The sequence below is a fragment of the Ambystoma mexicanum genome, chromosome 13 (assembly GCF_040938575.1).
Source record: "Ambystoma mexicanum isolate Mex_15411 chromosome 13, UKY_AmexF1_1, whole genome shotgun sequence".
In the NCBI taxonomy this organism is placed as follows: Eukaryota; Metazoa; Chordata; class Amphibia; order Caudata; family Ambystomatidae; genus Ambystoma; species Ambystoma mexicanum.
Genome location: NC_090938.1, coordinates 303,480,764 through 303,552,852, shown reverse-complemented (window position 1 = coordinate 303,552,852; position 72,089 = coordinate 303,480,764).

The following is a 72,089-nucleotide window of genomic DNA, read 5'->3' as shown; positions in this document are numbered from 1 at the left end:
TACCTCTATGGGACCCACTTCACTGTGAAAACTGACCATAAGCCGTTAAAGTGGCTAATGAACATGAAGGGGGAGAATCCAAAGTTGCTTAGGTGGTCCATAAGTCTACAAGGCTTCGACTTCACTATTGAGCATAGGCCAGGTGTCCAACATAGCAATGCTGATGGGTTGTCCAGAATGTTTAACCGACCTGAACAAGAGACTCATCCAGGGGTGGATTAGTTCCCCCTGTCCATAGTCTGGGAGGGGCGAGTGTTAGGAAAGATTTCGTAATTGTAGGTAATTTTCCTTCCATGTGGCAACCCCTAAACTTTTTGCTGTTGTTTTCACCTTGTTCTTGACTTTGCCAGAGAAGTGCAGCCTTCTGCCGCACTCCTCTGGGCTTTCGCTCCTTTCTTATGGGGAAACTGACATGCCCTTAAGACAGCCAGTACCGGGGAACGCTGTTTCCCGTAGTTTCTTTCATCATGTTGCGGCTTTAGTGCAACATGACACAAGAGGGCACTGTAAGCTAAGTTACAGCTCTCTTGGGTCTCTAGCCTTCTACAGGCCCTAGATACTCTTTTAGGATGGTATTTGATCGGTGCAAGTCATTCAGGGACTGGAATGGTGGCAGCGATCGTTTTGTTTATTTTGAGCTCCTTTTGGCGTTCTGAGCACGTTTTTCGCACTGAACCCAAAATGGTGGTCTGGCTCCCAAAATGGCCAGACCACGAGGCTCCTTTGTCTTGTCCACGGACCGTCTTGCTCCCTTCACCTTCCCCAGGTCGAGCGACCCGGGGCCTTCCTTATTTGGGCATGTACTTTCCCGCGAAACGTGGTTGCTTTCGCGGGCTTCTACATGTCGTTTGTGTGCCTCCAGGGTGTGGGCTGGGATGTCTGGTCCCAATACACATCCTGGGTGCCAGAGAGTCTAGGGTGGTGTGAATGCCTGGGACCACCGTGGTCCGTGATTGGTCCACGTATGGTATGTGTGTTGATGAGCAGATCTCCCATTGGCTCCCCTCCGTTTTGGCGCGAAGGGAACCGTGGATAAGAGGGGGCTGGAAACACCACTACCATGTCGATCTGAGTTCTCACGAACGAAGGAATACAGGAGCCAAGTATCCTGCAACCACGAGGCTGGACCGAGGAATCGCTGGTGACCCGCTGAAGGAATCCTCCTTTGCACTGCTGTCGTCCTGTGAAACCCTTTCCTCCTTTGATCGAACCAGAAGGCCTGTACTGGTGCTTCGACCTTTGGAATAGCAGGAACAGCTATTCCCGGCGACTTCATCATCTCCTGCCAAGTAAGCCTTCGGAAGTGTCTCTGGGCCATCCAGTTGACTGACCAGCTTACAAGGGAGTCCTGCTCTGTAACCGCCGCCAGGTTGTGTTGTATTTCGAGTCCTTGTCACTCTCCCACGCTTCGTACACTTGGCGTTCCCAAGTCTGAAGGGAGGAGTGTACATTTGGCTCGAATACACACGGCCGCTCCGTTGTCCTGCTGCGGCAACAAACTGTGCCGGTTTCGTCGATTGGGACGTCTTTTTGCTCTACACGACCACGAGGCGTTCCCTGCTCTTCTGAACCTGCCAGCTGCTGAAACTAACGTGGAGAAGCCTGGGTCTGCTTGCTTCGGGGACCGGTGAGTAGTATAGCTAGGATCTGGTCGCCCTCCTGCAGTATCCCATTGCTTTTCCCTGCTGTGTAAAAACAGCACCCTTTTGCCGTACTCGCGCTCTGCTTCTGCTCGCTGTGGAGGCTGCGCTTGAGTTGCGGAACCTCTTCTCCTTCTGCTGTGCACTAACCCGAACTGCCTGACTTCCTCTGAAGAGCTTCTCCTTTTGCCCGTTGGCACCGGCGTGGCAGGTACTTTGAGCACAAGGCTCCACTCTTCGCAGGGCTCGGACTTCCATCTAGTTAGGTGCCTCTGAAGGCGAACTGAGTCTAAAGCGTTATCGCACTGCCTGTTTTCCTTCCCTGGCAGGTGGACTACACATTTCGTGCCTCTAATGCTTAAGACTGTCGTATTTGTATATATATTGTGTTGATATGGTATGTGTTGGTTTAATACTGTGATATTGTGATTTTTTCGCTACGGTCATTATTTTAAAGGCCTTAAAATAAATGTGTATATATTTTTGATATAACAACTGTTTGGAGTAGTTTGTAAGCGCTCTTGCTTTGTGTGCTCATTGCGGGCTTTCAGTCACCCTCACCCCTCTTGAGACCTAGTCTTGACCGCCGCGATCGCTACCTTGATTGGTCTGGCTCGTCCATAGGTTACCCTGTTCCAAGTAATTAGGTTGGCCTTCTGAACTTCTGCGCCACCAGGACAGAGTTCAGAAATCCGTCTTAACACCAACTCCTTCCCATTCCAATCCTGAGACCCTTCCGATAGCAGAGATGTGATATCTCAATGCTTATACCAAACCTGAGACCCTTCCTATGGCATGAGATGTGATATCCAACTCCTTGCCATTCAAATCCTGAGACCCTTCCTATAGCATGAGAAGGGATATCCAACTCCTTCCCAATCCAATCCTGAGAACCTTCCGATAGCAGAGACGTGATATCTCAATGCTTCTACCAAACCTGAGACCCTTCCTTTAGCATGAGATGTGATATCCAAATCCTTCACATTCCAATCCTGAGACCCTTCCTATAGCATGAGATGTGATATCTCAATGCTTCTAATACCAAACCTGAGATCCTTCCTATAACATGAGATGTGATATCCAATTCCTTCCCATTCCAAACCTGAGACCCTTCCTATTGGATGAGTTGTGATATCCAACTCCTTCCCATTCCAACCCTGAGACCCGTCCTATAGCATGAGATGTGATATCTCAATGCTTATACCAAACCTGAGACCCTTCCTATAGCATGAGATGTGATATCCAACTACTTCCCATTCCAATCCTGAGACCCTTCCTATAGCATGAGATGTGATATCTCAATGCTTCTAATACCAAACCTGAGATCCTTCCTATAACATGAGATGTGATATCCAACTCCTTCCATTCCAATCCTGAGACCCGTCCTATAGCATGAGATGTGATATCTCAATGCTTATACCAAACCTGAGACCCTTCCTATAGCATGAGATGTGATATCCAACTACTTCCCATTCCAATCCTGCGACCCTTCCTATAGCATGAGATGTGATATCTCAATGCTTCTAATACCAAACCTGAGATCCTTCCTCTAACATGAAATGTGATATCCAACTCCTTCCCTTTCCAAACCTAAGAGCCTATCTATAGCATGAGATGTGATATCCAGGTCCTTCCCATTCCAATCCTTAGACCCTTCCTACAGCATGCAATATGATATCTCAATGATTCTAATTACAAACCTGAGACCCGTCCTATAGCATGAGATATGATATCCAAGTCCTTCCCATTCCAATCCTGAGACCCTTCCTATAACATGAAATGTGATATCCAACTCCTTCCCATTCCAACCTGAGACCCTTCCTATAGCATGAGATGGGATATCCAACTTCTTCCAAATCCAATACTGATACCCTTCCGATAGCATGAGATGTGATATCCCAATGCTTCTACCAAACCTGAGACCCATACTATGGCATGAGATGTGATATCAAACTCCTTCCCATTCCAATCCTGAGACCCTTCCTATAGCTTGAGGTGTGATATCCAACTCCTTCCCATTCCAATTCTGAGACCCTTCTTATACCATGAGACTTGATATCTCAATGCTTCTAATACCAAACCTGAGACCCGTCCTATAACATGAGATGTGATATCCAAATCCTTCCCCTTCCAAACCTTAGACCCTTCCTTTATCATGAGATGTGATATCCAACTCCTTCCCATTCCAATCCTGAGACCCTTCCGATATCATGAGATTTGTTATCTCAATGCTTCTAATATCAAACTTGAGACCCTCCCTATAGCATGAGATGTGACATCCAAGTCCTTCCCATTCCAATCCTGAGACCCTTCCTATAGCATGAGATGATATATCTCTATGCTTCTAATACCAAACCTGAGACCCTTCCTATAACATGAGATGGGATATCCAACTCCTTCCCATTCCAATCCTGAGACCTTTCCGATAGCAGAGATGTGATATCTCAATGCTTATACCAAACCTGAGAACCTTCCTATGGCCTGAGATGTCATATACAACTCCTTCCCATTCCAATCCTGAGACCCTTCCTTTAGCATGAGATGTGATATCTCAATGCTTATACCAAATCTGAGACCCTTCCTATAGCATGAGATGTGATATCCAATTCCTTCTCATTCCAATCCTGAGACCCTTGCTATAGCATGAGATGTGTTAGGAAATATTTCGTAATTGTAGGGAATTTTCCTTCCATGTGGCAACCCCTAAACTTTTTGCTATTGTTTTTAACCTTGTTCTTGACTTTGCCAGAGAAGTACAGCCTTCTGCCGCACTTCTCTGGGCTTTCGCTCCTTTTCTTATGGGGAAACTGACATGCCCTTAAGACAGTCAGTACCGGGGAACGCTGTTTCCCGTAGTTTCTTTTATAATGTTGCGGCTTTAGTGCAACATGACACAAGAGGGCACTGTAAGCTAAGTTACAGCTCTCTTGGGTCTCTAGCCTTCTACAGACTCTAGATACTCTTTTAGGATGGTATTTGATCGGTGCAAGTCATTCAGGGACTCGAATGGTGGCAGCGATCGTTTTGTTTATTTTGAGCTCCTTTTGGCGTTCTGAGCACGTTTTTCGCACTGAACCCAAAATGGTGGCCTGGCTCCCAAAATGGCCAGACCACGAGGCTCCTTTGTCTTGTCCACTGACCGTCTTGCTCCCTTCACCTTCCCCAGGTCGGGCGACCCGGGGCCTTCCTTATTTGGGCATGTACTTTCCCGCGAAACGTGGTTGCTTTCGCGGGCTTCTACATGTCGTTTGTGTGCCTCCAGGGTGTGGGCTGGGATGTCTGGTCCCAATACACATCCTGGGTGCCAGAGAGTCTGGGGTGGTGTGAATGCCTGGGACTACCGTGGTCCGTGATTGGTCCACGTATGGTATGTGTATTGATGTGCGGATCTCCCATTGGCTCCCCTCCGTTTTGGCGCGAAGGGAACCGTGGATAAGAGGGAGCTGGAAACACCACTGCCATGTCGATCTCCTGAGTTCTCACGAACGAAGGAATACAGGAGCCAAGTATCCTGCAACCCAGAGGCTGGACCGAGGAATCGCTGGTGACCCGCTGAAGGAATCCTCCTTTGCACTGCTGTCGTCCTGTGAAACCCTTTCCTCCTTGGATCGAACCAGAAGGCCTGTACTGGTGCTTCGACCTTTGGAATAGCAGGAACAGCTATTCCCGGCGACTTCATCCTCTCCTGCCAAGTAAGCCTTCGGAAGTGTCTCTGGGCCATCCAGTTGACTGACCAGCTTACAAGGGAGTCCTGCTCTATAACCGCCGCCAGGTTGTGTTGTATTTCGAGTCCTTGTCACTCTCCCACGCTTCGTACACTTGGCGTTCCCAAGTCTGAAGGGAGGAGTGTACACTTGGCTTGAATACACACGGCCGCTCCGTTGTCCTGCTGCGGCAACAAAACTGTGCTGGTTTCGTCGATTGGGACTTCTTTTTGCTCTACACGACTACGAGGCGTTCCCTGCTCTTCTGAACCTGCCAGCTGCTGAATCTATGTGGAGAAGCCTGGGTCTGCTTGCTTCGGGGACCGGTGAGTAGTTTAGCTAGGATCTGGTCGCCCTCCTGCAGTATCCCATTGCTTTTCCCTGCTGTGTAAAAACAGCACCCTTTTGGCCGTACTCGCGCTCTGCTTCTGCTCGCTGTGGAGGCTGCGCTTGAGTTGCGGAACCTGTTCTTCTGCTGTGCACTAACCCGAACTGCCTGACTTCCTCCGAAGAGCTTCCCCTTTTGCCCGTTGGCACCGGCGTGGCAGGTACTTTGAGCACAAGGCTCCACTCTTCGCAGGGCTCGGACTTCCATCTAGTTAGGTGCCTCTGAAGGCGAACTGAGTCTAAAGCGTTATCGCACTGCCTGTTTTCCTTTCCTTTCAGGTGGACTACATATTTCGTGCTTTAAACGCTTGCGACTGTGTATTTGTATATATATTGTGTTGATATGGTATGTGTTGGTTTAATATTGTGATATTGTGATTTTCTCGCTACGGTCATTATTTTAAAGGCCTTAAAATAAATGTGTATCTATTTTTGATATAATAACTGTTTGGAGTAGTTTGTAAGCGCTCTTGCTTTGTGTTCTCATTGCGGGCTTTCAGTCACCCTCACCCCTCTTGAGACCTAGTCTTGACCGCCGCGATCGCTACCTTGATTGGTCTGGCTTGTCCAGAGGTTACCCTGTTCCAAGTAATTAGGTTGGCCTTCTGAACTTCTGCGCCACCAGGACAGAGTTCAGAAATCTGTCTTAACAAGATGTGATATCTCAATGCTTATACCAAACCTGAGAGCCTACCTATAGCATGAGATGTGATATCCAAGTCCCTCCCATTCCAATCCTTAGACCCTTCCTACAGCATGCGATGTGATATCTCAATGATTCTAATACCAAACCAGAGACTCTTCCTATAACATGAGATGGGATATCCAACTCCTTCCCATTCCAATCCTGAGCCGCTTCCGATAGCAGAGATGTGATATCTCAATGCTTATACCAAACCTGAGACCCTTCCTATAACATGAGATGTGATATCCAACTCCTTCCCGTTCCAAACCTGAGACACTAACTATAGCATATGTGATATCCAACTCCTTCCCATTCCAAACATGAGACCCTTCCTATAGCAAGAAAGTAATATCCAACTCCTACCCATTCCAATCCTGAGACCCTTCCTATAGCAAGAGATGTGATATCCAAATCCTTCCCATTCCAATCCTGAGACCCTTCATATAACATGAGATGTGATATCCAACTCCTTCCCATTCCAACCTGAGACACTTCCTATAGCATGAGAAGGGATATCCAACTCCTTCCCAATCCAATCCTGAGACCCTTCCGATAGCAGAGATGTGATATCTCAATGCTTATACCAAACCTGAGACCCTTCCTATGGCATGAGATGTGATATCCAACTCCTTGCCATTCAAATCCTGAGACCCTTCCTATAGCATGAGAAGGGATATCCAACTCCTTCCCAATCCAATCCTGAGACCCTTCCGATAGCAGAGACGTGATATCTCAATGCTTCTACCAAACCTGAGACCCTTCCTTTAGCATGAGATGTGATATCCAAATCCTTCACATTCCAATCCTGAGACCCTTCCTATAGCATGAGATGTGATATCTCAATGCTTCTAATACCAAACCTGAGATCCTTCCTATAACATGAGATGTGATATCCAATTCCTTCCCATTCCAAACCTGAGACCCTTCCTATTGGATGAGATGTGATATCCAACTCCTTCCCATTCCAACCCTGAGACCCTTCCTATAGCATGAGATGTGATGTCTCAATGCTTCTAATACCAAACCTGAGATCCTTCCTATAACATGAGATGTGATATCCAACTCCTTCCATTCCAATCCTGAGACCCGTCCTATAGCATGAGATGTGATATCTCAATGCTTATACCAAACCTGAGACCCTTCCTATAGCATGAGATGTGATATCCAACTGCTTCCCATTCCAATCCTGAGACCCTTCCTATAGCATGAGATGTGATATCTCAATGCTTCTAATACCAAACCTGAGATCCTTCCTCTAACATGAAATGTGATATCCAACTCCTTCCCTTTCCAAACCTAAGAGCCTATCTATAGCATGAGATGTGATATCCAAGTCCTTCACATTCCAACCCTTAGACCCTTCCAACAGCATGCAAAATGATATCTCAATGATTCTAATAACAAACCTGAGACCCGTCCTATAACATGAGATGGGATATCCAACTCCTTCCCATTCCAATCCTGAGACACTTCCGATAGCAGAGATGTGATATCTCAATGCTTATACCAAACCTGAGACCCTTCCTATAACATGAGATGTGATATCCAAATCCTTCCCGTTCCAAACCTGAGACCCTTCCTTTAGCATGAGATGTGATATCCAGCTCCTTCCCATTCCAATCCTGAGACACTTCCGATAGCATGAGATGTGATATCTCAATGCTTCTAATATCAAAACTGAGACCCTCCCTATAGCATGATATGTGATATCTAAGTCCTTCCCATTCCAATCCTGAGACCCTCCCTATAGCATGAGATGTGATATCCAACTCCTTCCCATTCCAATCCTGAGACCCTTCCTATAGCATGAGATATGATATCTCAATACTTCTAATACCAAATGTGAGATCCTTCCGATAACATGAGATGTGATATCCAAATCCTTCCCCTTCCAAACCTGAGACCCTCCCTTTAGCATGAGATGTGATATCCAACTCCTTCCTATTCCAATCCTGAGAGTCTTCTGATAGCATGAGATGTGATATCTCAATGCTTCTAATACCAAACCTGAGATCCTTCCGATAGCATGAGATGTGATATCTCAATGCTTCTAATACCAAACCTGAGATCCTTCCTATAACATGAGATGTGATATCCAAATCCTTCCCCTTCCAAACCTGAGACCCGCCCTTTAGCATGAGATGTGATATCCAACTCCTTCCCATTCCATTCCTGAGACCCTTCTGATAGCATGAGATGTGATATCTCAATGCCTCTAATACCAAACCTGAGATCCTACCTCTAACATGAAATGTGATATCCAACTCTTTCCCCTTCCAAACCTGAGAGCCTTCCTATAGCATGAGATGTGATATCCAAGTCCTTCCCATTCCAATCCTGAGACCCTTCCTATAGCTTGAGATGTGATATCCAACTCCTTCCCATTCCAATCCTGAGACCCTTCCGATATCATGAGATGCGATATCTCAAAACTTCTAATATCAAACTTGAGACCCTCCCTATAGCATGAGATGTGATATCCAAGTCCTTCCCATTCCAATCCTGAGACCCTTCCTATAGCATGAGATGTGATATCTCAATGCTTCTAATACCAAACCTGAGACCCTTCCTATAACATGAGATGGGAATATCCAACTCCTTCCCATTCCAATCCTGAGACCCTTTCGATAGCAGAGATGTGATATCCAGGTCCTTCCCCTTCCAAACCTTAGACCCTTCCTTTATCATGAGATGTGATATCCAAGTCCTTCCCATTCCAATCCTGAGACCCTTCCTATAGCTTGAGATGTGATATCCAACTCCTTCCCATTCCAATTCTGAGACCCTTCCTATACTATGAGACTTGATATCTCAATGCTTCTAATACCAAACCTGAGACCCGTAATATAACATGAGATGTGATATCCAAATCCTTCCCCTTCCAAACCTTAGACCCTTCCTTTATCCTGAGATGTGATATCCAACTCTTTCCCATTCCAATCCTGAGACCCTTCCGATATCATGAGATGTGATATCTCAAAGCTTCTAAAATAAATCTTGAGACCCTCCCTATAGCATGAGATGTGATATCCAAGTCCTTCCCATTCCAATCCTGAGACACTTCCTATAGCATGAGATGTGATATCTCACTGCTTATACCAAACCTGAGACCCTTCCCATAGCATGAGATGTGATATCCAACTCCTTCCCATTCCAATCCTCACACCCTTCCTATAGCATGAGATGTGATATCTCAATGCTTCTAATATCAAACTTCAGACCCTACCTATAGCATGAGATGTGATATCCAAGTCCTTCCCATTCCAATCCTGAGACACTTCCTATAGCATGAGATGTGATATCTCAATGCTTCTAATACCAAACCTGAGACTCTTCCTATAACATGAGATGGGATATCCAACTCCTTCCCATTCCAATCCTGAGACCCTTTTGATAGCAGAGATGTGATATCTCAATGTTTATACCAAACCTGAGACCCTTCCTACGGCATGAGATGTCATATTCAACTCCTTCCCATTCCAATCCTGAGACCCTTCCTATAGCATGAGATGTGATATCCAACTCCTTCCCATTCCAATCCTGAGACCCTTCCTATAGCATGAGATGTGATGTCTCAATGCTTCTAATACCAAACCTGAGATCCTTCCTATAACATGAGATGTGATATCCAACTCCTTCCATTCCAATCCTGAGACCCTTCTTATAGCATGAGATGTGATATCTCAATGCTTATACCAAACCTGAGACCCTTCCTATAGCATGAGATGTGATATCCAACTCCTTCCCATTCCAATCCTGAGACCCTTCCTATAGCCTGAGATGTGATATCTCAATGCCTCTAATACCAAACCTGAGATCCTTCCTCTAACATGAAATGTGATATCCAACTCCTTCACTTTCCAAACCTGAGACCCTTCCTATAGCATGAGATGTGATGTCTCAATGCTTCTAATACCAAACCTGAGATCCTTCCTATAACATGAGATGGGATATCCAACTCCTTCCCATTCCAATCCTGAGACACTTCCGATAGCATGAGATGTGATATCCAGCTCCTTCCCATTCCAATCCTGAGACACTTCCGATAGCATGAGATGTGATATCTCAATGCTTCTAATATCACAACTGAGACCCTCCATATAGCATGATATGTGATATCTAAGTCCTTCCCATTCCAATCCTGAGACCCTTCCTATAGCATGAGATGTGATATCTCAATGCTTCTACCAAACCTGAGACCCTTCCTTTAGCATGAGATGTGATATCCAACTCCTTCCCATTCCAATCCTGAGACCCTTCCTATAGCATGAGATGTGATATCTCAATACTTCTAATACCAAACCTGAGATCCTTCCGATAACATGAGATGTGATATCTCAATACTTCTAATACCAAACCTGAGATCCATCCTATAACATGAGATGTGATATCCAAATCCTTCCCCTTCCAAACCTGAGACCCTCCCTTTAGCATGAGATGTGATATCCAACTCCTTCCCATTCCAATCCTGAGACCCTTCTGATAGCATAAGATATGATATCTCAATGCTTCTATACCAAACCTGAGATCCTTCCGATAGCATGAGATGTGATATCTCAATACTTCTAATACCAAACCTGAGATCCTTCCTATAACATGAGATGTGATATCCAAATCCTTATCTTCCAAACCTGAGACCCTCCCTTTAGCATGAGATGTGATATCCAACTCCTTCCCATTCCAATCCTGAGACTCTTCTGATAGCATAAGATATGATATCTCAATGCTTCTATACCAAACCTGAGATCCTTCTGATAGCATGAGATGTGATATCTCAATACTTCTAATACCAAACCTGAGATCCTACCTCTAACATGAAATGTGATATCCATCTCTTTCCCCTTGCAAACCTGAGAGCCTTCCTATAGCATGAGATGTGATATCCAAGTCCTTCCCATTCCAATCCTGAGACCCTTCCTATAACATGAGATGTGATATCCAACTCCTTCCCATTCCAACCTGAGACCCTTCCTATAGCATGAGATGGGATATCAAACTGTTTCCAAATCCAATCCCGATACCCTTCCGATAGCATGAGATGTGATATCCCAATGCTTCTACCAAACCTGAGACCCATACTATGGCATGAGATGTGATATCAAACTCATTCCCATTCTAATCCTGAGACCCTTCCTATAGCTTGAGATGTGATATCCAACTCCTTCCCATTCCAATTCTGAGACCCTTCCTATACCATGAGACTTGATATCTCAATGCTTCTAATACCAAACCTGAGATCCTTCCTATAACATGAGATGTGATATCCAACTCCTTCCATTCCAATCCTGAGACCCGTCCTATAGCATGAGATGTGATATCTCAATGCTTATACCAAACCTGAGACCCTTCCTATAGCATGAGATGTGATATCCAACTACTTCCCATTCCAATCCTGCGACCCTTCATATAGCATGAGATGTGATATCTCAATGCTTCTAATACCAAACCTGAGATCCTTCCTCTAACATGAAATGTGATATCCAACTCCTTCCCTTTCCAAACCTAAGAGCCTATCTATAGCATGAGATGTGATATCCAGGTCCTTCCCATTCCAATCCTTAGACCCTTCCTACAGCATGCAATATGATATCTCAATGATTCTAATAACAAACCTGAGACCCGTCCTATAGCATGAGATATGATATCCAAGTCCTTCCCATTCCAATCCTGAGACCCTTCCTATAACATGAAATGTGATATCCAACTCCTTCCCATTCCAACCTGAGACCCTTCCTATAGCATGAGATGGGATATCCAACTTCTTCCAAATCCAATACTGATACCCTTCCGATAGCATGAGATGTGATATCCCAATGCTTCTACCAAACCTGAGACCCATACTATGGCATGAGATGTGATATCAAACTCCTTCCCATTCCAATCCTGAGACCCTTCCTATAGCTTGAGGTGTGATATCCAACTCCTTCCCATTCCAATTCTGAGACCCTTCTTATACCATGAGACTTGATATCTCAATGCTTCTAATACCAAACCTGAGACCCGTCCTATAACATGAGATGTGATATCCAAATCCTTCCCCTTCCAAACCTTAGACCCTTCCTTTATCATGAGATGTGATATCCAACTCCTTCCCATTCCAATCCTGAGACCCTTCCGATATCATGAGATTTGTTATCTCAATGCTTCTAATATCAAACTTGAGACCCTCCCTATAGCATGAGATGTGACATCCAAGTCCTTCCCATTCCAATCCTGGGACCCTTCCTATAGCATGAGATGATATATCTCTATGCTTCTAATACCAAACCTGAGACCCTTCCTATAACATGAGATGGGATATCCAACTCCTTCCCATTCCAATCCTGAGACCTTTCCGATAGCAGAGATGTGATATCTCAATGCTTATACCAAACCTGAGAACCTTCCTATGGCCTGAGATGTCATATACAACTCCTTCCCATTCCAATCCTGAGACCCTTACTTTAGCATGAGATGTGATATCTCAATGCTTATACCAAATCTGAGACCCTTCCTATAGCATGAGATGTGATATCCAATTCCTTCTCATTCCAATCCTGAGACCCTTCCTATAGCATGAGATGTGTTAGGAAAGATTTCGTAATTGTAGGGAATTTTCCTTCCATGTGGCAACCCCTAAACTTTTTGCTATTGTTTTTAACCTTGTTCTTGACTTTGCCAGAGAAGTACAGCCTTCTGCCGCACTTCTCTGGGCTTTCGCTCCTTTTCTTATGGGGAAACTGACATGCCCTTAAGACAGTCAGTACCGGGGAACGCTGTTTCCCGTAGTTTCTTTTATCATGTTGCGGCTTTAGTGCAACATGACACAAGAGGGCACTGTAAGCTAAGTTACAGCTCTCTTGGGTCTCTAGCCTTCTACAGACTCTAGATACTCTTTTAGGATGGTATTTGATCGGTGCAAGTCATCAGGGACTCGAATGGTGGCAGCGATCGTTTTGTTTATTTTGAGCTCCTTTTGGCGTTCTGAGCACGTTTTTCGCACTGAACCCAAAATGGTGGCCTGGCTCCCAAAATGGCCAGACCACGAGGCTCCTTTGTCTTGTCCACTGACCGTCTTGCTCCCTTCACCTTCCCCAGGTCGGGCGACCCGGGGCCTTCCTTATTTGGGCATGTACTTTCCCGCGAAACGTGGTTGCTTTCGCGGGCTTCTACATGTCGTTTGTGTGCCTCCAGGGTGTGGGCTGGGATGTCTGGTCCCAATACACATCCTGGGTGCCAGAGAGTCTGGGGTGGTGTGAATGCCTGGGACTACCGTGGTCCGTGATTGGTCCACGTATGGTATGTGTGTTGATGTGCGGATCTCCCATTGGCTCCCCTCCGTTTTGGCGCGAAGGGAACCGTGGATAAGAGGGAGCTGGAAACACCACTGCCATGTCGATCTCCTGAGTTCTCACGAACGAAGGAATACAGGAGCCAAGTATCCTGCAACCCAGAGGCTGGACCGAGGAATCGCTGGTGACCCGCTGAAGGAATCCTCCTTTGCACTGCTGTCGTCCTGTGAAACCCTTTCCTCCTTGGATCGAACCAGAAGGCCTGTACTGGTGCTTCGACCTTTGGAATAGCAGGAACAGCTATTCCCGGCGACTTCATCCTCTCCTGCCAAGTAAGCCTTCGGAAGTGTCTCTGGGCCATCCAGTTGACTGACCAGCTTACAAGGGAGTCCTGCTCTGTAACCGCCGCCAGGTTGTGTTGTATTTCGAGTCCTTGTCACTCTCCCACGCTTCGTACACTTGGCGTTCCCAAGTCTGAAGGGAGGAGTGTACATTTGGCTTGAATACACACGGCCGCTCCGTTGTCCTGCTGCGGCAACAAAACTGTGCTGGTTTCGTCGATTGGGACGTCTTTTTGCTCTACACGACTACGAGGCGTTCCCTGCTCTTCTGAACCTGCCAGCTGCTGAATCTACGTGGAGAAGCCTGGGTCTGCTTGCTTCGGGGACCGGTGAGTAGTTTAGCTAGGATCTGGTCGCCCTCCTGCAGTATCTCATTGCTTTTCCCTGCTGTGTAAAAACAGCACCCTTTTGGCCGTACTCGCGCTCTGCTTCTGCTCGCTGTGGAGGCTGCGCTTGAGTTGCGGAACCTGTTCTCCTTCTGCTGTGCACTAACCCGAACTGCCTGACTTCCTCCGAAGAGCTTCCCCTTTTGCCCGTTGGCACCGGCGTGGCAGGTACTTTGAGCACAAGGCTCCACTCTTCGCAGGGCTCGGACTTCCATCTAGTTAGGTGCCTCTGAAGGCGAACTGAGTCTAAAGCGTTATCGCACTGCCTGTTTTCCTTTCCTTTCAGGTGGACTACATATTTCGTGCTTTAAACGCTTGCGACTGTGTATTTGTATATATATTGTGTTGATATGGTATGTGTTGGTTTAATATTGTGATATTGTGATTTTCTCGCTACGGTCATTATTTTAAAGGCCTTAAAATAAATGTGTATCTATTTTTGATATAATAACTGTTTGGAGTAGTTTGTAAGCGCTCTTGCTTTGTGTTCTCATTGCGGGCTTTCAGTCACCCTCACCCCTCTTGAGACCTAGTCTTGACCGCCGCGATCGCTACCTTGATTGGTCTGGCTTGTCCAGAGGTTACCCTGTTCCAAGTAATTAGGTTCGCCTTCTGAACTTCTGCGCCACCAGGACAGAGTTCAGAAATCTGTCTTAACAAGATGTGATATCTCAATGCTTATACCAAACCTGAGAGCCTACCTATAGCATGAGATGTGATATCCAAGTCCATCCCATTCCAATCCTTAGACCCTTCCTACAGCATGCGATGTGATATCTCAATGATTCTAATACCAAACCAGAGACTCTTCCTATAACATGAGATGGGATATCCAACTCCTTCCCATTCCAATCCTGAGCCGCTTCCGATAGCAGAGATGTGATATCTCAATGCTTATACCAAACCTGAGACCCTTCCTATAACATGAGATGTGATATCCAACTCCTTCCCGTTCCAAACCTGAGACACTAACTATAGCATATGTGATATCCAACTCCTTCCTATTCCAAACATGAGACCCTTCCTATAGCAAGAAAGTAATATCCAACTCCTACCCATTCCAATCCTGAGACCCTTCCTATAGCAAGAGATGTGATATCCAAATCCTTCCCATTCCAATCCTGAGACCCTTCCTATAACATGAGATGTGATATCCAACTCCTTCCCATTCCAACCTGAGACACTTCCTATAGCATGAGAAGGGATATCCAACTCCTTCCCAATCCAATCCTGAGACCCTTCCGATAGCAGAGATGTGATATCTCAATGCTTATACCAAACCTGAGACCCTTCCTATGGCATGAGATGTGATATCCAACTCCTTGCCATTCAAATCCTGAGACCCTTCCTATAGCATGAGAAGGGATATCCAACTCCTTCCCAATCCAATCCTGAGACCCTTCCGATAGCAGAGACGTGATATCTCAATGCTTCTACCAAACCTGAGACCCTTCCTTTAGCATGAGATGTGATATCCAAATCCTTCACATTCCAATCCTGAGACCCTTCCTATAGCATGAGATGTGATATCTCAATGCTTCTAATACCAAACCTGAGATCCTTCCTATAACATGAGATGTGATATCCAATTCCTTCCCATTCCAAACCTGAGACCCTTCCTATTGGATGAGATGTGATATCCAACTCCTTCCCATTCCAACCCTGAGACCCTTCCTATAGCATGAGATGTGATGTCTCAATGCTTCTAATACCAAACCTGAGATCCTTCCTATAACATGAGATGTGATATCCAACTCCTTCCATTCCAATCCTGAGACCCGTCCTATAGCATGAGATGTGATATCTCAATGCTTATACCAAACCTGAGACCCTTCCTATAGTGAGATGTGATATCCAACTGCTTCCCATTCCAATCCTGAGACCCTTCCTATAGCATGAGATGTGATATCTCAATGCTTCTAATACCAAACCTGAGATCCTTCCTCTAACATGAAATGTGATATCCAACTCCTTCCCTTTCCAAACCTAAGAGCCTATCTATAGCATGAGATGTGATATCCAAGTCCTTCACATTCCAACCCTTAGACCCTTCCTACAGCATGCAATATGATATCTCAATGATTCTAATAACAAACCTGAGACCCGTCCTATAACATGAGATGGGATATCCAACACCTTCCCATTCCAATCCTGAGACACTTCCGATAGCAGAGATGTGATATCTCAATGCTTATACCAAACCTGAGACCCTTCCTATAACATGAGATGTGATATCCAACTCCTTCCCGTTCCAAACCTGAGACCCTTCCTATAGCATATGTGATATCCAACACATTCCCATTCCAAACATGAGAGCCTATCTATAGCATGAGATGTGATATCCAAGTCCTTCACATTCCAACCCTTAGACCCTTCCTACAGCATGCAATATGATATCTCAATGATTCTAATAACAAACCTGAGACCCGTCCTATAACATGAGATGGGATATCCAACACCTTCCCATTCCAATCCTGAGACACTTCCGATAGCAGAGATGTGATATCTCAATGCTTATACCAAACCTGAGATCCTTCCTATGACATGAGATGTGATATCCAATTCCTCCCCATTCCAAACCTGAGAACCTTCCTACAGGATGCGATGTGATATCTCAATGCTTCTAATACCAAACCTGAGACCAGTCCTATAACATGAGATTGGATATCCAACTCCTTCCCCTTCCAAACCTGAGACCCTTCCTATAGCATGAGATGTGATATCCAACTTCTTCCCATTCCAATCCTGAGACCCTTCCTATAACATGAGATGTGATGTCTCAATGCTTCTAATACCAAACCTGAGATCTTTCCTATAACATGAGATGTGATATCCAACTCCTTCCCATTCCAATCCTGAGACACTTCCTATAGCATGAGATGTGCTATCTCAATGCTTATACCAAACCTGAGACCCTTCCTAAAGCTTGAGATGTGATATCCAACTCCTTCCCATTCCAATCCTGAGACCCTTCATATAACATGAAATGTGATATCCAACTCCTTCCCATTCCAACCTGAGACCCTTGCTATAGCATGAGATGTGATATCTCAAGGCCTCTAATACCAAACCTGAGATCCTTCCTCTAACATGAAATGTGATATCCAACTCCTTCTCCTTCCAAACCTGAGAGCCTTCCTATAGCATGAGATATGATATCCAAGTCCTTCCCATTCCAATCCTGAGACCCTTCCTATAACATGAAATGTGATATCCCACTCCTTCCCATTCCAACCTGAGACCCTTCCAATAGCATGAGATGTGATATCCCAATGCTTCTATCAAACCTGAGAACCATACTATGGCATGAGATGTGATATCAAACTCCTTCCCATTCCAATCCTGAGACTCTTCCTATAGCTTGAGATGTGATATCCAACTCCTTCCCATTCCAATTCTGAGACCCTTCCTATACCATGAGACTTGATATCTCAATGCTTCTAATACCAAACCTGAGACCCGTCCTATAACATGAGATGTGATATCCAAATCTTTCCCCTTCCAAACCTTAGACCCTTCCTTTATCATGAGATGTGATATCCAACTCCTTCCCATTCCAATCCTGAGACCCTTCCGATATCATGAGATTTGTTATCTCAATGCTTCTAATATCAAAATTGAGACCCTCGCTATAGCATGAGATGGGATATCCAACTCCTTCCCATTCCAATCCTGAGACCCTTCCGATAGCAGAGATGTGATATCTCAATGCTTATACCAAATCTGAGACCCTTCCTATAGCATGAGATGTGATATCCAACTCCTTCCCATTCCAATCCTGAGACCCTTCCTATAGCATGAGATGTGATGTCTCAATGCTTCTAATACCAAACCTGAGATCCTTCCTATAACATGAGATGTGATATCCAACTCCTTCCCATTCCAATCCTGAGACCCTTCCTATAGCATGAGATGTGCTATCTCAATGCTTATACCAAATATGAGACCCTTCCTAAAGCTTGAGATGTGATATCCAACTCCTTCCCATTCCAATCCTGAGACCCTTCCTATAGCATGAGATGTGATATCTCAAGGCCTCTAATACCAAACCTGAGATCCTTCCTCTAACATGAAATGTGATATCCAACTCCTTCCCCTTCCAAACCTGAGAGCCTTCCTATAGCATGAGATATGATATCCAAGTCCTTCCCATTCCAATCCTGAGACCCTTCCTATAACATGAAATGTGATATCTCAATGCTTCTAATATCAAACTTGAGACCCTCCTTATAGCATGAGATGTGATATCCAAGTCCTTCCCATTCCAATCCTGAGACCCTTCCTATAGCATGAGATGTGATATATCAATGCTTCTAATACCAAACCTGAGACCCTTCCTATAACATGAGATGGGAATATCCAACTCCTTCCCATTCCAATCCTGAGACCCTTCCGATAGTAGAGATGTGATATCTCAATGCTTATACCAAACCTGAGATCCTTCCTATAACATGAGATGTGATATCCAACTCCTTCCCATTCCAATCCTGAGACACTTCCTATAGCATGAGATGTGATATCTCACTGCTTATACCAAACCTGAGACCCTTCCTATAGCATGAGATGTGATATCCAACTCCTTCCCATTCCAATCCTGAGACCCTTCCTATAGCATGAGATATGATATCTCAATGCTTCTAATATCAAACTTGAGACCCTCCCTATAGCATGAGATGTGATATCCAAGTCCTTCCCATTCCAATCCTGAGACCCTTCCGATAGCATGAGATGTGATGTCTCAATGCTTCTAATACCAAACCTGAGATCCTTCCTATAACATGAGATGTGATATCCAACTCCTTCCCATTCCAATCCTGAGACCCTTCCTATAGCATGAGATGTGATATCTCAATGCTTATACCAAACCTGAGACCCTTCCTATAGCATGAGATGTGATATCCAACTCCTTCCCATTCCAATCCTGAGACCCTTCCTATAGCATGAGATGTGATATCTCAATGCCTCTAATACCAAACCTGAGATCCTTCCTCTAACATGAAATGTGATATCCAACTCCTTCCCATTCCAATCCTGAGACACTTCCTATAGCATGAGATGTGATATCTAAATGCTTCTAATACCAAACTTGAGACTCTTCCTATAACATGAGATGGGATATCCAACTCCTTCCCATTCCAATCCTTAGACCCTTCCTACAGCATGCAATATGATATCTCAATGATTCTAATAACAAACCTGAGACCCGTCCTATAACATGAGATGGGATATCCAACACCTTCCCATTCCAATCCTGAGACACTTCCGATAGCAGAGATGTGATGTCTCAATGCTTATACCAAACCTGAGACCCTTCCTATAACATGAGATGTGATATCCAACTCCTTCCCGTTCCAAACCTGAGACCCTTCCTATAGCATATGTGATATCCAACACATTCCCATTCCAAACATGAGACCCTTCCTATAGCAGGAATGTAATATCCAACTCCTTCCCATTCCAATCCTGAGACCATTCCTATAGCATGAGATGTGATATCTCAATGCTTCTAATACCAAACCTGAGATCCTTCCTATGACATGAGATGTGATATCCAATTCCTCCCCATTCCAAACCTGAGAACCTTCCTACAGCATGCGATGTGATATCTCAATGCTTCTAATACCAAACCTGAGACCAGTCCTATAACATGAGATTGGATATCCAACTCCTTCCCCTTCCAAACCTGAGACCCTTCCTATAGCATGAGATGTGATATCCAACTTCTTCCCATTCCAATCCTGAGACACTTCCTATAGCATGAGATGTGCTATCTCAATTCTTATACCAAACCTGAGACCCTTCCTAAAGCTTGAGATGTGATATCCAACTCCTTCCCATTCCAATCCTGAGACCCTTCCTATAACATGAAATGTGATATCCAACTCCTTCCCATTCCAACCTGAGACCCTTCCTATAGCATGAGATGTGATATCTCAAGGCCTCTAATACCAAACCTGAGATCCTTCCTCTAACATGAAATGTGATATCCAACTCCTTCTCCTTCCAAACCTGAGAGCCTTCCTATAGCATGAGATATGATATCCAAGTCCTTCCCATTCCAATCCTGAGACCCTTCCTATAACATGAAATGTGATATCCAACTCCTTCCCATTCCAACCTGAGACCCTTCCAATAGCATGCGATGTGATATCCCAATGCTTCTATCAAACCTGAGAACCATACTATGGCATGAGATGTGATATCAAACTCCTTCCCATTCCAATCCTGAGACTCTTCCTATAGCTTGAGATGTGATATCCAACTCCTTCCCATTCCAATTCTGAGACCCTTCCTATACCATGAGACTTGATATCTCAATGCTTCTAATACCAAACCTGAGACCCGTCCTATAACATGAGATGTGATATCCAAATCTTTCCCCTTCCAAACCTTAGACCCTTCCTTTATCATGAGATGTGATATCCAACTCCTTCCCATTCCAATCCTGAGACCCTTCCGATATCATGAGATTTGTTATCTCAATGCTTCTAATATCAAAATTGAGACCCTCCCTATAGCATGAGATGGGATATCCAACTCCTTCCCATTCCAATCCTGAGACCCTTCCGATAGCAGAGATGTGATATCTCAATGCTTATACCAAATCTGAGACCCTTCCTATAGCATGAGATGTGATATCCAACTCCTTCCCATTCCAATCCTGAGACCCTTCCTATAGCATGAGATGTGATGTCTCAATGCTTCTAATACCAAACCTGAGATCCTTACTATAACATGAGATGTGATATCCAACTCCTTCCCATTCCAATCCTGAGACCCTTCCTATAGCATGAGATGTGCTATCTCAATGCTTATACCAAACATGAGACCCTTCCTAAAGCTTGAGATGTGATATCCAACTCCTTCCCATTCCAATCCTGAGACCCTTCCTATAGCATGAGATGTGATATCTCAAGGCCTCTAATACCAAACCTGAGATCCTTGCTCTAACATGAAATGTGATATCCAACTCCTTCCCCTTCCAAACCTGAGAGCCTTCCTATAGCATGAGATATGATATCCAAGTCCTTCCCATTCCAATCCTGAGACCCTTCCTATAACATGAAATGTGATATCCAACTCCTTCCCATTCCAACCTGAGACCCTTCCTATAGCATGAGATGGGATATCCAACTCCTTCCAAATCCAATACTGATACCCTTCCAATAGCATGAGATGTGATATCCCAATGCTTCTACCAAACCTGAGACCCATACTATGGCATGAGATGTGATATCAAACTCCTTCCCATTCCAATCCTGAGACTCTTCCTATAGCTTGAGATGTGATATCCAACTCCTTCACATTCCAATTCTGAGACCCTTCCTATGCCATGAGACTTGATATCTCAATGCTTCTAATACCAAACCTGAGACCCGTCCTATAACATGAGATGTGATATCCAAATCTTTCCCCTTCCAAACCTTAGACCCTTCCTTTATCATGAGATGTGATATCCAACTCCTTCCCATTCCAATCCTGAGACCCTTCCGATATCATGAGATTTGTTATCTCAATGCTTCTAATATCAAACTTGAGACCCTCCCTATAGCATGAGATGTGACATCCAAGTCCTCCCCATTCCAATCCTGAGACCCTTCCTATAGCATGAGATGTGATATCTCAATGCTTATACCAATCCTGAGACCCTTCCTATAACATGAGATGGGATATCCAACTGCTTCCCATTCCAATCCTGAGACCCTTCCGATAGCAGAGATGTGATATCTCAATGCTTATACCAATCCTGAGACCCTTCCTATGGCCTGAGATGTCATATACAACTCCTTCCCAATCCAATCCTGAGACCCTTCCTATAGCATGAGATGTGATATCTCAATGCTTATACCAAATGTGAGACCCTTCCTATAGCATGAGATGTGATATCCAACTCCTTCCCATTCCAATCCTGAGACCCTTCCTATAGCATGAGATGTGATGTCTCAATGCTTCTAATACCAAACCTGAGATCCTTCCTATAACATGAGATGTGATATCCAACTCCTTCCCATTCAAATCCTGAGACCTTTCCTATAGCATGAGATGTGATGTCTCAATGCTTCTAATACCAAACCTGAGAACCTTCCTACAGCATGCGATGTGATATCTCAATGCTTCTAATACCAAACCTGAGACCAGTCCTATAACATGAGATTGGATATCCAACTCCTTCCCCTTCCAAACCTGAGACCCTTCCTATAGCATGAGATGTGATATCCAACTTCTTCCCATTCCAATCCTGAGACCCTTCCTATAACATGAGATGTGATGTCTCAATGCTTCTAATACCAAACCTGAGATCTTTCCTATAACATGAGATGTGATATCCAACTCCTTCCCATTCCAATCCTGAGACCCTTCCTATAGCATGAGATGTGCTATCTCAATGCTTATACCAAACCTGAGACCCTTCCTAAAGCTTGAGATGTGATATCCAACTCCTTCCCATTCCAATCCTGAGACCCTTCCTATAGCATGAGATGTGATATCTCAAGGCCTCTAATACCAAACCTGAGATCCTTCCTCTAACATGAAATGTGATATCCAACTCCTTCCCCTTCCAAACCTGAGAGCCTTCCTATAGCATGAGATATGATATCCAAGTCCTTCCCATTCCAATCCTGAGACCCTTCCTATAACATGACATGTGATATCCAAAACCTTCCCATTCCAACCTGAGACCCTTCCTATAGCATGAGATGGGATATCCAACTCCTTCCAAATCCAATACTGATACCCTTCCAATAGCATGAATTGTGATATCCCAATGCTTCTACCAAACCTGAGACCCATACTATGGCATGAGATGTGATATCAAACTCATTCCCATTCCAATCCTGAGACTCTTCCTATAGCTTGAGATGTGATATCCAACTCCTTCCCATTCCAATTCTGAGACCCTTCCTATGCCATGAGACTTGATATCTCAATGCTTCTAATACCAAACCTGAGACCCGTCCTATAACATGAGATGTGATATCCCAATGCTTCTACCAAACCTGAGACCCATACTATGGCATGAGATGTGATATCAAACTCCTTCCCATTCCAATCCTGAGACCCTTCCTATAGCTTGAGGTGTGATATCCAACTCCTTCCCATTCCAATTCTGAGACCCTTCTTATACCATGAGACTTGATATCTCAATGCTTCTAATACCAAACCTGAGACCCGTCCTATAACATGAGATGTGATATCCAACTCCTTCCCATTCCAATCCTGAGACCCTTCCGAGATCATGAGATTTGTTATCTCAATGCTTCTAATATCAAACTTGAGACCCTCCCTATAGCATGAGATGTGACATCCAAGTCCTTCCCATTCCAATCCTTAGACCCTTCCTATAGCATGCGATATGATATCTCAATGATTCTAATAACAATCCTGAGACCCGTCCTATAACATGAGATGGGATATCCAACTCCTTCCCATCCCAATCCTGAGACACTTCCGATTGCAGAGATGTGATATCTCAATGCTTATACCAAACCTGAGACTCTTCCTATAACATGAGATGTGATATCTGTTAGGAAAGATTTAATAATTGTAGGTAATTTTCCTTCCATGTGGCAACCCCTAAACTTTTTGCTGTTGTTTTTCACCTTGTTCTCGACTTTGCCAGAGAAGTGCAGCCTTCTGCCGCACTCCTCTGGGCTTTCGCTCCTTTCTTACGGGGAAACTGACATGCCCTTAAGACAGTCAGTACCGGGAAACGCTGTTTTCCGTAGTTTCTTTTATCATGTTGCGGCTTTCGTGCAACATGACACAAGAGGGCACTGTAAGCTAAGTTGCTGCTCTCTTGGGATTCTAGCCTTCTACAGGCCCTAGATACTCTTTCAGGATTGTAACTGATCGGTGCAAGTGATTCACGGACGGGAATGGTGGCAGCGATCGTTTCTTGTGTTTTGAGCTCCTTTTGGCGTTCTAAGCACGTTTCTCGCACTTAACCCAAAATGGTGGCCTGGCTCCCAAAATGGCCAGACCACGAGGCTCCTTTGTCCTGTCCGCTGACCGTCTTGCTCCCTTCACCTTCCCCAGGTCGAGCCGACCCGGGGCCTTCCTTATTTGGGCATGTACTTTCCCGCGAAACACAGATGCTTTCGCAGGCTTCTACATGTCTTGTGTGTGCCTCCAGGATGTGGGCTGGGATGTCTGGTCCCAATACACATCCTGGGTGCCAGAGAGTCTAAGGTGGTGTGAATGCCTGGGACCACCGTGGTCCGTGATAGGTCCACGAATGGTGTGAGTGTTGATGAGCGGATCTCCCAATGGGTCCCCTCCGTTTTGGCGCGAAGGGAACCGTGGATAAGAGGGGGCTGGAAACACCACTACCATGTCGATCTCCTGAGTTCTCACGAACGAAGGAATACAGGAGCCAAGTATCCTGCAACCAAGAGGCTGAACCGAGGAATCGCTGGTGACCCGCTGAAGGACTGCTCCTCTGCACTGCTGTCGCCTTGGGAAACCCTTTTCACCTTTGATCGAACCAGAAGGCCTGTACTGGTACTTCGACCCTTGGAATAGCGGGGACAGCTATTCTCGGCATCTTCACCATCTCCTGCTAGTAAGCCTTCGGAAGTGTCTCTGGGCCATCCAGCAGACTGACCAGCCTACACAGGAGTCTTGCTCTGTAACCGCTGCCAGGTTGTGTAGTATATCGAGTCCTTGTCACTCTCACATGATTCGTACACTTGGCGTTCCCAGGTCTGAAGTGAGTAGTGTACATTTGGCTCAGATACACACCGCCGCTCTGTTGCCCTGCTGTGGTAACAAACTGTGCGGGTTCCTTCGTTTGGGACGTCTTTTACTCAACTCTGCTGCTGCAGACTCAACACGACGACGAGACATTGAGATATCACATCTCATGCTATAGGAAGGGTCTCAGGATTGGAATGGGAAGGACTTGGATATCACATCTCATGCTATAGGCAGGGTCTCAGGTTTGGAAAGGGAAGGAGTTGGATATCACATTTCATTTTAGAGGTAGGATCTCAGGTTTGGTATTAGAGGCATTGAGATATCACATCTCATGCTATCAGAAGGGTCTCAGGATTGGAATGGGAAGGAGTTGGATATCACATCTCATGTTATAGGAAGGATCTCAGGTTTGGTATTAGAAGCATTGAGATATCACATCTCATGCTATCGGAAGTATCTCAGGTTTGGTATTAGAGGCATTGAGATATCACATCTCATGCTATCATAAGGGTCTCAGGATTGGAATGGGAAGGAGTTGGATATCACATCTCATGCTAAAGGGAGGGTCTCAGGTTTGGAAGGGGAAGGAATTGAATATCACATCACATGTTATAGGAAGGATCTCAGGTTTGGTATTAGAGGCATTGAGATATCACATCTCATGCTATCGGAAGGGTCTCAGGATTGGAATGGGAAGGAGTTGGATATCACATCTCATGCTATAGGAAGGGTCTCAGGTTTGGAACGGGAAGGAGTTGTATATCACATCTCATGTTATAGGAAGAGTCTCAGGTTTGGTATAAGCATTGAGATATCACATCTCTGCAATCGGAAGTGTCTCAGGATTGGAACGGGAAGGAGTTGGATATCCCATCTCATGTTATAGGACTGGTCTCAGGTTTGGTATTAGAAGCATTGAGATATCACATCGCATGCTGTAGGAAGGGTCTCAGGTTTGGAATGGGAAGGAATAGGATATCACATCTCATGTCATAGGAAGGATCTCAGGTTTGGTATTAGAAGCATTGAGATATCACATCTCATGCTATAGGAATGGTCTCAGGATTGGAATGGGAAGGAGTTGGATATTACATTCTTGCTATGGGAAGGGTCTCATGTTTGGAATTGGAAGGAGTTGGATATCACATCTCATGTTATAGGAAGGGTCTGAGGTTTGGTATAAGCATTGAGATATCACATCTCTGCTATCGGAAGTGTCTCAGGATTGGAATGGGAAGGAGTTGGATATCCCATCTCATGTTATAGGACGGGTCTCAGGTTTGTTATTAGAATCATTGAGATATCATATTGCATGCTGTAGGAAGGGTCTAAGGATTGGAATGGGAAGGACTTGGATATCACATCTCATGTTATAGGTAGGCTCTCAGGTTTGGAAAGGGAAGGAGTTGGATATCACATTTCATGCTAGAGGTAGGATCTCAGGTTTGGTATTAGAGGCATTGAGATATCACATCTCATGCTATCAGAAGGGTCTCAGGATTGGAATGGGAAGGAGTTGGATATCACATCTCATGTTATAGGAAGGATCTCAGGTTTGGTATTAGAAGCATTGAGATATCACATCTCATGCTATCGGAAGTATCTCAGGTTTGGTATTAGAGGCATTGAGATATCACATCTCATGCTATCATAAGGGTCTCAGGATTGGAATGGGAAGGAGTTGGATATCACATCTCATGCTAAAGGGAGGGTCTCAGGTTTGGAAGGGGAAGGAATTGAATATCACATCACATGTTATAGGAAGGATCTCAGGTTTGGTATTAGAGGCATTGAGATATCACATCTCATGCTATCGGAAGGGTCTCAGGATTGGAATGGGAAGGAGTTGGATATCACATCTCATGCTATAGGAAGGGTCTCAGGTTTGGAACGGGAAGGAGTTGGATATCACATCTCATGGTTTAGGAAGAGTCTCACGTTTGGTATAAGCATTGAGATATCACATCTCTGCAATCGGAAGTTTCTCAGGATTGGAACGGGAAGGAGTTGGATATCCCATCTCATGTTATAGGACTGGTCTCAGGTTTGGTATTAGAAGCATTGAGATATCACATCGCATGCTGTAGGAAGGGTCTCAGGTTTGGAATGGGAAGGAATTGGATATCACATCTCATGTCATAGGAAGGATCTCAGGTTTGGTATTAGAAGCATTGAGATATCACATCTCATGCTATAGGAATGGTCTCAGGATTGGAATGGGAAGGAGTTGGATATTACATTCTTGCTATGGGAAGGGTCTCATGTTTGGAATTGGAAGGAGTTGGATATCACATATGCTATAGGAAGGGTCTCAGGTTTGGAATGGGAAGGAGTTGGATATTACATCTCATGTTATAAGAAGGGTCTCAGGTTTGGTATAAGCATTGAGATATCACATCTCTGCTATCGGAAGTGTCTCAGGATTGGAATGGGAAGGAGTTGGATATCCCATCTCATGTTATAGGACGGGTCTCAGGTTTGTTATTAGAATCATTGAGATATCATATTGCATGCTATAGGAAGGGTCTAAGGATTGGAATGGGAAGGACTTGGATATCACATCTCATGCTATAGGTAGGCTCTCAGGTTTGGAAAGGGAAGGAGTTGGATATCACATTTCATGTTAGAGGAAGGATCTCAGGTTTGGTATTAGAGGCATTGAGATATCACATCTCATGCTATAGGAAGGGTCTCAGGATTGGAATGGGAAGGAGTTGGATATCACATCTCATGATAAAGGAAGGGTCTAAGGTTTGGAAGGGGAAGGATTTGGATATCACATCTCATGTTATAGGACGGGTCTCAGGTTTGGTATTAGAAGCATTGAGATATCAAGTCTCATGGTATAGGAAGGGTCTCAGAATTGGAATGGGAAGGAGTTGGATATCACATCTCAAGCTATAGGAAGGGTCTCAGGATTGGAATGGGAAGGAGTTTGATATCACATCTCATGCCATAGTATGGGTCTCAGGTTTGGTAGAAGCATTGGGATATCACATCTCATGCTATCGGAACGGTATCAGGATTGGATTTGGAAGGAGTTGGATATCACATCTCATGTTATAGTAAGGGTCTCAGGTTTGGTATAAGCATTGAGATATCACATCTCTGCTATCGGAAGTGTCTCAGGATTGGAATGGGAAGGAGTTGGATATCCCATCTCATGCTATAGGACGGGTCTCAGGTTTGTTATTAGAATCATTGAGATATCATATTGCATGCTGTAGGAAGGGTCTAAGGATTGGAATGGGAAGGACTTGGATATCACATCTCATGCTATAGGTAGGCTCTCAGGTTTGGAAAGGGAAGGAGTTGGATATCACATTTCATGCTAGAGGTAGGATCTCAGGTTTGGTATTAGAGGCATTGAGATATCACATCTCATGCTATCAGAAGGGTCTCAGGATTGGAATGGGAAGGAGTTGGATATCACATCTCATGTTATAGGAAGGATCTCAGGTTTGGTATTAGAAGCATTGAGATATCACATCTCATGCTATCGGAAGTATCTCAGGTTTGGTATTAGAGGCATTGAGATATCACATCTCATGCTATCGGAAGGGTCTCAGGATTGGAATGGGAAGGAGTTGGATATCACATCTCATGCTATAGGAAGGGTCTCAGGTTTGGAACGGGAAGGAGTTGGATATCACATCTCATGGTTTAGGAAGAGTCTCAGGTTTGGTATAAGCATTGAGATATCACATCTCTGCAATCGGAAGTGTCTCAGGATTGGAACGGGAAGGAGTTGGATATCCCATCTCATGTTATAGGACTGGTCTCAGGTTTGGTATTAGAAGCATTGAGATATCACATCGCATGCTGTAGGAAGGGTCTCAGGTTTGGAATGGGAAGGAATAGGATATCACATCTCATGTCATAGGAAGGATCTCAGGTTTGGTATTAGAAGCATTGAGATATCACATCTCATGCTATAGGAATGGTCTCAGGATTGGAATGGGAAGGAGTTGGATATTACATTCTTGCTATGGGAAGGGTCTCATGTTTGGAATTGGAAGGAGTTGGATATCACATCTCATGTTATAGGAAGGGTCTGAGGTTTGGTATAAGCATTGAGATATCACATCTCTGCTATCGGAAGTGTCTCAGGATTGGAATGGGAAGGAGTTGGATATCCCATCTCATGTTATAGGACGGGTCTCAGGTTTGTTATTAGAATCATTGAGATATCATATTGCATGCTGTAGGAAGGGTCTAAGGATTGGAATGGGAAGGACTTGGATATCACATCTCATGTTATAGGTAGGCTCTCAGGTTTGGAAAGGGAAGGAGTTGGATATCACATTTCATGCTAGAGGTAGGATCTCAGGTTTGGTATTAGAGGCATTGAGATATCACATCTCATGCTATCAGAAGGGTCTCAGGATTGGAATGGGAAGGAGTTGGATATCACATCTCATGCTAAAGGGAGGGTCTCAGGTTTGGAAGGGGAAGGAATTCAATATCACATCACATGTTATAGGAAGGATCTCAGGTTTGGTATTAGAGGCATTGAGATATCACATCTCATGCTATCGGAAGGGTCTCAGGATTGGAATGGGAAGGAGTTGGATATCACATCTCATGCTATAGGAAGGGTCTCAGGTTTGGAACGGGAAGGAGTTGGATATCACATCTCATGGTTTAGGAAGAGTCTCAGGTTTGGTATAAGCATTGAGATATCACATCTCTGCAATCGGAAGTGTCTCAGGATTGGAACGGGAAGGAGTTGGATATCCCATCTCATGTTATAGGACTGGTCTCAGGTTTGGTATTAGAAGCATTGAGATATCACATCGCATGCTGTAGGAAGGGTCTCAGGTTTGGAATGGGAAGGAATTGGATATCACATCTCATGTCATAGGAAGGATCTCAGGTTTGGTATTAGAAGCATTGAGATATCACATCTCATGCTATAGGAATGGTCTCAGGATTGGAATGGGAAGGAGTTGGATATTACATTCTTGCTATGGGAAGGGTCTCATGTTTGGAATTGGAAGGAGTTGGATATCACATATGCTATAGGAAGGGTCTCAGGTTTGGAATGGGAAGGAGTTGGATATTACATCTCATGTTATAAGAAGGGTCTCAGGTTTGGTATAAGCATTGAGATATCACATCTCTGCTATCGGAAGTGTCTCAGGATTGGAATGGGAAGGAGTTGGATATCCCATCTCATGTTATAGGACGGGTCTCAGGTTTGTTATTAGAATCATTGAGATATCATATTGCATGCTATAGGAAGGGTCTAAGGATTGGAATGGGAAGGACTTGGATATCACATCTCATGCTATAGGTAGGCTCTCAGGTTTGGAAAGGGAAGGAGTTGGATATCACATTTCATGTTAGAGGAAGGATCTCAGGTTTGGTATTAGAGGCATTGAGATATCACATCTCATGCTATAGGAAGGGTCTCAGGATTGGAATGGGAAGGAGTTGGATATCACATCTCATGATAAAGGAAGGGTCTAAGGTTTGGAAGGGGAAGGATTTGGATATCACATCTCATGTTATAGGACGGGTCTCAGGTTTGGTATTAGAAGCATTGAGATATCAAGTCTCATGGTATAGGAAGGGTCTCAGAATTGGAATGGGAAGGAGTTGGATATCACATCTCAAGCTATAGGAAGGGTCTCAGGATTGGAATGGGAAGGAGTTTGATATCACATCTCATGCCATAGTATGGGTCTCAGGTTTGGTAGAAGCATTGGGATATCACATCTCATGCTATCGGAACGGTATCAGGATTGGATTTGGAAGGAGTTGGATATCACATCTCATGTTATAGTAAGGGTCTCAGGTTTGGTATAAGCATTGAGATATCACATCGGAAGTGTCTCAGGATTGGAATGGGAAGGAGTTGGATATCCCATCTCATGTTATAGGACGGGTCTCAGGTTTGTTATTAGAATCATTGGGATATCATATTGCATGCTGTAGGAAGGGTCTAAGGATTGGAATGGGAAGGACTTGGATATCACATCTCAAGCTATAGGTAGACTCTCAGGTTTGGAAAGGGAAGGTGTTGGATATCACATTTCATGTTAGAGGAAGGATCTCAGGTTTGGTATTAGAGGCATTGAGATATCATATCTCATGCTATAGGAAGGGTCTCAGGATTGGAATGGGAAGGAGTTGGATATCACATCTCATGCTATAGGAAGGGTCTCAGGTTTGGTATAAGCATTGAGATATCACATCTCATGCTATAGGAAGGGTCTCAGGATTGGAATGGGAAGGATATGTATATGACATCTCATGCCATAGGAAGGGTCTCAGGTTTGGTATAAACATTGAGATATCACATCTCTGCTTTTGGAAGGGTCTCAGGATTGGAATGGGAAGGAGTTGGATATCCCATCTCATGTTATAGGAAGAGTCTCAGGTTTGGTATTAGAAGCATTGAGATATCACATCTCATGCTATAGGAAGTGTCTCAGGATTGGAATGTGAAGGACTTGGATATCACATCTCATGCTATAGGGAGGGTCTCAAGTTTGATATTAGAAGCATTGAGATATCACATCTCATGCTATAGGAAGGGACTCAGGATTGGAATGGGAAGGAGTTGGATATCACATCTCATGCTATAGGAAGGGTATCAGGTTTGGTATAAGCAGTGAGATATCACATCTCATGCTATAGGAAGTGTCTCAGGATTGGAATGGGAAGGAGTTGGATATCACACCTCATGTTATAGGAAGGATCTCAGGTTTGGTATAAGCATTGAGATATCACATCTCTGCTATCAGAAGGGTCTCAGGATTGGAATGGGAAGGAGTTGGATATTCCCATCTCATTTTATAGGAAGGGTATATCAGGTCTTAGCATGAGATGTGATATCCAGCTCCTTCCATTCCAATCCTGAGACCCTTCCGATAGCATGAGATGTGATATCTCAATGCTTCTAATATCAATACTGAGACCCTCCCTATAGCATGAGATGTGATATCTAAGTCCTTCCCATTCCAATCCTGAGACCCTTCCGATAGCAGAGATGTGATATCTCAATGCTTATACCAAACCTGAGACCCTTCCTATAGCACGAGATGTGATATCCAACTCCTTCCCATTCCAATCCTGAGACCCTTCCTATAGCATGAAATGTGATATCTCAATGCTTCTAATACCAAACCTGAGATCCTTCCTATAACATGAGATGTGATATCCAACTCCTTCCCATTCCAATCCTGAGACCCTTCCTATAGCATGAGATGTGATATCTCAATGCTTCTAATACCAAACCTGAGATCCTTCCGATAGCATGAGATGTGATATCTCAATGCTTCTAATACCAAACCTGAGACCCTCCCTTTAGCATGAGATGTGATATCCAATTCCTTCCCATTCCAATCCTGATACCCTTCTGATAGGATGAGATGTGATATCTCAATGCCTCTAATACCAAACCTGAGATCCTACCTCTAACATGAAATGTGATATCCAACTCCTTCCCTTTCCAAACCTGAGAGCCTTCCTACAGCATGAGATGTGATATCCAAGTCCTTCCCATTCAAATCCTGAGACCCTTCCTATAACATGAGATGTGATATCCAACTCCTTCCCATTCCAACCTGAGACCCTTCCTATAGCATGAGATGGGATATCCAACTCCTTCCAAATCTAATCCTGATATCCTTCCGATAGCATGAGATGTGATATCCCAATGCTTCTACAAAACCTGAGACCCATACCATGGCATGAGATGTGATATCAAACTCCCGTCCTATACCATGAGACTTGATATCTCAATGCTTCTAATACCAAACCTGAGACCAGTCCAATAACATGAGATGTGATATCCAAATCCTTCCCCTTCCAAACCTTAGACCCTTCCTTTATCATGAGATGTGATATCCAACTCCTTCCCATTCCACTCCTGAGACCCTTCCTATAGCATGAGATGTGATATCTCAATGCTTCTAATACCAAACCTGAGACCCTTCCTATAACATGAGATGTGATATCCAAGTCCTTCCCATTCCAATCCTGAGACCCTTCCTATAGCATGAGATGTCATATCTCAATGCTTCTAATACCAAACCTGAGACCCTTCCTATAACATGAATTGTGATATCCAAGTCCTTCCCATTCCAATCTTGAGACCTTTCCAATAGCAGAGATGTGATATCTCAATGCTTATACCAAACCTGAGATCCTTCCTATGACATGAGATGTGATATCTAAATCCTTCTCATTCCAAACCTGAGACCCTTCCTACAGCATGTGATGTGATATCTCAATGCTTCTAATATCAAAACTGAGACCCGTCCTATAACATGAGATGGGATATCCAACTCCTTCCCGTTCCAAACCTGATACCCTTCCTATAGCATGAGATGTGATATCCAATTCCTTCCCATCCCAATCCTGAGACACCTCCGATAGCAGAGATGTGAAATCTCAATGCTTATACCAAACCTGAGACTCTTACTATAACATGAGATGTGATATCTAACTCCTTCCCGTTCCAAACCTGAGACCCTTCCTATAGCATGAGATGCGATATCCAACTCCTTCCCATTCCAATCCTGAGACCCTTCCCATAGCATGAGATGTGATATCTCAATGCTTCTAATACCAAACCTGTGATCCTTCCTATAACAAGAGATGTGATATCCAAATCCTTCCCCTTCCAAATCTGAGACCCTCCCTTTAGCATGAGATGTGATATCTCAATGCCTCTAATACCAAACCTGAGATCCTTCCGATAGCATGAGATGTGATATCTCAATGCTTCTAATACCAAACCTGAGATCCTTCCTATAACATGAGATGTGATATCCAAATCCTTCCCCTTCCATTCCTGAGACCCTCCCTTTAGCATGAGATGTGATATCCAACTCCTTCCCATTCCAATCCTGAGACCCTTCTGATAGCATGAGATGTGATATCTCAATGCCTCTAATACCAAACCTGAGATCCTACATCTAACATGAAAAGTGATATCCAACTCCTTCCCTTTCCAAACGTGAGACCCTCCCTATAGAATGAGATGTGATATCCAAGTCCTTCCCATTCCAATCCTGAGACCCTTCCTATAGCATGAGATGTGATATCTCAATGCTTCTAATACCAAACCTGAGACCCTTCCTATAACGTAAGATGGGATATCCAACTCCTTCCCATTCCAATCCTGAGACCCTTCCGATAGCAGAGATGTGATATCTCAATGCTTATACCAAACCTGAGACCCTTCCTGTGGCATGAGATGTCATATACAACTCCTTCCCATTCCAATCCTGAGACCCTTCCTATAGCATGAGATGTGATATCTCAATACTTATATCAAACCTGAGACCCTTCCTATAGCATGAGATGTGATATCCAACTCCTTCCCATTCCAATCCTGAGACCCTTCCTATAACATGAGATGTTATGTCTCAATGGTTCTAATACCAAACCTGAGATCCTTCCTATGGCATGAGATGTCATATAAAACTCCTTCCCATTCCAATCCTGAGACCCTTCCTATAGCATGAGATTTGATATCTCAATGCTTCTAATACCAAACCTGAGATCCTTCCGATAGCATGAGATGTGATATCTGAATGCTTCTAATACCAAACCTGAGATCATTCCTATAACACGAGATGTAATATCCAAATCCTTCCCCTTCCAAACCTGAGACCCTCCCTTTAGCATGAGATGTGATATCCAACTACTTCCCATTCCAATCCCGAGACCCTTCCTATAGCATGAGATGTGATGTCTCAATGCTTCTAATACCAAACCTTAGATCCTTCCTATAACATGAGATGTGATATCCAACTCCTTCCCATTCCAATCCTGAGACACTTCCTATAGCATGAGAAGTGATATCTCCATGCTTATACCAAACCTGAGACCCTTCCTATAGCATGAGATGTGATATCCAAATCCTTCCCATTCCAATCCGGAGACCCTTCCTATAGCATGAGATGTGATATCTCAATGCTTATACCAAACCTGAGAGCCTACCTATAGCATGAGATGTGATATCCAACTCCTTCCCGTTCCAAACCTGAGACCCTTCCTATAGCATATGTGATATCCAACTCCTTCCCATTCCAAACATGAGACCCTTCCTATAGCAAGAATGTAATATCCAACTCCTACCCATTCCAATCCTGAGACCATTCCTATAGCATGAGATGTGATATCTCAATGCTTCTAATACCAAACCTGAGATCCGTCCTATAACATGAGATGGGATATCCAACTCCTTCCCGTTCCAAACCTGATACCCTTCCTATAGCATGAGATGTGATATCCAACTCCTTCCCATCCCAATCCTGAGACACCTCCGATAGCAGAGATGTGATATCTCAATGCTTATACCAAACCTGAGACTCTTCCTATAACATGAGATATGATATCCAACTCCTTCCCGTTCCAAACCTGAGACCCTTCCTATAGCATGAGATGTGATATCCAACTCCTTCCCAATCCAATCCTGAGACCCTTCCGATAGCATGAGATGTGATATCTCACTGCTTATACCAAACCTGAGACCCTTCCTATAGCATGAGATGTGATATCCAACTCCTTCCCATTCCAATCCTGAGACCCTTCCTATAGCATGAGATGTGATATCTCAATGCTTCTAATATCAAACTTGAGACCCTCCCTATAGCATGAGATGTGATATCCAAGTCCTTCCCATTCCAATCCTGAGACACTTCCTATAGCATGATATGTGATATCCAATGCTTCTAATACCAAACCTGAGACTCTTCCTATAACATGAGATGGGATATCCAACTCCTTCCCATTCCAATCCTGAGACCCTTCCGATAGCAGAGATGTGATATCTCAATGCTTATACGAAACCTGAGACCCTTCCTACGGCATGAGATGTCATATACAACTCCTTCCCATTCCAATCCTGAGACCCTTCCTATAGCATGAGATGTGATATCTCAATGCTTATACCAAACCTGAGACCCTTCCTATAGCATGAGATGTGATATCCAACTCCTTCCCATTCCAATCCTGAGACCCTTCCTATAGCATGAGATGTGATGTCTCAATGCTTCTAATACCAAACCTGAGATCCTTCCTATAACATGAGATGTGATATCCAACTCCTTCCATTCCAATCCTGAGACCCTTCCTATAGCATGAGATGTTATATCTCAATACTTATACCAATCCTGAAACCCTTCCTATAGCATGAGATGTGATACCCAACTCCTTCCCATTCCAATCCTGAGACGCTTCCTATAGCATGAGATGTGATATCTCAATGCCTCTAATACCAAACCTGAGATCCTTCCTCTAACATGAAATGTGATATCCAACTCCTTCCCTTTCCAAATCTGAGAGCCTATCTATAGCATGAGATGTGATATCCAAGTCCTTCCCATTCCAATCCTTAGACCCTTCCTGCAGCGTGCAATATGATATCTCAATGATTCTAATAACAAATCTAAGACCCGTCCTATAACATGAGATGGGATATCCAACTCCTTCCCATTCCAATCCTGAGACACTTCTGATAGCAGAGATGTGATATCTCAATGCTTATACCAAACCTGAGACCCTTCCTATAACATGAGATCGGATATCCAACTCCTTCCCGTTCCAAACCTGAGACCCTTCCTATAGCATATGTGATATCCAACTCCTTCCCATTCCAAACATGAGACCCTTCCTATAGCAAGAATGTAATATCCAACTCCTTCCCATTCCAACCCTGAGACCATTCCTATAGCATGAGAAGTGATATCTCAATGCTTCTAATACCAAACCTGAGATCCTTCCTATGACATGAGATGTGATATCCAATTCCTCCCCATTCCAAACCTGAGAACCTTCCTACAGCATGCGATGTGATATCTCAATGCTTCTAATACCAAACCTGAGACCAGTCCTATAACATGAAATTGGATATCCAACTCCTTCCCCTTCCAAACCTGAGACCCTTCCTATAGCATGAGATGTGATATCCAACTTCTTCCCATTCCAATCCTGAGACCCTTCCTATAACATGAGATGTGATGTCTCAATGCTTCTAATACCAAACCTGAGATCTTTCCTATAACATGAGATGTGATATCCAACTCCTTCCCATTCCAATCCTGAGATGTGATATCTCAATGCTTAAACCAAACCTGAGACCCTTCCTATAGCTTGAGATGTGATATCCAACTCCTTCCCATTCCAATCCTGAGACCCGTTCCTATAGCATGAGATGTGATATCTCAAGGCCTCTAATACCAAACCTGAGATCCTTCCTCTAACATGAAATGTGATATCCAACTCCTTCCCCTTCCAAACCTGAGAGCCTTCCTATAGCATGAGATATGATATCCAAGTCCTTCCCATTCCAATCCTGAGACGCTTCCTATAACATGAAATGTGATATCCAACTCCTTCCCATTCCAACCTGAGACCCTTCCTATAGCATGAGATGGGATATCCAACTTCTTCCAAATCCAATACTGATACCCTTCCGATAGCATGAGATGTGATATCCCAATGCTTCTACCAAACCTGAGACCCATACTATGGCATGAGATGTGATATCAAACTCCTTCCCATTCCAATCCTGAGACCCTTCCAATAGCTTGAGGTGTGATATCCAACTCCTTCCCATTCCAATTCTGAGACCCTTCTAATACCATGAGACTTGATATCTCAATGCTTCTAATACCAAACCTGAGACCCGTCCTATAACATGAGATGTGATATCCAAATCCTTCCCCTTCCAAACCTTAGACCCTTCCTTTATCATGAGATGTGATATCCAACTCCTTCCCATTCCAATCCTGAGACCCTTCCGATATCATGAGATTTGTTATCTCAATGCTTCTAATATCAAACTTGAGACCCTCCCTATAGCATGAGATGTGACATCCAAGTCCTTCCCATTCCAATCCTGAGACCCTTCCTATAGCATGAGATGTGATATCTCTCTGCTTCTAATACCAAACCTGAGACCATTCCTATAACATGAGATGGGATATCCAACTCCTTCCCATTCCAATCCTGAGACCCTTCCGATAGCAGAGATGTGATATCTCAATGCTTATACCAAACCTGAGACCCTTCCTATGGCCTGAGATGTCATATACAACTCCTTCCCATTCCAATCCTGAGACCCTCCCTTTAGCATGAGATGTGATATCTCAATGCTTATACCAAATCTGAGACCCTTCCTATAGCATGAGATGTGATATCCAATTCCTTCCCATTCCAATCCTGAGACCCTTCCTATAGCATGAGATGTGATATCTCAATGCTTATACCAAACTTGAGAGCCTACCTATAGCATGAGATGTGATATCCAAGTCCATCCCATTCCAATCCTTAGACGCTTCCTACAGCATGCGATGTGATATCTCAATGCTTATACCAAACCTGAGACCCTTCCTATAACATGAGATGTGATATCCAACTCCTTCCCGTTCCAAACCTGAGACACTAACTATAGCATATGTGATATCCAACTGCTTCCCATTCCAAACATGAGACCCTTCCTATAGCAAGAAAGTAATATCCAACTCCTACCCATTCCAATCCTGAGACCCTTCCTATAGCAGGAGATGTGATATCCAAATCCTTCCCATTCCAATCCTGAGACCCTTCCTATAACATGAGATGTGATATCCAACTCCTTCCCATTCAAATCCTGAGACCCTTCCGATAGCAGAGACGTGATATCTCAATGCTTCTACCAAACCTGAGACCCTTCCTTTAGCATGAGATGTGATATCCAACTCCTTCCCAATCCAATCCTGAGACCCTTCCGATAGCAGAGACGTGATATCTCAATGCTTCTACCAAACCTGAGACCCTTCCTTTAGCATGAGATGTGATATCCAAATCCTTCACATTCCAATCCTGAGACCCTTTCTATAGCATGAGATGTGATATCTCAATGCTTCTAATACCAAACCTGAGATCCTTCCTATAACATGAGATGTGATATCCAATTCCTTCAGATTCCAAACCTGAGACCCTTCCTATTGGATGAGATGTGATATCCAACTCCTTCCCATTCCAACCCTGAGACCCTTCCTATAGCATGAGATGTGATGTCTCAATGCTTCTAATACCAAACCTGAGATCCTTCCTATAACATGAGATGTGATATCCAACTCCTTCCATTCCAATCCTGAGACCCGTCCTATAGCATGAGATGTGATATCTCAATGCTTATACCAAACCTGAGACCCTTCCTATAGCATGAGATGTGATATCCAACTACTTCCCATTCCAATCCTGAGACCCGTCCTATAGCATGAGATGTGATATCTCAATGCTTCTAATACCAAACCTGAGATCCTTCCTATAACATGAGATGTGATATCCAACTCCTTCCCATTCCAATCCTGAGACCCTTCCTATAGCATGAGATGTGATATCACAATGCTTATACCAAACCTGAGACCCTTCCTATGGATTGAGATGTCATATACAACTCCTTCCCATTCCAATCCTGAGACCCTTCCTATAGCATGAGATGTGATATCTCAATGCTTATACCAAATCTGAGACCCTTCCTATAGCATGAGATGTGATATCCAACTCCTTCCCATTCCAATCCTGAGACCCTTCCTATAGCATGAGATGTGATGTCTCAATGCCTCTAATACCAAACCTGAGATCCTTCCTATAACATGAGATGTGATATCCAACTCCTTCCCATTCCAATCCTGAGACCCTTATTAAAGCATGAGATGTGTTATCTCAATGCTTCTAATACCAAACCTGAGATCCTTCCTATAACATGAGATGTGATTTCCAAATCCTTCCCCTTCCAAACCTGAGACCCTCCCTTTAGCGTGAGATGTGATATCCAACTCCTTCCCATTCCAATCCTGAGACCCTTCTGATAGCATGAGATGTGATATCTCAATGCCTCTAATACCAAACCTGAGATCCTACCTCTAACATGAAATGTGATATCCATCTCATTCCCTTTCCAAACCTGAGACCCTGCCTATAGCATGAGATGTGATATCCAAGTCCTTCCCATTCCAATCCTGAGACCCTTCCGATATCATGAGATTTGTTATCTCAATGCTTCTAATATCAAACTTGAGACCCTCCGTATAGCATGAGATGTGACATCCAAGTCCTTCCCATTCCAATCCTGAGACCCTTCCTATAGCATGAGATGTGATATCTCTCTGCTTCTAATACCAAACCTGAGACCATTCCTATAACATGAGATGGGATATCCAACTCCTTCCCATTCCAATCCTGAGACCCTTCCGATAGCAGAGATGTGATATCTCAATGCTTATACCAAACCTGAGACCCTTCCTATGGCCTGAGATGTCATATACAACTCCTTCCCATTCCAATCCTGAGACCCTCCCTTTAGCATGAGATGTGATATCTCAATGCTTATACCAAATCTGAGACCCTTCCTATAGCATGAGATGTGATATCCAACTCCTTCCCATTCCAATCCTGAGACCCTTCCTATAGCATGAGATGTGATATCTCAATGCTTCTAATATCAAACTTGAGACCCTCCCTATAGCATGAGATGTGATATCCAAGTCCTTCCCATTCCAATCCTGAGACACTTCCTATAGCATGATATGTGATATCCAATGCTTCTAATACCAAACCTGAGACTCTTCCTATAACATGAGATGGGATATCCAACTCCTTCCCATTCCAATCCTGAGACCCTTCCGATAGCAGAGATGTGATATCTCAATGCTTATACGAAACCTGAGACCCTTCCTACGGCATGAGATGTCATATACAACTCCTTCCCATTCCAATCCTGAGACCCTTCCTATAGCATGAGATGTGATATCTCAATGCTTATACCAAACCTGAGACCCTTCCTATAGCATGAGATGTGATATCCAACTCCTTCCCATTCCAATCCTGAGACCCTTCCTATAGCATGAGATGTGATGTCTCAATGCTTCTAATACCAAACCTGAGATCCTTCCTATAACATGAGATGTGATATCCAACTCCTTCCATTCCAATCCTGAGACCCTTCCTATAGCATGAGATGTTATATCTCAATACTTATACCAATCCTGAAACCCTTCCTATAGCATGAGATGTGATACCCAACTCCTTCCCATTCCAATCCTGAGACGCTTCCTATAGCATGAGATGTGATATCTCAATGCCTCTAATACCAAACCTGAGATCCTTCCTCTAACATGAAATGTGATATCCAACTCCTTCCCTTTCCAAATCTGAGAGCCTATCTATAGCATGAGATGTGATATCCAAGTCCTTCCCATTCCAATCCTTAGACCCTTCCTGCAGCGTGCAATATGATATCTCAATGATTCTAATAACAAATCTGAGACCCGTCCTATAACATGAGATGGGATATCCAACTCCTTCCCATTCCAATCCTGAGACACTTCTGATAGCAGAGATGTGATATCTCAATGCTTATACCAAACCTGAGACCCTTCCTATAACATGAGATCGGATATCCAACTCCTTCCCGTTCCAAACCTGAGACCCTTCCTATAGCATATGTGATATCCAACTCCTTCCCATTCCAAACATGAGACCCTTCCTATAGCAAGAATGTAATATCCAACTCCTTCCCATTCCAACCCTGAGACCATTCCTATAGCATGAGAAGTGATATCTCAATGCTTATACCAAATCTGAGACCCTTCCTATAGCATGAGATGTGATATCCAATTCCTTCCCATTCCAATCCTGAGACCCTTCCTATAGCATGAGATGTGATATCTCAATGCTTATACCAAACTTGAGAGCCTACCTATAGCATGAGATGTGATATCCAAGTCCATCCCATTCCAATCCTTAGACGCTTCCTACAGCATGCGATGTGATATCTCAATGCTTATACCAAACCTGAGACCCTTCCTATAACATGAGATGTGATATCCAACTCCTTCCCGTTCCAAACCTGAGACACTAACTATAGCATATGTGATATCCAACTGCTTCCCATTCCAAACATGAGACCCTTCCTATAGCAAGAAAGTAATATCCAACTCCTACCCATTCCAATCCTGAGACCCTTCCTATAGCAGGAGATGTGATATCCAAATCCTTCCCATTCCAATCCTGAGACCCTTCCTATAACATGAGATGTGATATCCAACTCCTTCCCATTCAAATCCTGAGACCCTTCCGATAGCAGAGACGTGATATCTCAATGCTTCTACCAAACCTGAGACCCTTCCTTTAGCATGAGATGTGATATCCAACTCCTTCCCAATCCAATCCTGAGACCCTTCCGATAGCAGAGACGTGATATCTCAATGCTTCTACCAAACCTGAGACCCTTCCTTTAGCATGAGATGTGATATCCAAATCCTTCACATTCCAATCCTGAGACCCTTTCTATAGCATGAGATGTGATATCTCAATGCTTCTAATACCAAACCTGAGATCCTTCCTATAACATGAGATGTGATATCCAATTCCTTCAGATTCCAAACCTGGGACCCTTCCTATTGGATGAGATGTGATATCCAACTCCTTCCCATTCCAACCCTGAGACCCTTCCTATAGCATGAGATGTGATATCCAACTCCTTCCATTCCAATCCTGAGACCCGTCCTATAGCATGAGATGTGATATCTCAATGCTTATACCAAACCTGAGACCCTTCCTATAGCATGAGATGTGATATCCAACTACTTCCCATTCCAATCCTGAGACCCGTCCTATAGCATGAGATGTGATATCTCAATGCTTCTAATACCAAACCTGAGATCCTTCCTATAACATGAGATGTGATATCCAACTCCTTCCCATTCCAATCCTGAGACCCTTCCTATAGCATGAGATGTGATATCACAATGCTTATACCAAACCTGAGACCCTTCCTATGGATTGAGATGTCATATACAACTCCTTCCCATTCCAATCCTGAGACCCTTCCTATAGCATGAGATGTGATATCTCAATGCTTATACCAAATCTGAGACCCTTCCTATAGCATGAGATGTGATATCCAACTCCTTCCCATTCCAATCCTGAGACCCTTCGTATAGCATGAGATGTGATGTCTCAATGCTTCTAATACCAAACCTGAGATCCTTCCTATAACATGAGATGTGATATCCAACTCCTTCCCATTCCAATCCTGAGACCCTTATTAAAGCATGAGATGTGTTATCTCAATGCTTCTAATACCAAACCTGAGATCCTTCCTATAACATGAGATGTGATTTCCAAATCCTTCCCCTTCCAAACCTGAGACCCTCCCTTTAGCGTGAGATGTGATATCCAACTCCTTCCCATTCCAATCCTGAGACCCTTCTGATAGCATGAGATGTGATATCTCAATGCCTCTAATACCAAACCTGAGATCCTACCTCTAACATGAAATGTGATATCCATCTCATTCCCTTTCCAAACCTGAGACCCTGCCTATAGCATGAGATGTGATATCCAAGTCCTTCCCATTCCAATCCTGAGACCCTTCCGATATCATGAGATTTGTTATCTCAATGCTTCTAATATAAAACTTGAGACCCTCCCTATAGCATGAGATGTGACATCCAAGTCCTTCCCATTCCAATCCTGAGACCCTTCCTATAGCATGAGATGTGATATCTCTCTGCTTCTAATACCAAACCTGAGACCATTCCTATAACATGAGATGGGATATCCAACTCCTTCCCATTCCAATCCTGAGACCCTTCCGATAGCAGAGATGTGATATCTCAATGCTTATACCAAACCTGAGACCCTTCCTATGGCCTGAGATGTCATATACAACTCCTTCCCATTCCAATCCTGAGACCCTCCCTTTAGCATGAGATGTGATATCTCAATGCTTATACCAAATCTGAGACCCTTCCTATAGCATGAGATGTGATATCCAATTCCTTCCCATTCCAATCCTGAGACCCTTCCTATAGCATGAGATGTGATATCTCAATGCTTATACCAAACTTGAGAGCCTACCTATAGCATGAGATGTGATATCCAAGTCCATCCCATTCCAATCCTTAGACGCTTCCTACAGCATGCGATGTGATATCTCAATGCTTATACCAAACCTGAGACCCTTCCTATAACATGAGATGTGATATCCAACTCCTTCCCGTTCCAAACCTGAGACACTAACTATAGCATATGTGATATCCAACTGCTTCCCATTCCAAACATGAGACCCTTCCTATAGCAAGAAAGTAATATCCAACTCCTACCCATTCCAATCCTGAGACCCTTCCTATAGCAGGAGATGTGATATCCAAATCCTTCCCATTCCAATCCTGAGACCCTTCCTATAACATGAGATGTGATATCCAACTCCTTCCCATTCAAATCCTGAGACCCTTCCTATAGCATGAGAAGGGATATCCAACTCCTTCCCAATCCAATCCTGAGACCCTTCCGATAGCAGAGACGTGATATCTCAATGCTTCTACCAAACCTGAGACCCTTCCTTTAGCATGAGATGTGATATCCAAATCCTTCACATTCCAATCCTGAGACCCTTTCTATAGCATGAGATGTGATATCTCAATGCTTCTAATACCAAACCTGAGATCCTTCCTATAACATGAGATGTGATATCCAATTCCTTCCCATTCCAAACCTGAGACCCTTCCTATTGGATGAGATGTGATATCCAACTCCTTCCCATTCCAACCCTGAGACCCTTCCTATAGCATGAGATGTGATGTCTCAATGCTTCTAATACCAAACCTGAGATCCTTCCTATAACATGAGATGTAATATCCAACTCCTTCCATTCCAATCCTGAGACCCGTCCTATAGCATGAGATGTGATATCTCAATGCTTATACCAAACCTGAGACCCTTCCTATAGCATGAGATGTGATATCCAACTACTTCCCATTCCAATCCTGAGACCCGTCCTATAGCATGAGATGTGATATCTCAATGCTTCTAATACCAAACCTGAGATCCTTCCTATAACATGAGATGTGATATCCAACTCCTTCCCATTCCAATCCTGAGACCCTTCCTATAGCATGAGATGTGATATCACAATGCTTATACCAAACCTGAGACCCTTCCTATGGATTGAGATGTCATATACAACTCCTTCCCATTCCAATCCTGAGACCCTTCCTATAGCATGAGATGTGATATCTCAATGCTTATACCAAATCTGAGACCCTTCCTATAGCATGAGATGTGATATCCAACTCCTTCCCATTCCAATCCTGAGACCCTTCCTATAGCATGAGATGTGATGTCTCAATGCTTCTAATACCAAACCTGAGATCCTTCCTATAACATGAGATGTGATATCCAACTCCTTCCCATTCCAATCCTGAGACCCTTATTAAAGCATGAGATGTGTTATCTCAATGCTTCTAATACCAAACCTGAGATCCTTCCTATAACATGAGATGTGATTTCCAAATCCTTCCCCTTCCAAACCTGAGACCCTCCCTTTAGCGTGAGATGTGATATCCAACTCCTTCCCATTCCAATCCTGAGACCCTTGATAGCATGAGATGTGATATCTCAATGCCTCTAATACCAAACCTGAGATCCTACCTCTAACATGAAATGTGATATCCATCTCATTCCCTTTCCAAACCTGAGACCCTGCCTATAGCATGAGATGTGATATCCAAGTCCTTCCCATTCCAATCCTGAGACCCTTCCTATAGCATGTGATGTGATATCTCAATGCTTATACCAAACCTGAGACCCTTCCTATGGCATGAGATGTCATATACAACTCCTTCCCATTCCAATCCTGAGACCCTTCCTGTAGCATGAGATGTGATATCTCAATGCTTATACCAAACCTGAGACCCTTCCTATAGCATGAGATGTGATATCCAACTTCTTCCCATTCCAATCCTGAGACCCTTCCTATAACATGTGGTGTGATGTCTCAATGCTTCTAATACCAAACCTGAGATCTTTCCTATAACATGAGATGTGATATCCAACTCCTTCCCATTCCAATCCTGAGACCCTTCCTATAGCATGAGATGTGATATCACAATGCTTATACCAAACCTGAGACCGTTCCTATAGCTTGAGATGTAATATCCTACTCCTTCCCATTCCAATCCTGAGACCCTTCTGATAGCATGAGATGTGATATCTCAATGCTTCTAATATCAAAACTGAGACCCTCCCTATAGCATGATATGTGATATCTAAGTCCTTCCCATTCCAATCCTGAGACCCTTCCTATAGCATGAGATGTGATATCTCAATGCTTCTACCAAACCTGAGACCCTTCCTTTAGCATGAGATGTGATAGCCAACTCCTTCCCATTCCAATCCTGAGACCCTTCCTATAGCATGAGATGTGATATCTCAATACTTCTAATACCAAACCTGAGATCCTTCCGATAACATGAGATGTGACATCCAAATCCTTCCCCTTCCAAACCTGAGACCCTCCCTTTAGCATGAGATGTGATATCCAACTCCTTCCCATTCCAATCCTGAGAACCTTCTGATAGCATGAGATGTGATATCTCAATGCTTCTATACCAAACCTGAGATCCTTCCGATAGCATGAGATGTGATATCACAATGCTTCTAATACCAAACCTGAGATCCTTCCTATAACATGAGATGTGATATCCAAATCCTTCCCATTCCAAACCTGAGACCCTCCCTTTAGCATGAGATGTGATATCCAACTCCTTCCCATTCCAATCCTGAGACTCTTCTGATAGCATGAGATGTGATATCTCAATGCCTCTAATACCAAACCTGAGATCCTACCTCTAACATGAAATGTGATATCCAACTCTTTCCCCTTCCAAACCTGAGAGCCTTCCTATAGCATGAGATGTGATATCCAAGTCCTTCTAATTCCAATCCTGAGACCCTTCCTATAACATGAGATGTGATATCCAACTCCTTCCCATTCCAACCTGAGACCCTTCCTATAGCATGAGATGGGATATCCAACTCCTTCCAAATCCAATCCTGATACCCTTCCGATAGCATGAGATGTGATATCCCAATGCTTCTACCAAACCTGAGACCCATACTATGGCATGAGATGTGATATCAAACTCCTTCCCCTTCCAAACCTTAGACACTTCCTTTATCATGAGATGTGATATCCAACTCCTTCCCATTCCATCCCTGAGACCCTTCCGATATCATGAGATGTGATATCTCAATGCTTCTAATATCAAACTTGAGACCCTCCTTATAGCATGAGATGTGATATCCAAGTCCTTCCCATTCCAATCCTGAGACCCTTCCTATAGCATGAGATGTGATATCTCAATGCTTCTAATACCAAACCTGAGACCCTTCCTATAACATGAGATGGGAATATCCAACTCCTTCCCATTCCAATCCTGAGACCCTTCCGATAGTAGAGATGTGATATCTCAATGCTTATACCAAACCTGAGATCCTTCCTATAACATGAGATGTGATATCCAACCCCTTCCCATTCCAATCCTGAGACACTTCCTATAGCATGAGATGTGATATCTCACTGCTTATACCAAACCTGAGACCCTTCCTATAGCATGAGATGTGATATCCAACTCCTTCCCATTCCAATCCTGAGACCCTTCCTATAGCATTAGATATGATATCTCAATGCTTCTAATATCAAACTTGAGACCCTCCCTATAGCATGAGATGTGATATCCAAGTCCTTCCCATTCCAATCCTGAGATCCTTCCGATAGCATGAGATGTGATGTCTCAATGCTTCTAATACCAAACCTGAGATCCTTCCTATAACATGAGATGTGATATCCAACTCCTTCCCATTCCAATCCTGAGACCCTTCCTATAGCATGAGATGTGATATCTCAATGCTTATACCAAACCTGAGACCCTTCCTATAGCATGAGATGTGATATCCAACTCCTTCCCATTCCAATCCTGAGACCCTTCCTATAGCATGAGATGTGATATCTCAATGCCTCTAATACCAAACCTGAGATCCTTCCTCTAACATGAAATGTGATATCCAACTCCTTCCCATTCCAATCCTGAGACACTTCCTATAGCATGAGATGTGATATCTAAATGCTTCTAATACCAAACGTGAGACTCTTCCTATAACATGAGATGGGATATCCAACTCCTTCCCATTCCAATCCTTAGACCCTTCCTACAGCATGCAATATGATATCTCAATGATTCTAATAACAAACCTGAGACCCGTCCTATAACATGAGATGGGATATCCAACACCTTCCCATTCCAATCCTGAGACACTTCCGATAGCAGAGATGTGATATCTCAATGCTTATACCAAACCTGAGACCCTTCCTATAACATGAGATGTGATATCCAACTCCTTCCCGTTCCAAACCTGAGACCCTTCCTATAGCATATGTGATATCCAACACATTCCCATTCCAAACATGAGACCCTTCCTATAGCAGGAATGTAATATCCAACACCTTCCCATTCCAATCCTGAGACCATTCCTATAGCATGAGATGTGATATCTCAATGCTTCTAATACCAAACCTGAGATCCTTCCTATGACATGAGATGTGATATCCAATTCCTCCCCATTCCAAACCTGAGAACCTTCCTACAGCATGCGATGTGATATCTCAATGCTTCTAATACCAAACCTGAGACCAGTCCTATAACATGAGATTGGATATCCAACTCCTTCCCCTTCCAAACCTGAGACCCTTCCTATAGCATGAGATGTGATATCCAACTTCTTCCCATTCCAATCCTGAGACCCTTACTATAACATGAGATGTGATGTCTCAATGCTTCTAATACCAAACCTGAGATCTTTCCTATAACATGAGATGTGATATCCAACTCCTTCCCATTCCAATCCTGAGACACTTCCTATAGCATGAGATGTGCTATCTCAATGCTTATACCAAACCTGAGACCCTTCCTAAAGCTTGAGATGTGATATCCAACTCCTTCCCATTCCAATCCTGAGACCCTTCATATAACATGAAATGTGATATCCAACTCCTTCCCATTCCAATTCTGAGACCCTTCCTATACCATGAGACTTGATATCTCAAGGCCTCTAATACCAAACCTGAGATCCTTCCTCTAACATGAAATGTGATATCCAACTCCTTCTCCTTCCAAACCTGAGAGCCTTCCTATAGCATGAGATATGATATCCAAGTCCTTCCCATTCCAATCCTGAGACCCTTCCTATAACATGAAATGTGATATCCAACTCCTTCCCATTCCAACCTGAGACCCTTCCAATAGCATGAGATGTGATATCCCAATGCTTCTATCAAACCTGAGAACCATACTATGGCATGAAATGTGATATCAAACTCCTTCCCATTCCAATCCTGAGACTCTTCCTATAGCTTGAGATGTGATATCCAACTCCTTCCCATTCCAATTCTGAGACCCTTCCTATACCATGAGACTTGATATCTCAATGCTTCTAATACCAAACCTGAGACCCGTCCTATAACATGAGATGTGATATCCAAATCTTTCCCCTTCCAAACCTTAGACCCTTCCTTTATCATGAGATGTGATATCCAACTCCTTCCCATTCCAATCCTGAGACCCTTCCGATATCATGAGATTTGTTATCTCAATGCTTCTAATATCAAAATTGAGACCCTCCCTATAGCATGAGATGGGATATCCAACTCCTTCCCATTTCAATCCTGAGACCCTTCCGATAGCAGAGATGTGATATCTCAATGCTTATACCAAATCTGAGACCCTTCCTATAGCATGAGATGTGATATCCAACTCCTTCCCATTCCAATCCTGAGACCCTTCCTATAGCATGAGATGTGATGTCTCAATGCTTCTAATACCAAACCTGAGATCCTTCCTATAACATGAGATGTGATATCCAACTCCTTCCCATTCAAATCCTGAGACCCTTCCTATAGCATGAGATGTGCTATCTCAATGCTTATACCAAACATGAGACCCTTCCTAATGCTTGAGATGTGATATCCAACTCCTTCCCATTCCAATCCTGAGACCCTTCCTATAGCATGAGATGTGATATCTCAAGGCCTCTAATACCAAACCTGAGATCCTTCCTCTAACATTAAATGTGATATCCAACTCCTTCCCCTTCCAAACCTGAGAGCCTTCCTATAGCATGAGATATGATATCCAAGTCCTTCCCATTCCAATCCTGAGACCCTTCCTATAACATGAAATGTGATATCTCAATGCTTCTAATATCAAACTTGAGACCCTCCTTATAGCATGAGATGTGATATCCAAGTCCTTCCCATTCCAATCCTGAGACCCTTCCTATAGCATGAGATGTGATATCTCAATGCTTCTAATACCAAACCTGAGACCCTTCCTATAACATGAGATGGGAATATCCAACTCCTTCCCATTCCAATCCTGAGACCCTTCCGATAGTAGATGTTAGGAAAGATTTCGTAATTGTAGGGAATTTTCCTTCCATGAGGCAACCCCTAAACTTTTTGCTATTGTTTTTAACCTTGATCTTGACTTTGCCAGAGAAGTACAGCCTTCTGCCGCACTCCTCTGGGCTTTCGCTCCTTTTCTTACGGGGAAACTGACATGCCCTTAAGACAGTCAGTACCGGGGAACGCTGTTTCCCGTAGTTTCTTCTATCGTGTTGCGGCTTTAGTGCAACATGACACAAGAGGGCACTGTAAGCTAAGTTACAGCTCTCTTGGGTCTCTAGCCTTCTACAGGCCCTAGATACTCTTTTAGGATGGTATTTGATCGGTGCAAGTCATTCAGGGACTGGAATGGTGGCAGCGATCGTTTTGTTTATTTTGAGCTCCTTTTGGCGTTCTGAGCACGTTTTTCGCACTGAACCCAAAATGGTGGCCTGGCTCCCAAAATGGCCAGACCACGAGGCTCCTTTGTCCTGTCCACTGACCGTCTTGCTCCCTTCACCTTCCCCAGGTCGGGCGACCCGGGGCCTTCCTTATTTGGGCATGTACTTTCCCGCGAAACGTGGTTGCTTTCGCGGGCTTCTACATGTCGTTTGTGTGCCTCCAGGGTGTGGGCTGGGATGTCTAGTCCCAATACACATCCTGGGTGCCAGAGAGTCTAGGGTGGTGTGAATGCCTGGGACCACCGTGGTCCGTGATTGGTCCACGTATGGTATGTGTGTTGATGAGCGGATCTCCCATTGGCTCCCCTCCGTTTTGGCGCGAAGGGAACCGTGGATAAGAGGGAGCTGGAAACACCACTACCATGTCGATCTCCTGAGTTCTCACGAACGAAGGAATACAGGAGCCAAGTATCCTGCAACCAAGAGGCTGGACCGAGGAATCGCTGGTGACCCGCTGAAGGAATCCTCCTTTGCACTGCTGTCGTCCTGTGAAACCCTTTCCTCCTTTGATCGAACCAGAAGGCCTGTACTGGTGCTTCGACCTTTGGAATAGCAGGAACAGCTATTCCCGGCGACTTCATCAACTCCTGCCAAGTAAGCCTTCGGAAGTGTCTCTGGGCCATCCAGTTGACTGACCAGCTTACAAGGAAGTCCTGCTCTGTAACCGCCGCCAGGTTGTGTTGTATTTCGAGTCCTTGTCACTCTCCCACGCTTCGTACACTTGGCGTTCCCAAGTCTGAAGGGAGGAGTGTACATTTGGCTTGAATACACACGGCCGCTCCGTTGTCCTGCTGCGGCAACAAACTGTGCTGGTTTCGTCGATTGGGACGTCTTTTTGCTCTACACGACTACGAGGCGTTCCCTGCTCTTCTGAACCTGCCAGCTACTGAAACTAACGTGGAGAAGCCTGGGTCTGCTTGCTTCGGGGACCGGTGAGTAGTTTAGCTACGATCTGGTCGCCCTCCTGCAGTATCCCATTGCTTTTCCCTGCTGTGTAAAAACAGCACCCTTTTGGCCGTACTCGCGCTCTGCTTCTGCCCGCTGTGGAGGCTGCGCTTGAGTTGCGGAACCTGTTCTCCTTCTACTGTGCACTATACTGAACTGCCTGACTTCCTCCGAAGAGCTTCCCCTTTTGCCCGTTGGCACCGGCGTGGCAGGTACTTTGAGCACAAGGCTCCACTCTTCGCAGGGCTCGGACTTCCATCTAGTTAGGTGCCTCTGAAGGCGAACTGAGTCTAAAGCGTTATCGCACTGCCTGTTTTCCTTTCCTTTCAGGTGGACTACATATTTCGTGCTTTAAACGCTTGCGACTGTGTATTTGTATATATATTGTGTTGATATGGTATGTGTTGGCTTAATACTGTGATATTGTGATTTTCTCGCTACGGTCATTATTTTAAAGGCCTTAAAATAAATGTGTATCTATTTTTGATATAACAACTGTTTGGAGTAGTTTGTAAGCGCTCTTGCTTTGTGTGCTCATTGCGGGCTTTCAGTCATCCTCACCCCTCTTGAGACCTAGTCTTGACCGCCGCGATCGCTACCTTGATTGGTCTGGCTTGTCCAGAGGTTACCCTGTTCCAAGTAATTAGGTTGGCCTTCTGAACTTCTGCGCCACCAGGACAGAGTTCAGAAATCCGTCTTAACAAATTGGTGTACAGCGGTGGGATACGACTGAAGGTATCCAGTGTTGTGCTCGAACTAAGGCATTTCAGGTTATTCCAAACAGTACACGTAGTGAATTGTTGTAGTATAACTTTAAAAAGGCCATAGTCCTATCAAACAGTATGGAAACAAGTACCTTGTTAACTTTGAATGCTTCTAAATCAGAAACACTAAAAAAGATGTGTGCGGAGAGAGGGGTTTCCTCTCAAGGCACGAAATTGGAAATGATCCAAAGAATCGTGGCGTGGCAAGAAGCGCAGCTTGACGCTATAACTTCTGAGGACAGTGCGGAAGGTGGTGGGGCTGCTCTCACTGGTAGAACCGACGGTTCTGCCGCCGCACTGATCCACCGCGACCACGAGGACAGGGAGGACGAGATGTCTAATGTTTCCTCTGCCAGTGCTGATGGGGAGGCTATGCTTGAATTCAAGAAGCAAGAGCTGCGGTTTAGGCAGCAGGAGCTTGAACTCAGCATAGCCAAACTAAAAATCGAACAGGCAGAAAAACAGAAAGACAGGGATCACCAGTTGGAACTGGCCAAGCTTCAGGTTGCAAATGGGTCCAAGGTTCCTGGACATGGGTCTGGGGCTTCCTCTCATCCACGGTTTCCGAAAGATCTGCTCAGTGTGTATGAAGAAAGGAATGACATTATGGACTGGCTGAATGCGTTTGAGTATGCATGCGAAGTTCAAGAAGTTGACAATGCTGATAAGATTGCGTGGTTGCTCAGTAGACTGCCCCATTCTGGCTGTAGTGCCATTATGGAAATGTCGAAGACTGAGCGAGCTGATTTCGCAATGTTAAAGCAAACTCTCATTTTAAAGTTTGGGAAGACTCCGGCCCAATATTTAAAGCGTTTTCGAGAGTATAAGAAAAAGGAAGGTGGTACTTGGGTATCTTATGTCGCTGAATCCTTGAAAAACTTAACTGGCTGGGTCGAAGGTTATAAGGTTTCTACCTTCGAAGGCATGATCAATCTGGTCATGCTGGAACACATTTTTGGTTCTTCTTCCCCGGAGCTTAAGCAGCATTTGGCCGATTCGAAGGAGATAGATCCTAAGAAGCTGGCCATTGCAGCAGACTTATGGGTGTCACATCGAGTGTCCCATAAGGACAAAACTCATCCTGGTAAGCAGGAGGAAGGGAAAAAGTCCAAAGATATGGAGGGTGGGGAATCTGCTAAATCTTCTTCCCATAAGGGCCACAAAAAGAAAAATAAGGGTAAGACACAAGAGAACTCACAGGGTAGTGGAGGTCCGCCTCCGAAACAGAACTCTGGTTACAATAAGCCTCCCTACGTAAACAGACCCAATGGGGCTTGTTTTTCTTGTGGAGCAACTGACCATGTGAAGGGGGATCCCCGTTGTAAGGTTAAACCTTTGGGGGTCCACTCCGCTAATCTGGCCTTCTCCTCCTACGGGGAAGAAGAGATTACAGGAGCATCCTTCTCCTCAGACTCATTTCCCAGTGGGATAGAGGCTGAGGTAGTTTTAGTGTCCCTGGGTTCCTGGGAGCCTAAAGTCGCAGAGGCTTATGCTAGGATTCCGGATAATACCAAGCACTACTTTAAAGACAGTGTGCTGATCAATGGAGTGGATACTCCAGCTCTTAGGGATAGTGGGTGCAGTCGCACTGTAGTGGATTCTACCTTGGTAGACTCAGAGGAAGTTGCCAGAGCTACTCTGATGCCCACTAAGTTGGCTGACGGCCCCCTCCGTATGTTTCCCGTGATCCCTGTAAATCTTACTTTAAATGGTACAGCAGTCAGGATTCCAGTGAGCATTCAGAGAAACGTCCCGGGAAAGGTCTTGTTAGGTAATGATCTCAGAGCTTTAGGGCTCGTAGGAGACACTGCTGAAAGACCCTACACACGGTCTCAAGCACGGGTAGCATTGGCCAAGTCCAATACGCCGCCCCAGCCAAAGGGGAAACCCAAGGCGAAAGGAGTCTACAAGTCAAGACGAGGGAAAGAGAATATTCCCCCGAGCTCGCCTACCACTGCGGTGGAGGAAGTTGGTCAATCGCCCGGGCCTGACGAGGAGGTGGCGATGCCTGAAGTATTCGACCCCAACGATCATCCTGAACTAAAAGACTTGTTAGTTGAAGGAGGTCCTGATAGGGACGAATTCAGTAAAGGCCAACGTGAGTGCCCATCTCTGGAAGGCCTAAGGAGACAGGCCTGCTCCCAGCTTGAGGGTGAACCTCCTGGGAAGCATAGGATTTATTGGGAAGGTGGACTCCTGTATAGTGAGCCCACAGAGTCTACAGAAGGAGACCATAGGAGGTTGGTGGTTCCCCTTGCTGTTAGGCCCTTCCTCCTGCAGTTGGCGCATGAAGTTCCCCTTGCTGGTCACCTTGGTATGAAGAGGACCAAGCAAAAGTTATCCATGCACTTCTACTGGCCCAAGATGGGGGTGCAAGTAGAAAGTCACTGCAGGAGTTGTGCCTCCTGCCAGTTGTCTGGTAAGGTTGGCGCGACAATCCAAGCTCCGTTGGTACCGCTCCCAGTTGTGGGGGTACCATTTGAAAGGGTAGGGATCGACATGGTTGGTCCCCTTGACCCGCAAACATCCTCGGGCAATAGGTTTATCCTGGTGCTGGTCGACCATGCTACCAGGTATCCTGAGGCCATCCCATTGAAGACTGTAACTGCCAAGTCAGTTGCAAAAGCTTTACTCGGCATATTTACTAGGGTTGGCTTCCTTAAAGAAGTTGTGTCAGATCGTGGCAGCAACTTTATGTCGAAGTATATGCAGGCTATGTGGAAAGAATGTGGGGTCACCTACAAGTTCTCTTCTGCATACCACCCCCAGACCAATGGTCTGGTGGAACGTTTCAACAGAACGTTAAAGAGCATGATTGGGGCTCTGGAGGAGCCTCAGAGAAGAAAATGGGATCTTCTTTTACCATGCTTGCTGTTTGCCTACCGAGAGGTACCACAGGAGGGTGTTGGCTTCAGCCCCTTCGAACTTCTGTTCGGTCATCCGGTACGGGGACCCTTAGCCATCGTCAAAGAGGGATGGGAGATGCCCACTCCCCCTGTTACTACCAATGTAGTTGATTATGTGCTAGGGCTCAGAAATCGGATGGTACTTCTAATGGGCTTGGCTAGTGATAAATTGAAGGCAGGGCAAGCGCTGGTGAAACATTGGTACGACCAGAAAGCTTCCCTCATCAACTTTACACCTGGTCAGCAAGTCCTGATCATGAATCCCATAAGGCCTCGAGCTTTACAGGACAAATGGTCAGGCCCTTACACAGTGGTGGAGCCCCTGGGTGAGGTGAACTATTTAGTGGACCTTGGAAGGCCTGGACAGGCTCCAAAAGTGTTCCACGTGAATAGACTGAAGGCTTTCGTCCCAAGAGTCGAAATCGCAGCACTGCTACTGGCGTCAGACGTTGAGGAAGAGGAGTCTGAACCTCTCCCCGACCTGTTCCAAAGCGGTCCTTCAGATAGCTCCGTTGAGGGTGTCCGAGTGGCCCCTCACCTGACTTCTGATCAGCAGGCTGAGGTGAAAAGTTTGCTTAGGCAGTTTTCCCCCCTGTTTTCACAGTCCCCTGGTTTGACACCTTGGTGCAAACATAACATTGACACAGGAGACAGTGTACCTACCAAAAGTAGGGGATACAGGATGTCAGATAAAGTACGGTCTTATATTAAGACCGAGGTCAACAAGATGTTAGATCTTGGGGTGATTGAACCCTCTAGTAGTCCTTGGTCCAGTCCTGTGGTGTTGGTTCCAAAGGCAGGCACTTCTGAATTGAGGTTCTGCGTGGATTACAGGGCTCTGAATGCTGTCACCAAGACAGATGCACACCCCTTGCCTCGAACGGATGAGCTGGTGGATACTTTGGGTGCCTCCAAGTACCTCAGCACGTTTGACCTCACTGCTGGCTATTGGCAAATAGCTTTAGCAGAACATGCCAAGGAGAAGACAGCATTTTCTACTCCAGACGGCCTTTACCAATTCCGGGTAATGCCGTTCGGATTGAAGAATGCACCTGCCACTTTCCAGAGGCTTGTGAATCATGTGTTGAATGGGTTGGACAAATTCTGTCTTGCATATCTGGACGATATAGCAGTTTTCAGTGCCACCTGGGAAGACCATGTGAAACACCTCGGGATTGTGCTCCAGGCTCTTCAGAAAGCCCACTTGACCATAAAGGCTAGTAAATGCCAGATTGGACAAGGCTCAGTGGTTTACCTTGGACATGAAGTAGGTGGAGGGAGGATACAGCCTCTACCCAGTAAAGTACAAGCAGTACAAGACTGGCCTACCCCACTACGCAAACCCAAGTGAGAGCCTTTTTAGGACTCATGGGGTATTATCGCAATTTTGTGGCAGACTATGGTACCATAGCTGCTCCTCTGACTGCCCTCACAACTCCGAAGAAACCCAAGAAGGTAACTTGGACCGACGAGTGTGAGAAGGCCTTCAATGGCTTAAAAGACTCCTTGTGCCAGGCGCCTGTGCTTAGGGCCCCTGATTATCAAAGACCTTTTATCGTGCAGACGGATGCCTCTGACACTGGGATAGGAGCTGTACTATCACAAGTAGATGAGAAGGGTAAGGAACACCCTATCGGTTTTATTAGTCGCCAGCTTAAGGACAGAGAGCTCAGATGGTCCACGGTAGAGAAAGAATGTTTCTCTGTTGTGTGGGCCCTAAGGAAGCTGAGGCCCTAACTCTATGGGACCCACTTCACTGTGCAGACTGACCATAAGCCGTTAAAGTGGCTAATGAACATGAAGGGGGAGAATCCAAAGTTGCTTAGGTGGTCCATAAGTCTACAAGGCTTCGACTTCACTATTGAGCATAGGCAAGGTGTCCAACATAGCAATGCTGATGGGTTGTCCAGAATGTTTAACCGACCTGAACAAGAGACTCATCCAGTGGTGGATTAGTTCCCCCTGTCCATAGTCTGGGAGGGGCGAGTGTTAGGAAATATTTCGTAATTGTAGGGAATTTTCCTTCCATGTGGCAACCCCTAAACTTTTTGCTATTGTTTTTAACCTTGTTCTTGACTTTGCCAGAGAAGTACAGCCTTCTGCCGCACTCCTCTGGGCTTTCGCTCCTTTTCTTACGGGGAAACTGACATGCCCTTAAGACAGTCAGTACCGGGGAACGCTGTTTCCCGTAGTTTCTTCTATCGTGTTGCGGCTTTAGTGCAACATGACACAAGAGGGCACTGTAAGCTAAGTTACAGCTCTCTTGGGTCTCTAGCCTTCTACAGGCCCTAGATACTCTTTTAGGATGGTATTTGATCGGTGCAAGTCATTCAGGGACTGGAATGGTGGCAGCGATCGTTTTGTTTATTTTGAGCTCCTTTTGGCGTTCTGAGCACGTTTTTCGCACTGAACCCAAAATGGTGGCCTGGCTCCCAAAATGGCCAGACCACGAGGCTCCTTTGTCCTGTCCACTGACCGTCTTGCTCCCTTCACCTTCCCCAGGTCGGGCGACCCGGGGCCTTCCTTATTTGGGCATGTACTTTCCCGCGAAACGTGGTTGCTTTCGCGGGCTTCTACATGTCGTTTGTGTGCCTCCAGGGTGTGGGCTGGGATGTCTAGTCCCAATACACATCCTGGGTGCCAGAGAGTCTAGGGTGGTGTGAATGCCTGGGACCACCGTGGTCCGTGATTGGTCCACGTATGGTATGTGTGTTGATGAGCGGATCTCCCATTGGCTCCCCTCCGTTTTGGCGCGAAGGGAACCGTGGATAAGAGGGAGCTGGAAACACCACTACCATGTCGATCTCCTGAGTTCTCACGAACGAAGGAATACAGGAGCCAAGTATCCTGCAACCAAGAGGCTGGACCGAGGAATCGCTGGTGACCCGCTGAAGGAATCCTCCTTTGCACTGCTGTCGTCCTGTGAAACCCTTTCCTCCTTTGATCGAACCAGAAGGCCTGTACTGGTGCTTCGACCTTTGGAATAGCAGGAACAGCTATTCCCGGCGACTTCATCAACTCCTGCCAAGTAAGCCTTCGGAAGTGTCTCTGGGCCATCCAGTTGGCTGACCAGCTTACAAGGGAGTCCTGCTCTGTAACCGCCGCCAGGTTGTGTTGTATTTCGAGTCCTTGTCACTCTCCCACGCTTCGTACACTTGGCGTTCCCAAGTCTGAAGGGAGGAGTGTACATTTGGCTTGAATAGACACGGCCGCTCCGTTGTCCTGCTGCGGCAACAAACTGTGCTGGTTTCGTCGATTGGGACGTCTTTTTGCTCTACACGACTACGAGGCGTTCCCTGCTCTTCTGAACCTGCCAGCTACTGAAACTAACGTGGAGAAGCCTGGGTCTGCTTGCTTCGGGGACCGGTGAGTAGTTTAGCTAGGATCTGGTCGCCCTCCTGCAGTATCCCATTGCTTTTCCCTGCTGTGTAAAAACAGCACCCTTTTGGCCGTACTCGCGCTCTGCTTCTGCCCGCTGTGGAGGCTGCGCTTGAGTTGCGGAACCTGTTCTCCTTCTACTGTGCACTATACTGAACTGCCTGACTTCCTCCGAAGAGCTTCCCCTTTTGCCCGTTGGCACCGGCGTGGCAGGTACTTTGAGCACAAGGCTCCACTCTTCGCAGGGCTTGGACTTCCATCTAGTTAGGTGCCTCTGAAGGCGAACTGAGTCTAAAGCGTTATCGCACTGCCTGTTTTCCTTTCCTTTCAGGTGGACTACATATTTCGTGCTTTAAACGCTTGCGACTGTGTATTTGTATATATATTGTGTTGATATGGTATGTGTTGGCTTAATACTGTGATATTGTGATTTTCTCGCTACGGTCATTATTTTAAAGGCCTTAAAATAAATGTGTATCTATTTTTGATATAACAACTGTTTGGAGTAGTTTGTAAGCGCTCTTGCTTTGTGTGCTCATTGCGGGCTTTCAGTCATCCTCACCCCTCTTGAGACCTAGTCTTGACCGCCGCGATCGCTACCTTGATTGGTCTGGCTTGTCCAGAGGTTACCCTGTTCCAAGTAATTAGGTTGGCCTTCTGAACTTCTGCGCCACCAGGACAGAGTTCAGAAATCCGTCTTAACAGTAGAGATGTGATATCTCAATGCTTATACCAAACCTGAGATCCTTCCTATAACATGAGATGTGATATCCAACTCCTTCCCATTCCAATCCTGAGACACTTCCTATAGCATGAGATGTGATATCTCACTGCTTATACCAAACCTGAGACCCTTCCTATAGCATGAGATGTGATATCCAACTCCTTCCCATTCCAATCCTGAGACCCTTCCTATAGCATGAGATATGATATCTCAATGCTTCTTATATCAAACTTGAGACCCTCCCTATAGCATGAGATGTGATATCCAAGTCCTTCCCATTCCAATCCTGAGACCCTTCCGATAGCATGAGATGTGATGTCTCAATGCTTCTAATCCAAACCTGAGATCCTTCCTATAACATGAGATGTGATATCCAACTCCTTCCCATTCCAATCCTGAGACCCTTCCTATAGCATGAGATGTGATATCTCAATGCTTATACCAAACCTGAGACCCTTCCTATAGCATGAGATGTGATATCCAACTCCTTCCCATTCCAATCCTGAGACCCTTCCTATAGCATGAGATGTGATATCTCAATGCCTCTAATACCAAACCTGAGATCCTTCCTCTAACATGAAATGTGATATCCAACTCCTTCCCATTCCAATCCTGAGACACTTCCTATAGCATGAGATGTGATATCTAAATGCTTCTAATACCAAACTTGAGACTCTTCCTATAACATGAGATGGGCTATCCAACTCCTTCCCATTCCAATCCTTAGACCCTTCCTACAGCATGCAATATGATATCTCAATGATTCTAATAACAAACCTGAGACCCGTCCTATAACATGAGATGGGATATCCAACACCTTCCCATTCCAATCCTGAGACACTTCCGATAGCAGAGATGTGATATCTCAATGCTTATACCAAACCTGAGACCCTTCCTATAACATGAGATGTGATATCCAACTCCTTCCCGTTCCAAACCTGAGACCCTTCCTATAGCATATGTGATATCCGACACATTCCCATTCCAAACATGAGACCCTTCCTATAGCAGGAATGTAATATCCAACTCCTTCCCATTCCAATCCTGAGACCATTCCTATAGCATGAGATGTGATATCTCAATGCTTCTAATACCAAACCTGAGATCCTTCCTATGACATGAGATGTGATATCCAATTCCTCCCCATTCCAAACCTGAGAACCTTCCTACAGCATGCGATGTGATATCTCAATGCTTCTAATACCAAACCTGAGACCAGTCCTATAACATGAGATTGGATATCCAACTCCTTCCCCTTCCAAACCTGAGACCCTTCCTATAGCATGAGATGTGATATCCAACTTCTTCCCATTCCAATCCTGAGACCCTTCCTATAACATGAGATGTGATGTCTCAATGCTTCTAATACCAAACCTGAGATCTTTCCTATAACATGAGATGTGATATCCAACTCCTTCCCATTCCAATCCTGAGACACTTCCTATAGCATGAGATGTGCTATCTCAATGCTTATACCAAACCTGAGACCCTTCCTAAAGCTTGAGATGTGATATCCAACTCCTTCCCATCCAATCCTGAGACCCTTCATATAACATGAAATGTGATATCCAACTCCATCCCATTCCAACCTGAGACCCTTCCTATAGCATGAGATGTGATATCCCAATGCTTCTATCAAACCTGAGAACCATACTATGGCATGAGATGTGATATCAAACTCCTTCCCATTCCAATCCTGAGACTCTTCCTATAGCTTGAGATGTGATATTCAACTCCTTCCCATTCCAATTCTGAGACCCTTCCTATACCATGAGACTTGATATCTCAAGGCCTCTAATACCAAACCTGAGATCCTTCCTCTAACATGAAATGTGATATCCAACTCCTTCTCCTTCCAAACCTGAGAGCCTTCCTATAGCATGAGATATGATATCCAAGTCCTTCCCATTCCAATCCTGAGACCCTTCCTATAACATGAAATGTGATATCCAACTCCTTCCCATTCCAACCTGAGACCCTTCCAATAGCATGAGATGTGATATCCCAATGCTTCTATCAAACCTGAGAACCATACTATGGCATGAGATGTGATATCAAACTCCTTCCCATTCCAATCCTGAGACTCTTCCTATAGCTTGAGATGTGATATCCAACTCCTTCCCATTCCAATTCTGAGACCCTTCCTATACCATGAGACTTGATATCTCAATGCTTCTAATACCAAACCTGAGACCCGTCCTATAACATGAGATGTGATATCCAAATCTTTCCCCTTCCAAACCTTAGACCCTTCCTTTATCATGAGATGTGATATCCAACTCCTTCCCATTCCAATCCTGAGACCCTTCCGATATCATGAGATTTGTTATCTCAATGCTTCTAATATCAAAATTGAGACCCTCCCTATAGCATGAGATGGGATATCCAACTCCTTCCCATTCCAATCCTGAGACCCTTCCGATAGCAGAGATGTGATATCTCAATGCTTATACCAAATCTGAGACCCTTCCTATAGCATGAGATGTGATATCCAGCTCCTTCCCATTCCAATCCTGAGACCCTTCCTATAGCATGAGATGTGATGTCTCAATGCTTCTAATACCAAACCTGAGATCCTTCCTATAACATGAGATGTGATATCCAACTCCTTCCCATTCCAATCCTGAGACCCTTCCTATAGCATGAGATGTGCTATCTCAATGCTTATACCAAACATGAGACCCTTCCTAAAGCTTGAGATGTGATATCCAACTCCTTCCCATTCCAATCCTGAGACCCTTCCTATAGCATGAGATGTGATATCTCAAGGCCTCTAATACCAAACCTGAGATCATTCCTCTAACATGAAATGTGATATCCAACTCCTTCCCCTTCCAAACCTGAGAGCCTTCCTATAGCATGAGATATGATATCCAAGTCCTTCCCATTCCAATCCTGAGACCCTTCCTATAACATGAAATGTGATATCCAACTCCTTCCCATTCCAACCTGAGACCCTTCCTATAGCATGAGATGGGATATCCAACTCCTTCCAAATCCAATACTGATACCCTTCCAATAGCATGAGATGTGATATCCCAATGCTTCTACCAAACCTGAGACCCATACTATGGCATGAGATGTGATATCAAACTCCTTCCCATTCCAATCCTGAGACTCTTCCTATAGCTTGAGATGTGATATCCAACTCCTTCACATTCCAATTCTGAGACCCTTCCTATGCCATGAGACTTGATATCTCAATGCTTCTAATACCAAACCTGAGACCCGTCCTATAACATGAGATGTGATATCCAAATCTTTCCCCTTGCAAACCTTAGACCCTTCCTTTATCATGAGATGTGATATCCAACTCCTTCCCATTCCAATCCTGAGACCCTTCCGATATCATGAGATTTGTTATCTCAATGCTTCTAATATCAAACTTGAGACCCTCCCTATAGCATGAGATGTGACATCCAAGTCCTCCCCATTCCAATCCTGAGACCCTTCCTATAGCATGAGATGTGATATCTCAATGCTTCTAATACCAAACCTGAGACCCTTCCTATAACATGAGATGGGATATCCAACTCCTTCCCATTCCAATCCTGAGACCCTTCCGATAGCAGAGATGTGATATCTCAATGCTTATACCAATCCTGAGACCCTTCCTATGGCCTGAGATGTCATATACAACTCCTTCCCAATCCAATCCTGAGACCCTTCCTATAGCATGAGATGTGATATCTCAATGCTTATACCAAATGTGAGACCCTTCCTATAGCATGAGATGTGATATCCAACTCCTTCCCATTCCAATCCTGAGACCCTTCCTATAGCATGAGATGTGATGTCTCAATGCTTCTAATACCAAACCTGAGATCCTTCCTACAACATGAGATGTGATATCCAACTCCTTCCCATTCCAATCCTGAGACCCTTCCAATAGCATGAGATATGATATCTCAATGCTTCTTATATCAAACTTGAGACCCTCCCTATAGCATGAGATGTGATATCCAAGTCCTTCCCATTCCAATCCTGAGACCCTTCCGATAGCATGAGATGTGATGTCTCAATGCTTCTAATACCAAACCTGAGATCCTTCCTATAACATGAGATGTGATATCCAACTCCTTCCCATTCCAATCCTGAGACCCTTCCTATAGCATGAGATGTGATATCTCAATGCTTATACCAAACCTGAGACCCTTCCTATAGCATGAGATGTGATATCCAACTCCTTCCCATTCCAATCCTGAGACCCTTCCTATAGCATGAGATGTGATATCTCAATGCCTCTAATACCAAACCTGAGATCCTTCCTCTAACATGAAATGTGATATCCAACTCCTTCCCATTCCAATCCTGAGACACTTCCTATAGCATGAGATGTGATATCTAAATGCTTCTAATACCAAACTTGAGACTCTTCCTATAACATGAGATGGGCTATCCAACTCCTTCCCATTCCAATCCTTAGACCCTTCCTACAGCATGCAATATGATATCTCAATGATTCTAATAACAAACCTGAGACCCGTCCTATAACATGAGATGGGATATCCAACACCTTCCCATTCCAATCCTGAGACACTTCCGATAGCAGAGATGTGATATCTCAATGCTTATACCAAACCTGAGACCCTTCCTATAACATGAGATGTGATATCCAACTCCTTCCCGTTCCAAACCTGAGACCCTTCCTATAGCATATGTGATATCCGACACATTCCCATTCCAAACATGAGACCCTTCCTATAGCAGGAATGTAATATCCAACTCCTTCCCATTCCAATCCTGAGACCATTCCTATAGCATGAGATGTGATATCTCAATGCTTCTAATACCAAACCTGAGATCCTTCCTATGACATGAGATGTGATATCCAATTCCTCCCCATTCCAAACCTGAGAACCTTCCTACAGCATGCGATGTGATATCTCAATGCTTCTAATACCAAACCTGAGACCAGTCCTATAACATGAGATTGGATATCCAACTCCTTCCCCTTCCAAACCTGAGACCCTTCCTATAGCATGAGATGTGATATCCAACTTCTTCCCATTCCAATCCTGAGACCCTTCCTATAACATGAGATGTGATGTCTCAATGCTTCTAATACCAAACCTGAGATCTTTCCTATAACATGAGATGTGATATCCAACTCCTTCCCATTCCAATCCTGAGACACTTCCTATAGCATGAGATGTGCTATCTCAATGCTTATACCAAACCTGAGACCCTTCCTAAAGCTTGAGATGTGATATCCAACTCCTTCCCATCCAATCCTGAGACCCTTCATATAACATGAAATGTGATATCCAACTCCATCCCATTCCAACCTGAGACCCTTCCTATAGCATGAGATGTGATATCCCAATGCTTCTATCAAACCTGAGAACCATACTATGGCATGAGATGTGATATCAAACTCCTTCCCATTCCAATCCTGAGACTCTTCCTATAGCTTGAGATGTGATATTCAACTCCTTCCCATTCCAATTCTGAGACCCTTCCTATACCATGAGACTTGATATCTCAAGGCCTCTAATACCAAACCTGAGATCCTTCCTCTAACATGAAATGTGATATCCAACTCCTTCTCCTTCCAAACCTGAGAGCCTTCCTATAGCATGAGATATGATATCCAAGTCCTTCCCATTCCAATCCTGAGACCCTTCCTATAACATGAAATGTGATATCCAACTCCTTCCCATTCCAACCTGAGACCCTTCCAATAGCATGAGATGTGATATCCCAATGCTTCTATCAAACCTGAGAACCATACTATGGCATGAGATGTGATATCAAACTCCTTCCCATTCCAATCCTGAGACTCTTCCTATAGCTTGAGATGTGATATCCAACTCCTTCCCATTCCAATTCTGAGACCCTTCCTATACCATGAGACTTGATATCTCAATGCTTCTAATACCAAACCTGAGACCCGTCCTATAACATGAGATGTGATATCCAAATCTTTCCCCTTCCAAACCTTAGACCCTTCCTTTATCATGAGATGTGATATCCAACTCCTTCCCATTCCAATCCTGAGACCCTTCCGATATCATGAGATTTGTTATCTCAATGCTTCTAATATCAAAATTGAGACCCTCCCTATAGCATGAGATGGGATATCCAACTCCTTCCCATTCCAATCCTGAGACCCTTCCGATAGCAGAGATGTGATATCTCAATGCTTATACCAAATCTGAGACCCTTCCTATAGCATGAGATGTGATATCCAGCTCCTTCCCATTCCAATCCTGAGACCCTTCCTATAGCATGAGATGTGATGTCTCAATGCTTCTAATACCAAACCTGAGATCCTTCCTATAACATGAGATGTGATATCCAACTCCTTCCCATTCCAATCCTGAGACCCTTCCTATAGCATGAGATGTGCTATCTCAATGCTTATACCAAACATGAGACCCTTCCTAAAGCTTGAGATGTGATATCCAACTCCTTCCCATTCCAATCCTGAGACCCTTCCTATAGCATGAGATGTGATATCTCAAGGCCTCTAATACCAAACCTGAGATCATTCCTCTAACATGAAATGTGATATCCAACTCCTTCCCCTTCCAAACCTGAGAGCCTTCCTATAGCATGAGATATGATATCCAAGTCCTTCCCATTCCAATCCTGAGACCCTTCCTATAACATGAAATGTGATATCCAACTCCTTCCCATTCCAACCTGAGACCCTTCCTATAGCATGAGATGGGATATCCAACTCCTTCCAAATCCAATACTGATACCCTTCCAATAGCATGAGATGTGATATCCCAATGCTTCTACCAAACCTGAGACCCATACTATGGCATGAGATGTGATATCAAACTCCTTCCCATTCCAATCCTGAGACTCTTCCTATAGCTTGAGATGTGATATCCAACTCCTTCACATTCCAATTCTGAGACCCTTCCTATGCCATGAGACTTGATATCTCAATGCTTCTAATACCAAACCTGAGACCCGTCCTATAACATGAGATGTGATATCCAAATCTTTCCCCTTGCAAACCTTAGACCCTTCCTTTATCATGAGATGTGATATCCAACTCCTTCCCATTCCAATCCTGAGACCCTTCCGATATCATGAGATTTGTTATCTCAATGCTTCTAATATCAAACTTGAGACCCTCCCTATAGCATGAGATGTGACATCCAAGTCCTCCCCATTCCAATCCTGAGACCCTTCCTATAGCATGAGATGTGATATCTCAATGCTTCTAATACCAAACCTGAGACCCTTCCTATAACATGAGATGGGATATCCAACTCCTTCCCATTCCAATCCTGAGACCCTTCCGATAGCAGAGATGTGATATCTCAATGCTTATACCAATCCTGAGACCCTTCCTATGGCCTGAGATGTCATATACAACTCCTTCCCAATCCAATCCTGAGACCCTTCCTATAGCATGAGATGTGATATCTCAATGCTTATACCAAATGTGAGACCCTTCCTATAGCATGAGATGTGATATCCAACTCCTTCCCATTCCAATCCTGAGACCCTTCCTATAGCATGAGATGTGATGTCTCAATGCTTCTAATACCAAACCTGAGATCCTTCCTACAACATGAGATGTGATATCCAACTCCTTCCCATTCCAATCCTGAGACCCTTCCAATAGCATGAGATGTGATGTCTCAATGCTTCTAATACCAAACCTGAGAACCTTCCTACAGCATTCGATGTGATATCTCAATGCTTCTAATACCAAACCTGAGACCAGTCCTATAACATGAGATTGGATATCCAACTCCTTCCCCTTCCAAACCTGAGACCCTTCCTATAGCATGAGATGTGATATCCAACTTCTTCCCATTCCAATACTGAGACCCTTCCTATAACATGAGATGTGATGTCTCAATGCTTCTAATACCAAACCTGAGATCTTTCCTATAACATGAGATGTGATATCCAACTCCTTCCCATTCCAATCCTGAGACCCTTCCTATAGCATGAGATGTGCTATCTCAATTCTTATACCAAACCTGAGACCCTTCCTAAAGCTTGAGATGTGATATCCAACTCCTTCCCATTCCAATCCTGAGACCCTTCCTATAGCATGAGATGTGATATCTCAAGGCCTCTAATACCAAACCTGAGATCCTTCCTCTAACATGAAATGTGATATCCAACTCCTTCCCCTTCCAAACCTGAGAGCCTTCCTATAGCATGAGATATGATATCCAAGTCCTTCCCATTCCAATCCTGAGACCCTTCCTATAACATGACATGTGATATCCAACTCCTTCCCATTCCAACCTGAGACCCTTCCTATAGCATGAGATGGGACATCCAACTCCTTCCAAATCCAATACTGATACCCTTCCAATAGCATGAATTGTGATATCCCAATGCTTCTACCAAACCTGAGACCCATACTATGGCATGAGATGTGATATCAAACTCATTCCCATTCCAATCCTGAGACTCTTCCTATAGCTTGAGATGTGATATCCAACTCCTTCCCATTCCAATTCTGAGACCCTTCCTATGCCATGAGACTTGATATCTCAATGCTTCTAATACCAAACCTGAGACCCGTCCTATAACATGAGATGTGATATCCAAATCTTTCCCCTTCCAAACCTTAGACCCTTCCTTTATCATGAGATGTGATATCCAACTCCTTCCCATTCCAATCCTGAGACCCTTCCGATATCATGAGATTTGTTATCTCAATGCTTCTAATATCAAACTTGAGACCCTCCCTATAGCATGAGATGTGACATCCAAGTCCTCCCCATTCCAATCCTGAGACCCTTCATTTAGCATGAGATGTGATATCTCAATGCTTCTAATACCAAACCTGAGACCCTTCCTATAACATGAGATGTCATATACAACTCCTTCCCAATCCAATCCTGAGACCCTTCCTATAGCATGAGATGTGATATCTCAATGCTTATACCAAATCTGAGACCCTTCCTATAGCATGAGATGTGATATCCAACTCCTTCCCATTCCAATCCTGAGACCCTTCCTATAGCATGAGATGTGATGTCTCAATGCTTCTAATACCAAACCTGAGATCCTTCCAATAACATGAGATGTGATATCCAACTCCTTCCCATTCCAATCCTGAGACCCTTATGATAGCATGAGATGTGATATCTCAATGCCTCTAATACCAAACCTGAGATACTTCCGATAGCATGAGATGTGATATCTCAATGCTTCTAATACCAAACCTGAGATCCTTCCTATAACATGAGATGTGATTTCCAAATCCTTCCCCTTCCAAACCTGAGACCCTCCATTTAGCATGAGATGTGATATACTACTCCTTCCCATTCCAATCCTGAGACCCTTCTGATAGCATGAGATGTGATATCTCAATGCCTCTAATACCAAACCTGAGATCCTATCTCTAACATGAAATGTGATATCCATCTCCTTCCCTTTCCAAACCTGAGGCCCTGCCTATAGCATGAGATGTGATACCCAAGTCCTTCCCATTCCAATCCTGAGACCCTTCCTATAGCATGTGATGTGATATCTCAATGCTTATACCAAACCTGAGACCCTTCCTATGGCATGAGATGTCATATACAACTCCTTCCCATTCCAATCCTGAGACCCTTCCTATAGCATGAGATGTGATATCTCAATGCTTATACCAAACCTGAGACCCTTCCTATAGCATGAGATGTGATATCCAACTTCTTCCCATTCCAATCCTGGGACCCTTCCTATAACATGAGATGTGATGTCTCAATGCTTCTAATACCAAACCTGAGATATTTCCTATAACATGAGATGTGATATCCAACTCCTTCCCATTCCAATCCTGAGACCCTTCCTATAGCATGAGATGTGATATCTCAATGCTTATACCAAACCTGAGACCCTTCCTATAGCTTGAGATGTGATATCCAACTCCTTCCCATTCCAATCCTGAGACCCTTCCTATAGCATGAGATGTGATATCTCAAGGCCTCTAATACCAAACCTGAGATCCTTCCGCTAACATGAAATGTGATATCCAACTCCTTCCCCTTCCAAACCTGAGACCCTTCCTATAGCATGAGATGGGATATCCAACTTCTTCCAAATCCAATACTGATACCCTTCCGATAGCATGAGATTTGATATCCCAATGCTTCTACCAAACCTGAGACCCATACTATGGCATGAGATGTGATATCAAACTCCTTCCCATTCCAATCCTGAGACCCTTCCTATAGCTTGAGGTGTGATATCCAACTCCTTCCCATTCCAATTCTGAGACCCTTCTTATACCATGAGACTTGATATCTCAATGCTTCTAATACCAAACCTGAGACCCGTCCTATAACATGAGATGTGATATCCAACTCCTTCCCATTCCAATCCTGAGACCCTTCCGATATCATGAGATTTGTTATCTCAATGCTTCTAATATCAAACTTGAGACCCTCCCTATAGCATGAGATGTGACATCCAAGTCCTTCCCATTCCAATCCTGAGACCCTTCCTATAGCATGAGATGTGATATCTCTCTGCTTCTAATACCAAACCTGAGACCATTCCTATAACATGAGATGGGATATCCAACTCCTTCCCATTCCAATCCTGAGACCCTTCCAATAGCAGAGATGTGATATCTCAATGCTTATACCAAACCTGAGACCCTTCCTATGGCCTGAGATGTCATATACAACTCCTTCCCATTCCAATCCTGAGACCCTTCCTTTAGCATGAGATGTGATATCTCAATGCTTATACCAAATCTGAGACCCTTCCTATAGCATGAGATGTGATATCCAACTCCTTCCCATTCCAATCCTGAGACCCTTCCTATAGCATGAGATGTGATGTCTCAATGCTTCTAATACCAAACCTGAGATCCTTCCAATAACATGAGATGTGATATCCAACTCCTTCCCATTCCAATCCTGAGACCCTTATGATAGCATGAGATGTGATATCTCAATGCCTCTAATACCAAACCTGAGATACTTCCGATAGCATGAGATGTGATATCTCAATGCTTCTAATACCAAACCTGAGATCCTTCCTATAACATGAGATGTGATTTCCAAATCCTTCCCCTTCCAAACCTGAGACCCTCCATTTAGCATGAGATGTGATATACTACTACTTCCCATTCCAATCCTGAGACCCTTCTGATAGCATGAGATGTGATATCTCAATGCCTCTAATACCAAACCTGAGATCCTATCTCTAACATGAAATGTGATATCCATCTCCTTCCCTTTCCAAACCTGAGGCCCTGCCTATAGCATGAGATGTGATACCCAAGTCCTTCCCATTCCAATCCTGAGACCCTTCCTATAGCATGTGATGTGATATCTCAATGCTTATACCAAACCTGAGACCCTTCCTATGGCATGAGATGTCATATACAACTCCTTCCCATTCCAATCCTGAGACCCTTCCTATAGCATGAGATGTGATATCTCAATGCTTATACCAAACCTGAGACCCTTCCTATAGCATGAGATGTGATATCCAACTTCTTCCCATTCCAATCCTGGGACCCTTCCTATAACATGAGATGTGATGTCTCAATGCTTCTAATACCAAACCTGAGATATTTCCTATAACATGAGATGTGATATCCAACTCCTTCCCATTCCAATCCTGAGACCCTTCCTATAGCATGAGATGTGATATCTCAATGCTTATACCAAACCTGAGACCCTTCCTATAGCTTGAGATGTGATATCCAACTCCTTCCCATTCCAATCCTGAGACCCTTCCTATAGCATGAGATGTGATATCTCAAGGCCTCTAATACCAAACCTGAGATCCTTCCGCTAACATGAAATGTGATATCCAACTCCTTCCCCTTCCAAACCTGAGACCCTTCCTATAGCATGAGATGGGATATCCAACTTCTTCCAAATCCAATACTGATACCCTTCCGATAGCATGAGATTTGATATCCCAATGCTTCTACCAAACCTGAGACCCATACTATGGCATGAGATGTGATATCAAACTCCTTCCCATTCCAATCCTGAGACCCTTCCTATAGCTTGAGGTGTGATATCCAACTCCTTCCCATTCCAATTCTGAGACCCTTCTTATACCATGAGACTTGATATCTCAATGCTTCTAATACCAAACCTGAGACCCGTCCTATAACATGAGATGTGATATCCAACTCCTTCCCATTCCAATCCTGAGACCCTTCCGATATCATGAGATTTGTTATCTCAATGCTTCTAATATCAAACTTGAGACCCTCCCTATAGCATGAGATGTGACATCCAAGTCCTTCCCATTCCAATCCTGAGACCCTTCCTATAGCATGAGATGTGATATCTCTCTGCTTCTAATACCAAACCTGAGACCATTCCTATAACATGAGATGGGATATCCAACTCCTTCCCATTCCAATCCCGAGACCCTTCCAATAGCAGAGATGTGATATCTCAATGCTTATACCAAACCTGAGACCCTTCCTATGGCCTGAGATGTCATATACAACTCCTTCCCATTCCAATCCTGAGACCCTTCCTTTAGCATGAGATGTGATATCTCAATGCTTATACCAAATCTGAGACCCTTCCTATAGCATGAGATGTGATATCCAATTCCTTCCCATTCCAATCCTGAGACCCTTCCTATAGCATGAGATGTGATA